This window comes from Amphiura filiformis, chromosome 12 (genome assembly GCF_039555335.1).
Source record: "Amphiura filiformis chromosome 12, Afil_fr2py, whole genome shotgun sequence".
NCBI lineage: Eukaryota > Metazoa > Echinodermata > Ophiuroidea > Amphilepidida > Amphiuridae > Amphiura > Amphiura filiformis.
In genome coordinates this window covers 35,832,047-35,904,135 of record NC_092639.1, presented here as the reverse complement: position 1 = coordinate 35,904,135, position 72,089 = coordinate 35,832,047, and the positions used below count along the sequence as shown (strand labels likewise).

Genomic DNA, 72,089 nt, shown 5'->3' with positions numbered 1-72,089 from the left:
AATCGTATAATCTCCTTATGTGGTTAGCATGGCTGGGCCAGGAAATCCACAAGGTCAGCCAATGTATGTACATGTATTCGGTACATGTCACATATCTTTTACAATGGGTGATAAATTTCTGGTTTGTTTTATTTCAAAACGCAACATTCGATATTCTAAAGCTTGGTCCAAATCCAAGAGAAGAACGGCAAGTTTATTTTGCATAACAGAAAGTGCATAAAACTGCATAACCGCATAATGGGATTTGCAGACTAAAAAGGACAGAGGACTTGGGGAGTTATTCATCCCTAGGAGTTACTTTTGAGCCAAAATGATCTCATCTCCTATGGCAAAGCTCAATAACCTCCATATAGCTCAAAGTTGACCTCCAGTTAGAGATTTTTTACCCAACAGACTCAAAGGTCATTCTATGTGTGTACAAGTATATTGGGTTTAAAGAACTGTGTACTGAAAGATGTTATTATGTCACATGTCACTAGAAGTCTTGTGGCATGGTATATTAATTGTTTTAACAGACAGGGTCTGCTAACACAAGTCCCAAGGATGTCTGTGTTTATCATTTCAGAATGTGATGAAATTGTAGAAGTTTTCTAAATTTTTGCAAGCCGAAGGAGTAAAGAGGAAGCACTTTCATGGGGCACCATTTAAATAAAAATGTTTTAAAAGGCTCATAAAACAGGGCAGAAACACTTTAAAAAAATGGAGTAAGATTAGGCCTAAATATTTTTTCTTTATGTCCACTGCTAAACAATGCTAAAACAAGAGAGATTAAAATATGGCATTATACCTTTTCATGATTTCTAAGTCCTTTTTTCCAGCAAGTCAATGCTTAGAATAAATGCTGGAATTTTGAACCTCTCATTTTAATTTAAAACAATAAAGAGAACAAATCTGGAAATCATATTAAGACATTTAGTTTACTTGACAACATTTTTATGAGTATAACATTAATGTTATACAGATAGAAGATAAGATAAACAAACATTAATATCCCACAATGCACCACACAAATTCGGTGCTGTGCTCATGATGTATGGTGTTCATATTTCAATATTGTATAGTAAAATTCTACTGAATGCTGGGAAACCATTTGGGATCATGGATCTTTAAATTTGGCAATTATGTTTTGTTACATATTATTGGCACCTATGCCAGACCTCCAGAGAAGTTTGGCCAATCCCAGAAACAAGACCTTGCAGAATCTCAACCATGCTCATCTATGGAACACATGTTTCTATTCATAATATGTTTGTAAATTATTTATGTGAACTTTTAATGTGTTAAGGGTAAAAATTCATACCTCAAATTTGAGGTCAAATTGTGAGTTATGCTTGTTACATGCATGTCACCAAACTATGCACTTGAGACCATTTTGGATATATTTTTATTCATACAATGTATAGTTAAACACTTTGATCACTGAGCGTCCTTGGGTACAGAAACTCATACTCCACACTTTGAGTTTGCATTTTAAGCACTTACTGTTGTATGATGCTATTGAACTATGCCGTTGGAAATGAGGCCGGTTTGCTTTCAAAGACTTGAAACAAGTCTAACACTTATCGAAGAAAACAAGTCTACCACCATATGATTTTGGAAGTATAGGCATAAAAATTTAATACAACTCCTCAATCTTGGGAGCTCTCATAATTTTTACTCTTTTAGCCTGAGAATCTTTGGCATTTTGGTATGCAGCATTATGCAGTTTTATGCACATTTTTGTTATGCAAAATAAACTGGCCGAGAGAAGAACCAACTCTAGTAATTTATGTGGTTTCAAATTATATCGGCCGTTGCCTTTTTGATAGAAATGGTGTTTGTTGATGTGCACAGTTTCCCATTAGATCATAACATGCTGTTGTACATCCAAGGTCAAAGGTCTTTTAATCCATATTTGGCGTTGTTCTGGGACTGATAATACAGAGATTGTGATTTCCAAACGTAGGTATCGGACGTACGTTGATCTATTCAAAACCACTCTCCTGTATCGAAGCGAGGTCACGTATTTAGCCAGTTTTGAAGATTGTCCATTTTGTTAAAGACAGTCAATGATAATGAACATACGAAGGAAAGTCTATTACAGAAAACGTTAACTATTATGATCCTTTTTGTTTGTAACAAATTATTATAATAAAGGTACAGCGATGTGTTGAAAATCGACTAAATTTATACGCGATGTCCATACGCAGAGATTGCCCATTGAAACGTGTGTGATACTTTGGGTACAAAAAATGACATTGCGATTTCCCATTTTGGATTCCAACGTAGTATAAAACGCAGATGCTACGTTGAAATATGCTGATTTTACCTCATGTCGAAGTTCATGCAACGCGCCCAATTTTCAGGACGAAAAGTCTCATTTTGAAAGTAAAGTCATGATATATGCATGTAGTGAAATTTAATCTACCAAACTATATGTTTTTGGGCAACTATAATATTTGGGGAGCGCAAAAATACAATTCAGTTTAAGCAGCATGTTAAGTTTAATACATTTTATTTGCTCTTCATTGATTTTACTCACCACAGCTCGAAGACGTGTTAAGACACTCCGGGTAATCCGTGCAAATAAACACTTCGCCCACGCATGTGTCACCAGTTTTGCACCATACATTAGTTTGCTTGCAGGGCACTGAAATACACACAACACAAAAAGAAAGTCCTCACTTATGTAGCACTTCATAAATCTAAACATGCGCATTCTACGACAATTTAATTGATACAGTCATGTAGAATCTCGTTGATGCCACATGTGCTACCAAAAGCCATAAATTGACAAAGATTATTGTATTTGAATTTTAATATGTAATTCAACCTTATGATTGTTATGTCATGACATTGATAAATACAAACAATAAACCCCAAATAAACAATAAACGACAATATTTACAATATAATTTTACCACCTTTCGCAATACCATAATCCTCTCCGAACAATAAGACACAAACACACACACCGCACTTTCACTGCGCACAGAAAAATATGCATACAGGGAAGTACTGATCAACGAGATCAAAATTCACAAACCCTCCACCACCCTACATACTTTTTGTGGGTGGAAAAGGTGGTCCTTTTTAACACTCCACCACCTACGTACAAATTATTTGACACGGCAAAAAAAATCATGCCTGATCAGACCAGTAACTTATATATTTTTGGTGGGTCGTAAATGTGGACCATTTTCTTACACAAATAATTTTCAATGTTATTTGATCATTATGAAAGCATTCAGTTGAACTCGAAATTATACTGATATTATTTTATTACTTTAAAATACTAGTAAATACTGGTTATGAAAAAGTTTATATAATTATAAATTATTAGTGACAGTAACATTAAAGTACAACATATTAAAATGGCACTTCAATACTGAACAGTTCTGATTAAAATAACTGGTAGATTCGAAAGCCCGAGTTGAAAATCGACTATGAACATTACATTTTTAACAGGACTTTGATCGGGGACTTAGTCCCTAACACACACTGTCAATCATACTTGTTTATCAGTCCAATTTAACCGCAAGCACAAAGCCTGTACGTACAAGACGCGCTCATGCACCTAGTACACAAAGCGCCGCAAAGTTGTGTACAATGTAGTAATCAATGGTAATGGCACATGCACGGAGGATTTAAACCATAACGAGATGTGGGCGACCAATCACAAGCTAGATCCATTTAAAGATGCATTACATCATGGCCAATTTTAGTTAGAAATTGGCTTAACTCTCCTTAGAGTCCCGTGTTAAGAATCTTAACCGCAACCCAAAGTAAGTAGTCCAATTGGGAAGCCAACAAACAGAGGGAATACGGTGACTAAAAAGATCAGATGTGCACAAATTGATTAAATCAGAGTTTTAATGGGCAAGTGGACTATGGAGAATTCTATTGAGGCGTCTGTTATCATTGATAGATATTTGATTTCGTGTAACGGATTGAAATGGAGGTAGTTTCGTAAAATTTCTTTTATATAAAAAACGGAGAGGTCAATTGTCAAAATTCAAAAAGTGTCACAGCATCAAGTAAAACAATGGAGCAGTACACTGGTGTAAATGGCATATCGCAATTTCAATGCTACATAAAGATAGTTTCTTGCATTGTTTTAATATTTTAAATAAACATCGCAAAAAAAGTAACTACCCCCTTAAATAATGACCATTATTCAAAAACGGGCGACTGTATTACAAATTTGTAAAATGCGTTGGAAACAGAATATATTTCTGCACATTTTGACACTTCATTTGTAGCAATTGAATAAATATTGAGGTCACAGCGTACATTTAAATCAATGAAGTAAATTGTATTGATTTTGAATTCAGTATAATTGGAAGGAAATCTGTGTAATGATATCTGAGTGTTTTTGTATTGTACATAAGTGCAACTTTCAAATCTGGCCCTCACTACTTTAAAGTTTTCTGGGCTATCGTATCAAATAAGGTGTCAAAATGCGCAGAAATAAATTCTGCTTCCAACGTATTTTACAGATTTGTAATACAATAGCCTCTTTTTGAATATAGGCCATTATTTAAGGGGGGTTAGTTACTTTTTTTGAGATGTTTATTTAAAATGTTAAAGCAATGCAAAAAACTATCTTTATGTAGCATTGAAATTGCGATATGCCATGACAATGCTTGTGAACAAACAAACAAGTGCAATAATCATGTTCATATAAATGTATGTACCCACACACCCCTACCGGCACAAACCCAAAACTCCACCAAACAACCTCACATATTCACAAACACCACAAATAAGATATATAAGCATAAGTAAAGTAACATTATGATTAGTGTAGTTTTACCGTCTTCCACACTGATATACGTCATGAACTATATTGGTTTAAACTTGAAGCAACATTTACATACCACACAATCGAAATCTGCAAAGTTTTTGAAACAAGATATGCAGCATATTTTGTTTATGAGCATCATTATACTTTTCAAAGAAGGTATATATAATACTGGTCAATATTGACTGACCCATTTATTGCTACGCAATCTTACCTGTTTCCTTAACTCTCTCTATTTGTATTTCAAATCCTCGGCTAGACTTTGCAAAATCAGAGTTAAAATTCATCCATACTGCTTGCTCTTCAATAACCGCTACAACGTTGCTTGATATCCACGAGGAAAATGATAAAGCTCTTATTTGAGATGTGACTATGTTACCGACACCAATTGTTAGGGTATCTTTCTCTGGTTGTGTGTCAAATTTGAGGAAATGAAGAGCGAAACTGCCTTTGATATCATTGGCAGAGAAATACCATGTGCAATCCACTGCAGATGGGTAGTAATACGGATAATTGGGAGATGTTATTGTTATCATGTCGGTATTTTGCATATCCTTGGTTTCTGACCCGCATATACCTGCAATGAGAAAGACAAAAATAATATCATCGGAAAGTATTTACCATAACTTACATAAACATTGACTTCAGTGTTGCATCATCGATTACATTGTGCTATTCTTATACATAACTTTGTACCTACCTAACCTTTTTAAAAAAGAAAAGAAGAAGAAGAAGAAGAAGAAAAAATGGTCCTGAAAATATCCATTTTGCTATCCATTAAATGAAATTTGACAAATAGATTCACGTATTCCACGTTCTTTAATTTCTACGTTTGTAATATACGGCTAAAGACTTTTTTGGCGTTGACAAGAATTATTAAATTGAAGCTTACCTTCATCGTTTCCGTACACTCCTAAGCAGCAACAAAATAATAAAAGCAATCTTGCCAGAGGTATCATGATTCTGAAGTATTAAAAAAAAATGAAAAATTGGTGTTGCTGACAAAAGTTGGTGCTTTTGAATAAATTCCACTTCGTAAGTAAATATGTTTTCAATAACTGATGACCTGACTATATTCCGACTATCGCAATTGACATCTTCGTGATATAAGGCACTCTAAGAACACGACCGGCCCTGCTTCTGTGCCGTAATTGTTGATAATATAGTTAGGGTTCCACAATGAAATTAGGGAATCAGGTGCAATTACAGCAGCATGTCCAAGAAGCCAAATTTTTCACACCCTAAAATTTTAACAAAAGCTGAACTGTATGTAAGATTCAAATTATTTGTACCGATATTTTTAAAAGATATAATTAGTCAGGGTCAACACTATGTCAAACACTCACTCAAACAATATGTATCATAGTATGCCAAATTTGTCGCCAAATATAACATCCAGTATCTTAAAAGAAATCTATTACCGTACCTTTGTTTGGCTAATTTCTTTAAAATGTTCATGATTGCTAAAAGGAATGGCACATTCGTTATCTTCGTTAATGTAATTTTCTTCAAATTGGTTAATGGCGTTTCATAAGTGACAACGGCTATACATTTTGTGCTGATTCGAATATTGACCTATTTTTTGACGTCGACAATGATGAATAAATCCAATAAGAATAACCGTGTTTCTGTTAAGTACACGTAGAACGTTTAAAATAGTGTGAATATAAAGGCTATCTAAAAATACACACAAAATGTTAGCGAAAATTGATCATGTACTGTACAAATTGTAAGATTCTACTGCCGTGTGTTAAAATTACAAGTAAGCCTAGATGTTAAAGTACACATTATTCTCGTTGATATGAACATAGAGTGTTTCAAAAAGTTCTACCTCCATCCTCATATCTTTGTTGAAATTACCCATGATTAGACTCTTACATCTTGGCTACAAAATTAAAAGTTATTTGATTAAAATGTGATTTTTGGTTGTTAAGATATGTTGGTATCAAAATATCGAACAACGAAAGTTGAACAAAAGCATACCTTTGCTTTCACATTTTAATATTTCTTTATTACTTTTTATCTTTTCAAGGTTGAACTTCTTGCACAAAAGAAACATTGATAAATTGAATATCGCACATCTGAAAATAAGTAAAGGAAGATGGTCATTAGAGAGGAACACGTTTTGGTGAAGGCATTTCTCCACGCTACAGTCCATCACCTGTCATCAACATACTGAAATTAATAACAATCTTTTGCATATAGGCTTTGTTTGGGTTTTATTCTCTGTTCAGCAGAATAAAAATATCCCTGCATCTGCCATGCTGCAGCTGGGCCTATTCATAATCAGGGGGGCAAGATTGACTGAATTTTGACGTCGTCATTGGTTTAACACGTAAACACGAAAATGTCTCAAATAACTCCAAAAGTGTATGTATATTATTAAGCAATATTTTATCAGTCTAAATCCGTTGAGGTTCGACAATGAACCTCATTGTAAGTACTGTATGTAACGTTGGGGTAGTGGTTGGCATTGATACCTGCCACGCATGAGGTCCCGGGTTCAATTCCCAGTCCCGGCAAGAGAAAAAAAAATTCTTCACATTCATTTTGAATCTAAAATTATTTATTTTCATGTGAATATGTATACATTGCACTGGGAAATATATTTTGTGCATTTTTTTTCTGTAACGGGGCCAATAGAGCTAAAAACGCACCTTGGCTCGGGGAAAAATAATTGTGTCCAACGTCCAGTCAGTGTTGCCGTCATATTGTCTGTTTTGTTTACGCTATTGGCTGTTGCCACATTGAATAATGTCGGCGACCATCGTCTGTAATATACGGCTAAAGACTTTTAGGCGTTGACAAGAAATATTAAAGTTGAAGCTTACCTTCATTGTTTCCGTACACTCCTAGGCAGCAACAAAATAATAAAAGCAATCCTACCAGAGGTATCATGATTCTGAAATATTTTTTTTTTAAATGAGCCGCTCTTGAAGCAGTCAAGTCGGACAGCAAGTCAAGTTCCTTATTGTATAGCCAGTTTAAATTTACTTCAATATCCAAATTAAATATCTTTGGCCGTCAAGTATTATTCATAAATTGTAAAGATTGTACCACTTCATAAGTAAATGAGTTTTCAATAATGATGACCTGACTATAATTCCGAGATTTCCGATTATCGCAATTGACATCTTCGTGATATAAGGCACTCTAAGAATACGACCGGTCCTGCTTCTGTGCCGTAATTGTTGATATGTGATCATCCACCACAACTGAGCCCGGATGTCTCCAGTGCCACTATTGAGATATGCTCCATTGAACTTAACAATAAACAATAGGAAACAAACGATTTATTGACTGTTTTATTGATTTTTCACTACTTAAATGTCAAGTACTATAGACATGATATACATCATTTTAAAGCTAATTTCAAGCAGAATATTTTGGTTGAATATCTCAAAAATGATGATTGGCGACTTCAGGGCTCAGTTGTGCTGGATGGTCACATATAGTTAGGGTTCTACAATGAAATAGATTCAGGTGCAATTACAGCAGCATGTTCAAGAAGCCAAAGTTTTCACACCCTAAAATTTAAACAAAAGCTGAACTGTATGTAACATTCAATCATAAGATTCATCATATGTGACCGTCCACGGCGAATGAGCCGTAAATTCCTCCCCGGTCAATTTTGTTTTATTTCGTGTTTAAAAATAAACATCATAAACTTAAAATGGTATATCATTTGACTTCAAACGATATCCAGAAGCGGAGTTATGGTTAGTTAAACTTTGCTCCTTCAACAAAATTATAGCTTTTTTCGTTTCTATGTGTGTCTCTTTTTCCACATTGCTGGCAATAAATATCAAACAGTCATAATTGGCGGTCATTTCAAATCATCCCCAAGTCAACGAGGTTTAAGAAGGTTCTCTCATTGTTAACTGTTGGTTATGCATACCTATACAAATAACCCACCACTTGAAAAGGATTTAGCAAAAGCAAACAAAGACCAGAGTTATTAAAAGTTCTATAGCCATCTAAGGTAGAAGCTTATTATCCACTTCAATAATAGGATTATTGATTGGTGTTGTGACTATCAAAATAAGACAGATGTCGCCGCCAGCTTTAGTGACCGATGAATACGACCTTCGTACACATTTTACACCATAACTCCGAATACAATTTAGGGAATTTACGGCTCGTTTGTGCTACCGGGTCACATATAACATTTTAAGCCAAAAATTCATTTTCCATTTAAAGGTGATTTTCTATGATAAAGCACTCCTCTGGTTTCTCGAAGTCTTCATTATGTTGAGGATGATCATTACGGCAAAAGCAGACTTAACAAGTGACATTTATTAGAAAGTACGAAAGTTGTGGGTCAAAGAATGTGGCATGTCTTTTCTTTGCTTTTTAGGGGCCCGCTACTCTCTTTTGTTTGTTTTTATGAGCGGGCCGTAAGAGAGCAAAGAAAAGAGACCTTATACTGGACACGTTAAAGGCAAACAAAGAGACCGTAGTGGGCCCGTAAAAAAGCATTGAATGGTATGGTATGTAGGTGTTTGAAGTTGCGTCTTGTGTAGCGGTTGGCCGGGCGCAGGTAGTCCGAAACAGGTAGGGCCAGGTGGCCCCCTATTGCTTTATGTAGAACGTTTACCTACCGATCTTCCTCCTTGTGCTTAACATGTCCCAGTCAAGAGATCTTATCAGACCGATTGCACTAGTCTCCTCCGCATCCAGTTTGGCAACGCTCCCTCCACACAAACGGTCTGCCAACGACCTCGTATACGCCGTTTCTGATTGGCTGAGAGGGTGACAATGCAAAGTCTATTAGAACCTAATCAGAAGCGATGCATCCGGGAACTTGATTACCAGTGGGTTAAACACCTGGCTGAATAATCAGAGCCAAGAAGGCAGGGGGGGGGGGGACAAACAATTTTGGGCACATTTATGAGGGCACCTTAGTTTGGCAAAATTAGGTTTCCAAAATTTTGGAATGAGAAGAATGTAGGGTTTTGGCAGACAATAAGGGCACAATTACACAATTTACACAGCACCAATAGACATAGTTCCCCATTTTCAATTTCATGGCGTCGATTGAATCAAAATTACATATACATGTTTGTTATTCCTGCAAATGGCTAGAAAAGATCAGGAAATCGACGGTATTTTTGTTTCGACATGGACTGTATTCCACGCGTGACCTCTAATAAATGGGATAATTTAATTTGATTATTTATCTTTGTTTACAAAATTACATGAGCGATGACATTTTGGGGATAATTCCCCTCTCAAATTGAGCAAAACAAATTGAATCATATCTAATTTGGCATATTTGGGAAAAAAAACCGAGAGTGTAGAGTGAAAGTGACATCATATGGAAATCCCCTCAGGAAGTGATGTAATGAGAAAATAACGTTATAATTAAGGCTGGGGAATTCCCAAGATCACCATGTGTTGTAAAATAGCAATTGGCTATTAAAATAATGGGATTTCCCATTGCTTGATATATAAGAAAATGTAAACATAATTCTTAACAGTTTATAGTGTTGATCTGGGCTAGCTAATATGCTTACAGTCCAGTTCCTTCAAAGAAAGGAAATTGCGAACCAGAAATATTTTATGTAGTCAATGTACTACTGCCTGCCAGTGTTGTCGGAGAAGATGTAGAATGTGTCAAAGAACGTACTTCTTCCAAGAAAGGAATATATATATACTTCTGTCGACTTGCTGAAGTCTGGTTTATGAAACAACACATCTGTCAATATAAGTGGGGACAACTTACTGCATCGCAGTCCTGCTTCCTGAAGATATTGTGTGAAAGGTGGAACGAAATAGCACCATTTTTGGAGAAAGCAGCACAAGGGGATAAGCGTTTGGGGAAAGCAGCGCAAGGAGATAAGTGTTTGGAGAAAGCAACGCCATTTTGTGGGTGAGGATTTTATTCGCAAGGATATTTATCAATGCAAGTGTACAATGGATTTCGCTGATTTTCGCAGGACAAGTGAATAAGAATATATACATCAGCCGTCCAGAACATTGCAAGAACTCTATGTTACCATCAAGAAGAAGAATACTGGCTAAGTACAGATTAGTTTAAAGAATACTTATATTTGATTATTTTGTATGTGCATTTGTTGTCATATTTTGTACCAATCATATCCTACTTTCAATTAAAGACTTAGATTTTGTTAACTTAATCAAACAGTGTGTTTGTGTTGTGCATTCGTGTGAATTTGGGCAAAAGGTGATTTTGGCCTTGAGTCAGTACGACTCGTAACAAAATAATTACTTTCAACTGGCTAGAGAAAACAAAAACGTTATTAAACGTTCGTAACAAGATACTGTGTATATGCTATAGTATGAAAAACCCTTATTTATCATTAAATTAGATATTGCTTTTAGCAACGTTATTGAATATTTTGTAGATGTAGATGTTGCTGGCATGTATGAAATCACAATAGTAGCAGGTATTTTGAAAATTAAGTCAAAATTGCATTCCAGAATTCAATCACTAGAAAGTGATTGGAAAATGGACAAAAACGAATGAAAGGACGATATAGGAATGGATATAAGGCCCTTCAAATTAAATTTAAAAAAAATGAAAACAGTTTTTAAAAAAAGGTACGAGGTAACTTTTTAATTATAAACTTATAATCAACTACTTATTTTCTTTATTTTGAAATGAGTGGTCACAGCCCAATATCAACAGTACATTTTGGCACTGCGGATTTAATAATATCTCAAGTATGGTTGATTTTATACATTGATAGTAATGCCAGGGTGGTCTTTGTTTGTTCAGCATCAAAATTTGATCAGGTCTTACTAAGTTGCAAAGCACATTCAATAGAACTACAAATTATTACAGAAACCAAACGAATACGAAATGAAAAATGAATCAATTATTTGAATCCAATTTCTTAGAGTACAATGGTATTATCAGGGCAATTCAATCAAATTTTAATTACAATGGTACTATATGCTCCAAACTAGCCTCGCCTTTTCAGCCGTATAATATGGAACTACTTTTAAGCAACGAAAAGGGTGCAAAATGTTCTATGATATTTCTATTGAATCAAAGATGAAGAATACATTTGAGTAAGTCAAAGTGGCAAATGGAATTTGGAATGGAGAATGATGATTGGAAAAAAATATGTACCTTAAATTTCAAATTTTCCACTGATATTAAACTGAGATGGTTTCAATATAGAATTATTCAGAGTATCATAGGCACAAATACATTGTTGTTAAAAATGAACATAAGTGATGATGACTTATGTACTTTTTGTAAGAGAAATCCAGAAACAATCAAGCATCTGTTTGTGGATTGCCCTATTTCTAGATTTTTTTTGGAAAATCTCAAAGACTGGATAAAACACAAGATCAGTATAGATCTAGCTATGACCCCACAGTTAATTCTTTTTGGATTGAAATATGATTTAATTCTGACATTGATTATGACTATTGCAAAATTTAATTTGTATAGAGTAAAGATGACAGAGAAACGAACAAACTTAGATGTTTTAAAAAGGGAACTTAAATGTTATTATAATGTTTTGAAATACCAAGCAGTGTGTAGCTTAAAGTTACAAAAGTTTAATAATGAGTGGCAATCCTGGCAACTGTTAATTTTATGATATAATTTGCATTCCTGTGTATTTTTAATCCATAGTAAACTCTCGTCATTCTTAGTGAAAAAAAGTAAAATATGCTCAATGTGAAGTGGAGGGGCGGCAGGGTGAGTCGGGTGGAACTCATTGTTGATTGTTTGTTTTTATTTTGCTGATTACAAAATAATCAGCATTTAGTTCTATTCGCTCATTCTGTTGCTCTTTTCCCTTTTTGTTGCTTGTTTTCAATCCTCTTATAACTCTCTTGAAATGACTATGTCACTAATATTAATAAAAAAATGCACGTTAATGTATTTTAAGGGCACTAATTAAGTGACAGTACTATGTATTACAATTTTTTTTAATAAAGACAGCTGTCTACAAAAACAAATTGAATCAAACTATATCATACGTTTGTTATCAAGATATAAAGACACATGGCACCCTGACAGTATCATCATGATCATAGGAAATTGACGTTTGACATTCTGAAATAAAATGTTGTGTTTGACAGGGTGGGCGAGTTGTCGCAGCGGTAGTTCCATCGCCTTGCACCACTGAGGTCCCGGGTTCAAGCCCCGGCGCGGCCCAAGGACTCATGTGCACTTGGTTTATCCCGATTCCATGCTCGCTCTCGCAGGTTTTCTCCGGGATCTCCGGTTTCCTCCTGTATCGCAACAATCGGTGATTAGTTGTTTGGTTATCAAAAACTTCCTTCACCCAATGGAATTTGGGGAGCTGCACAGATAATTGGTGGATGTTACAATCTAAATGCCGTTCGGCAGCAGCCTAGTTGATGCGATATTATTCAGGGTTAATGCAGCGCATACCACATGACAAGTTAAGATTGATTATATAGTATATATTCAACACAAATGCCATTAAACTGCGATCACATAGAAGTGTACTGTTATATGTTCACATAGGAGTATACAGTGTGAACTCAGCCTGATCGAATGAGCGTATATCGTATAGCGAACACCGTACACTATACAGTAGGCCTATACTTCTATGTGATCGTAGCCTTACTGCCATGTTTATGCTATTGTCTGTGATAGCTTTCATTTAAGGATATGATACACGATTTACCGACAAGTTACTCATTTCGGAATGCGATCATGAACTTTGACGAAAAAAGTTTCCACAGACTTCGATGGGACTCTTGGTACTTGGTGGTTGTACTGGCCAACACTCCTGGCTGGAGTCAGACGGTCAGGGTAGTGTAGTGTCTGCGCTTGTAGTTTTGCTTATTGGTCTTGCCTGATTGCTTGATTTCTTGTGATACCGTAGTGGTCCTGTAATGCCGATTTGAAGGCTTCTGGTTTTATGATGTTAGTGATGGGTTCTGGCAAAGAGTTCCAGTCAGCACGTATGAATAATTATAACAGTCTTTGCGGGTTTGTAATTTAGAGTAGGAATTTGGATGTTGGTGCCGTGAGAGACGCTGGACAGGCTGCAGGAGAACCAACGATTTCAATTCAAGCATAATTGATTTTCAGTCCAGGTCTTAATACCGCTCGGCCACGGAGGCAGATGATCTTAAGTGTGTAATAATAAAAGATAAATCTCATAATGCTATCTTTAGCCTTTCGTTTACATAAAAATGATGTATTTTGTAAAGATAGATTGGCCGTTTTATGCATAAATAGAACGAACGTTTGGAAAAGGCCTCAAACAAATAATACAGATACTGATACGATGATGAAATTGCATAAGCCGGGGAATATCTGGGTCGCAATGTTTTGTTTTAATTTTAGGAATTTGACCTTAAAATTTACGACGTTTTAAAAGACATTATCAATCAATCTTATCATAACAAACAAATCATAATAGATGGATATCCACATCCCGTTAGATTTTTTTTTTTTTAGCGTTCTGGTTACAGGTTCTAAGGGTTGCATGGTCTATATAGAGGTGATAATGCACCTGATCATCCCAGCCGCTAAAAGTGTTCTTAAATTTTATAGAGTGGCCTACTTATTATTGATGCTATCATAGGCAATACGCTGCCGGTGACTTCGCCATTCAATATAGCGTGGAGACCTTGCTATTATGAGCCCGTAAAATCATTAGCGAAGAAGTCTAAAAATGTATTATCAACTTGTCCAGGAAATAACCGGTTTTTTTAAACAAGTAGATTAAAAATACACTTTATTATGTCTTAAATTAAAATGTGTATATCGTATAGCGAACACCGTACACTATACAGTAGGCCTATACTTCTATGTGATCGTAGCCTTACCGCCATGTTTATGCTATTGTCTGTGATAGCTTTCATTTAAGGATATGATACACGATTTACCGACAAGTTACTCATTTCGGAATGCGATCATGAAGTTTGAAGAAAAAAGTTTCCACAGACTTCGATGGGACTCTTGGTACTTGGTGGTTGTACTGGCCAACACTCCTGGCTGGAGTCAGACGGTCAGGGTAGTGTAGTGTCTGCGCTTGTAGTTTTGCTTATTGGTCTTGCCTGATTGCTTGATTTCTTGTGATACCGTAGTGGTCCTGTAATGCCGATTTGAAGGCTTCTGGTTTTATGATGTTAGTGATGGGTTCTGGCAAAGAGTTCCAGTCAGCACGTATGAATAATTATAACAGTCTTTGCGGGTTTGTAATTTAGAGTAGGAATTTGGATGTTGGTGCCGTGAGAGACGCTGGACAGGCTGCAGGAGAACCAACGATTTCAATTCAAGCATAATTGATTTTCTGTCCAGGTCTTAATACCGCTCGGCCACGGAGGCAGATGATCTTAAGTGTGTAATAATAAAAGATAACTCTCATAATGCTATCTTTAGCCTTTTGTTTACATAAAAATGATGTATTTTGTAAAGATAGATTGGCCGTTTTATGCATAAATAGAACGAACGTTTGGAAAAGGCCTCAAACAAATAATACAGATACTGATACGATGATGAAATTGCATAAGCCGGGGAATATCTGGGTCGCAATGTTTTGTTTTAATTTTAGGAATTTGACCTTAAAATTTACGACGTTTTAAAAGACATTATCAATCAATCTTATCATAACAAACAAATCATAATAGATGGATATCCACATCCCGTTAGATTTTTTTGAATCCTAGCGTTCTGGTTACAGGTTCTAAGGGTTGCATGGTCTATATAGAGGTGATAATGCACCTGATCATCCCAGCCGCTAAAAGTGTTCTTAAATTTTATAGAGTGGCCTACTTATTATTGATGCTATCATAGGCAATACGCTGCCGGTGACTTCGCCATTCAATATAGCGTGGAGACCTTGCTATTATGAGCCCGTAAAATCATTAGCGAAGAAGTCTAAAAATGTATTATCAACTTGTCCAGGAAATAACCGGTTTTTTTAAACAAGTAGATTAAAAATACACTTTATTATGTCTTAAATTAAAATTTTTAAAATGATATTAAAATTTCAATATATGATTTATATATTACTAATCGAACAGCAACTATTGAATTTTTTTAAATGAGGCGCCTAAATTAAGATGGGTGGTAATTATATACATCGACGGTAAAGTGTGCTTTTGTGTGCATGCGACTACTCAAGCACACCCTCGGGTTGTATTAGAACAAAAGGTACCTCTCGTTCGTATAGGCGCTTTCACGTGACTTTCGTTTGACCACTTTTTGACAGTAGCCTGCCTATTATAGCGTTAATACGCTATCAAGTCAGTTACCGAAATAATGGCGAAAGCCCTTTGTCACGAACAAAAGGTACCTCTCTATGAAAAGAGCGTCGGTAAATCAAATCGGCACAAAGGAACAATTCGTTATGTAATCTATGGCTACTCTATGTTCATAAAAGATTTTTGATCCTAACACTGGGGCTTGCAGTGAAACCCTTAAACTTATTCCCCAGAAGTGAAATACACAATCTTACCAATAGTCTCTGAACTGCTGCGGTTTGACGCATTTGTTATTTTAATAACAATTATGGTATTAAATGATCATAATGGTTCCGTTTTATCCAGTTTAGTGTTATCGTTAATGAGATATATCATTTCATATGGAATCGACTAAAATCCATTTATTATTACTCATGAGAACAAAATCAAACCCGGTATGTTACAATTGACCAAAAAGGCAATATTTCATTAATTTGTCATACATTGTTATTTTCCTGACAATAATCTTACGTGTCTACCATTTTCTTTAGTGTATACATGTTGAGGGGCCAAGAGGACTTACGGTCTTCTTGCGCTCAGGTCTTCATTTGTTCAATATTTGTACACATCAATATAAATGTTCTCCCAAGTATCAATTTTGGTAACGGGTTAACATTCAACTTGATTTATAATATTTCAAATCTGGTCCCACATTTTCATAATTTTCGAGAAGACAATTTTTGTTAATTGACTTCTTCTGTCACCTCATCTCTTGCAACACATAAGGTTTGGGGAAATAATGTGGTGGCAGCAGAGCTGAAATAGATAACTAAACGTCTATATTGATCATTAAGGTTGAAATCTTGCCGTTAAAATGTGTGTTTACTACTGTGTACTTGAAGTAATAATAAGCATTTGAAAACAATAAGAAACTTTGAAATCAACTTTATTTTATCTTTCAAATTATAAATATAAACCGCATGATATGAATTTAACAATGTATAATTTTAAGAAACTTGATATTATTGTTGTAAAAGCCTTATCCAAAATAATTGAAACGTTTCAGTAAAGGAATAAACCCTTGGTAACAGCTATATAGTCTCGGGCCTACAATCGTGGTAAGGCCCACCTACAGTTCTATATCAGAATAGAATGATGTTGCAATACGTATGTTTATTTTACGAAACTTGATGTTATTGCTATGAATAGCAAATCGTTAAAATCAAAGAATAAACTCTTGGTGCAACCTTTATGGCCTCGAGCATAAAATCGTGGTTACAGTTCTATATGAAAGCAAAATGTTGCTAAACGTACTTCAGGACACTTGATATCATTGATATAAAAGCTATAAAGCCTGATCCAAAAACCTTAGGTTCAACCTTTATGGTCTCGGGCCTACCATCGTGGTTACAGTTTCATGTGAGTAAAAACAGTTTTTATAACATCAAATAACCAATCAAAGTCAGTAACTCCTTTATCATCTAACATGGCCAAAAGTTCTGACGCTCGGTTTATAAATATTTAGTATACATTTGAGACATTTCCCCTTTATCCCATTTTACACCATTTCAGGGTACCCACATCACATCGCACATGAGTTTGAACGCCAAGTCCGGCCGAATGCGAGTAACCAGAATGTTACCGCTGGAAGTAAACCTTGAAATGAAAAGCTGGATACAGGATATATGAGTTGAACTCAAATGTTCACGTACGTGTAAATCGCAAACTACTCTACCATTGAATATTTGTATGCATCCGGTATTTTTACATCATTACAAAAATGTTCTAAATGTTTATATCTACAAGCCACGCATAATAATACAATCGACAAGCTAAATGGGTTTCTATGGTGAAAATCTAGTCGCCTCACAAAGAAGTTTATGCGTGGTGACCCGAGTGTCCTGCCAATTTCTTAATTGCAATAATCTCAGTGGGTCCCAAGGTAAATAAAGTAGTCCAAAACTACAACTATTCACTTATCTGCAGTATTGATATTGATTGACAGGTGAGCGGATTCAACAATCCATTTATCTTCATACATGCTAGCATGCGTATAAGCATTTGGCTTGACCCTGGTCCCATCAGAACATAAGTGTGTATCAGTCGGACCGAATGGTTAAATAAACTTCATGTCAATCAATATACGAATCGTGCAATCCCTGCATGCGTATTGAACTACATTATATCAATTTTGCGATCGATTTCTGGGATTTTTTTTGCGAATGCAAATAGGTGTGTTACCATGGTTACTCTGCTTCTGTTACATTTGTTTGTCTCATTGACATATCCGAGACTGACGCCATAGATTTTGATTTTTCACCTGCCTTTCTGTAATCAGTAATAAGAGACGCTATTGTGTACAAATACGGATTAAGAGATGAATTTATAGGGATGATAAATACAACAGACCACGTGTACATCTGCAGTGGAATCACGGCGGCTCCCGTCTGGGAGAGGAGACCCATGATAATTACTGGCATCCAACATATAAAATCTGTACCAACTATCGCCGACATTTTGACCGCCAGTTTTAAATCTGCATCCCTCTCGTTGTTTACTGCCCCTTTCATCTTCTGACGCATTATTCTGACATTTATAAACATTATGAAATAACACACAAATATGAAAAGAAAGCAGACTAAATTTAAACCAAGAAATATGAAGATTGAGAAAAACCATGCTGGCTTAAATTGCTCTGGTACAGGTAGATCAAACGTACGCGCTGAATGAAGACCGCCAACATCACTCGACTCGATGTTGTAACTTGTAGGGCGAGTAATCAATGGTAAACCAATACAAACATCGGACAGATCATAAAACTCTGACTCAGGTCCGGCAAGTAAAGTAGGAACTAGCGCTAACACGAAAGCGATCAGCCAAACTATCAGAGTCGCAACTCGACATGATCGCAAATGAAATTTGATCGTGCTTAAAGGAAACATAATACAAAGGAATCGGTCAAATGTTATCAAGGTAATGAAGAAAACCGAGGCCTCGCTCGACAATAGGGATAGGAAACTTTCTAGTTTGCAAAGACCAGATGACCTCCAATCGTCTGAATAAATGAAGTATTCATCGCCGTAATAAACATCTACGGATGCCAAAATAACCATATACACCCCCATAAGACAATCTGACACTGCCAAACTACCAATTAACACCGCTTGCTTCGCCGCTATTAAAGTTTTCGTTTTTTCCCGTATGCGAAGAACAATTACATAGGCGTTTCCTATTAGCGCACTGATACCCAGAATCCACATTGATATGCGTAACACAGAGTTTTGCATAAGGCTTCCGCACATGAAAAGTGGTGGTTGTGGCTCTAGAGTGATACAGTCGTCAAGAGTATCAAAATGGCAGCATAAATGGTGGTCGTCAACGTACCTGTGGAAATTGAAAAGAGGAACAGGAAAGGAATGTGAAAATAAATCACAAAGCGTCAATTTTTTTAGTAGCCTAAAATTTGCGTCACTGTAATAAATACGTTTAGATTTGGCAGTCGAGAATCCAGGTGAAATTGGCAGGGAACACAATGTGCAATCGTCTTATACTCTCTATCCCTTTCAATCCATGTGCAGACCTAGTTGGTTTTGTTTTTACTTATTTTTGAGCATCAATTCAGATGTTCGAAATTAAAATGTCGTCGATACCGTTGATAATGTTCCTCTATTATTTATTTTGTACAAAATTTATTTGACAAGAGCATAATTGAATAACAATAATAATGCTTTTCATAAAAAGCTGGAATCATAGCTGTTAGTTTGGTGTGCAAGTGTCCATTGGCCATTCTTATTCAGTGGGTGTGGTTTGTAAAAGAATTCACATAATTTGATTGGTTTTCAGGAGTATAATATCACACGATAGGGATAGTGATATAAGACTGCACGCACGCTGGCGGCACACTTGTTGATCCTCAATGATCGCGCGACAATGGGCATGCGTAATACCGATTTAACGGCTTAGATGTTCTGCATTGTTGGTTCCAGCCTCAGTGTTCCATTTTGTATAAATTCTAAGGTAGATAGGGTTAGGTACCATGGTTACTGGAAGTGGAAGTATCAACAAGTCTGCTGCGTGACCTTTAACACAGTGGGTGTGTGTTCCTATACATTTTATTGTATTGAAAAGTGTTAAGGATGACCAGTTTTAGAGCAACATTGTGTTTTGTGAATGTCATTGAAGACTTCATCCCTAAATGTGTGGTCTGCTTATGGTGGCACCCATAACATGAATACCTGACAAACTCGATGTTATTGACTGTTGCGTGTTTAGGTCTCATGCAAGTACTTACAGTTTTCGTAGGGCGGCGAGTCCTCGGAATCCATTTTCATGCACAGTTATTGAAATGTCTCTTGCTCTTTCACGGATCAACACACTTTTTTGTTTGGAAAGAAAATAATTGCACACCATTTTACATTTAGGTCTCGGAATGTATATATTACGGGGTTACCAGCAGTTTTCAGTTATCGATATTTCATAGCATTAGGAAGCTTTAAATGAGTTGTAGATGTATGATGGTGAACATTTCTGTTAGTGTACAGTATGAAATACAACGAGAGTACAGTGAAACATTAAGAATTTCCATTTTATTAGCACAATTACTTTTTTTTATATAACATTAGCAAGGAACAGTTTAAGGAATAAGGAAGTGTAAGGAATAACACTGTAAGGAAAAGTGGGATTTTTCAAGTTATTACTTTTGGGTTCACTATTCAGAAACTAAAAGTCAACAGATTAGTATTAACAGTATTAAAAGTTGGCTTGCACCCTCCCCTTTGCCCACCCCCTGAAAAAGTGCTGGCTACGTCACTGGGTTCGTAATATTAAAGGATAGAAACAAATCGAGCGATAACAACTCCCGCCGGGATGTAAGCTATTACAGTGGGAAACTGCGAGACTAAAACAAAACCCACAACCAAAACTATGAAACACGTATTCTGATAGTATTTCAATGAACTTACAGAGTTTTTAAAAGCGTAGCTCCGGCAAATGCGTCGCTATGTATGGTAGTCAATGGTACATCCCACAAATACCTAAAAACATTTTATACAGGTAATGTCAATCTAGCTCATTTATGTCTTAATAACTCAAATTAAGCTACATTAACAAATTTATGAAACAACATAATAATTACAAATAAAGAATGGACCCACGGCGACGCGTATAATTCGATTTGATAAACTAAATACATTAATTTACTACATGTAATGATTCTTTGTCTCAGAAACCCACGAATGCAGTTATGTAAAATTACAGCGTAGCGTTACGCGATGACTATCAGGACACTCTTTATGTCAGAGAAAAACAACACTTTATTTTCTTTTTGCCAAAAAAATGGTTTGATGAAAATAGACTTTAATAGATTTAATTACAATTATTATAACCATGTTTGGGATTTAAATCTTGGAAATAATGGCCACATTTTAACCTCATACTTACAGTTCCTGCAACATCGGCATACCCTCAAATAAATTTGACTGAATGTAAGACATGTTGTTTCGTGAAAGATCCCTAGATACAAAAATGAAGGCGAAAAATCATCCAATTAAAAAGGTATTGTAAAAGAGCCTATTCATTTAATGCATCCAAGACATATTTTACAAAGCCAATTGTTTCAGTTCAGATAAATGTTCTTTGTCAATTCATACTTACAACCATGTAACGTTGTAAAGCCCGTCAAAGCATCCCTGTTCTAAAATATCAATACTATTTCCTTCCAGAGACCTAAAAGAAATTGTAGAAGAGTTTATTGTGATTAATTACACAAGGACTAAAAACGAAGTAGGAACAGGTTAATTGAAACGTTATGTGGTCGGATTCAGACTACTTGACTTTGAAATTACAAGAACATTCAACAATCAACATTCAAAACTTACAGTGTGAATAAACGAGCGAGTCCTTTAAATATACCAGGTTCAAGAATTCCAATGTGTCCTTCTGATAACACTCTGCAATAACCAGAAGAAAACAGAGCTAATCAAAATATTAAAACAGGGAATGAACGCGTTACCTTTTTACAAAAAGTTTTTTTCTTCAAATTATGGGAATCTTAGTGGCTGATATAAAAATTGTATCTGGGCCTATTCAATATTTATTAAATGTCTTATTTCCATATGCAAAGAAACACCAGGCTTTTGACTAAACATCGCAAGGCCGAGGTATTCCTGTTATACTTACAATGAATTTGATGTTCTAGCCATGTTGTCAAGAGTTTTATCCGCCCACCCCTGTTCACATGAGACGATGAGACTTTCTCCTTCATATTGACAAGAACAATCATCTGGACATTTCTTCACATCTGCAAAGTACAACAATGATAAAAGAACAAATGACTGAATGAACGAACGAATGAAACAATTACAGAGAAAGTAATTTATCAAGCAATTCTCACGAGCAAGCTTAATTCTGAATGTTTTCTGCAAGTTGAGTTACTCCACATGCACTCGAATTTCTCAATGTTCGTTTATTTATATAGACATTGTTCCTTATTCTCCTCCTGATAGTTATCGTAGTCATTAGAACTTGTTACTCATCCATCAGGAAGAAATGCTGAAACAGCCGTTTACTACAGTATTATTGATCTCTATGGGAACTTTTAAAAAGTATCCTTATTAATTTATAAAAAAAAATGTATACATTAGTGTCATTTTAAGTACGCTGCAGCAGGGACTATTAACCCAAATCATGATTTGTTTAAAAGGGACATTGTCCAATGTTAACAATATTAACTGAATACCACAAAATGTTTCATCATCTCCTCCGGGACATTCGATCTCGCCATCACATACTTCTTCCATCGTCACACACTTTGAGATGTTCACATCGGGTGCTTTGTCACACAGGTAGGACCCAGGACAATGGATATATGCTGTAACGGTAAGATAACAAAGCTTCAGATAAAAGCTGATAAATGATCGGTGTACCAGAAAATGACATATGTATCAGGTTTTGTTACACCATGCATCAATAAAGTAACTTACAAATAAACTGAGCTCAAAAAGAAACTTATAATTGTTCACAAGGTCATATCTTGAAATCCTGTCTATCAAATTGTACCAAATTACACACAGGTTTACTTCAATACTCTACTCTTAACACATGTCAGTAACCACGCAGTTATCCAACTGACACAACAGCAAAATGCACTGACATGGAACAGCTTCATGGAACACATTCACAGCCCAGCCCTGTTTCATGAAAAAAGTGTATGAAAAGCAGAAAGCAGCACCGTTTTATCATCTGTGCAAGGATCTTGTGTGCATTCTCACAGATTTTTTGTGCTGGGTGCCAAATGTTGGGCTGTGAAAGTGGAAGAAGTCCAGGAAGCTGTCCCATGACAGTGCATTTTGCTGTTCTGTCAGTTGGACAACTGCTTGGTTACTAACATGTGTTTTGAGTAGAGTATTAAAGTAATCCTGTGTGTAATTTTGGTTCATTTTGATTGATAGTATTTTAAGATATGACCTTGTGATTCACGCGTTGTAAAAAATTATAAGTTTCTTTTTGAGCTCAGTTTAGTATAAATACGATACATATAGCGAGGTCCTCCAGATATAACGAGGTAAAACGCCTTTTTATGAATCTGTAATAACTCTCTTCGCTAATGGTTTTGGATTCTGATTTTGATTAGATGACAGTTAGTTTTATTATTTATTATTCAGAATCCGTATAAAATTTTGAACATTGTGCCGAACAGTTTTATATGAAATTTTAACCTCAGAAAGTTCGACACTTCATTTTATAGCTGGAAATGTAGGAGACGGTATTTACCACAACGCAGTTCGTCTGCATTGTTGGCATAGCAATCAGTGAATCCATCGCATTTCGCATTGTAAGATACACAAAACCCTGAACCACAGTGGTAATCACTACCTTCGCATAAAGCTGAGAAGAAAAGAAAAAAAACCTCAATATAAATGTCGCTGTTACATCTTTCGACTGGTCAGTGCCAGAAGTGGGTAAGTGCAATAGCTGCCCTGTAAAGATTTGGTAATTTACACACAGTATGTTGTACTCATATACACACGACAGCTGCACATGACAGCTATTGCACTTACGCACTTCTGGCACTGAGTAATCGTAATGGTCAATGCATCATAATTACCAAACAAATTAATACTTTCAAACAAGACGCAGTACCAATGGTAGCTACTCAAAGTAAGAATATAAAGCCTTATTAAGGGAACTGGAATGAGCGTTTTGAGCGTTTCGACAGCATTTTTGTGGGACATGAGAGCACATCAGACCTATCGAATTGCATTCTGAATACGAAGAATGTCTTTCCGATATCAAATAATTTTCATTTTATGAAATTCACGATATAATACAAATTTTACAAAATGACAAATTATTAAAATTGGATATTTTTCACATTTTGGAGATATAACAGTCCTCGAAGTAAATTTTATAAATTTAATGATATAGTCTTAAAGTGTATGTAGCTGGGAGGAAAAAGCCGACGACCAATGGAACATTTTGACCTTTCATATTGAAGATATGGATTTTTCCCCAAAAGACCTAATTTTTTTTGTGTTTTGGGGAAAAATCCATATCTTCAATACGAAAGGTCAAAATTTTCAATTGATCGTCGGCTTTTCATCCCACCTACATACACTTTAGGTAGAAATCATTAGATTTATAAAGTTTACTTCGAGTACTGTTAAATATCAAAAATATAAATTTTTAATGATTTGCCATAAAATGTGTATTACATTGCGAATTTCAAAAAATCAAAATGATTTGATATCAGAAGGCCATTCTTCGTATTCAGAATGCAATTCGATATGTCTGATGTGCTCTAATGTCCCACAATAAATACTGTCCAAACGTTCATATCCCTTCCCTTAATGATCTACTGGGTTCATGATTGGATGAGAAAATATAATTAACAAGATTATTCAGATGCAAAAAAGTTACCATCCTTACAAAGAACGTGTTTGTAGTAGGAAAAAAACCGCTACATGGTCAAGTACAGTCCAAGTAAGTCAAGACCATTGCTATCAGGGTATTATCCATGTTTGATCATTATTAGCGTTGTTCTATTTTAGTAATAAATTTAGTTCGATGGCTAATTAAACTTGTATATCTCCGCATAGAGCAAGTGCCGAAAATAATCGTCAGTTGCTCCTGCCTGGGAGTTAACAAAAAAAATATATAGTTGTCGTATGGTGGTGTGATTTCAGGAATCATATTTATTACTTTACCATTAATTTCACTTGCAGGAAGTTTTTCTATCTGTAAATGGAATCCGGCTAGCTGGCCTGTGTTATCAGTTTCAAGTATCATCCACATGGTGGAATCCCTAGATGAAATAGTCCGAATCTTTACCTCGCCTGTTAGCTCAGCAGTCTTTTCTTTTCCAGCCACTAAGCCATTACCTATCAAGAACATTGCGTCATTGTTAGTCACTCGAAAACTCGGAAATGCCAGTCGAAGTTCTAAAATATCTTTGAAATAACCATGTTACACATGCCTGAACGACTCAGATTTCTGTATGAGGCGTACGCAGCAAACGGATTTTCTTATGCTGGTAGCCATCTTACTATAATTCTCTGACCATAATAATTTGTTTGAAGAAGAAGAATTTTGGTGAACTTTTTGCCACTATTATTTCAGATATAACACTTCTAACCACTTGCTTCACGGTCCACCCACGTGATATGAGTAACAATCAAACCGCCTACCTGTTAAAAGATAATCAAATCCTCTTTCCAATTCGAAGCTTTTGATACGTAATACAATAATCATATTTTCCTCTGCTATGATATACCATTCGCAATTTAAATTCGGCGGGTATTGCAATGGAAACCCGGGTGAGGTGTAATTCAACACTTCTATATTTTCAAGAAATATATTTCTTGGTCCACAGTATCCTGTAAAAAAAGATAAACAACTAATTAGTACTAATATAAAGCATTCGCTCGTTTCAAGTTCTGAGTTTCAGTTTCTCTTTTCAGAAACCAAAAATAAGGGGATTAAAACAGGACGCTTTAAGCTGAATTTATACTTTATACATCGCTGAGCGATAGCGATAGGTTTTTAGCAATGGGTAAATAAATTCAACTTTATTGTAGCAAGGACACACACTTGTGTATAAGTATATAAGGCCAAGTAAAATAAAAAACATGTTTCACGTCCGGGTTTTTGAAAAAAAAGGAGGACGAGGGGGCTTTTTATTTTCTATTTTTTATTGCAAAATCGGTGTAAATACCCATAATTAGAGCTGTTTTAGCGTATACAATAATGCCTGGAAAAAGGAGGAGGCCTCTTTTTATTTGTTGTTTTGAGAGGTAGCCCCCTCTAATTATTAAAACCTTCCAAAAGTGTTTCTTGTATAATAGCAAGGGTATAGAAAGCATCTCTACTTCCTAGACATTTTTTTTGAAAAGTTATAAGTGAATTTCAAAAAATAAAAAAAATAATTGAATAAACCTCAAAAAAAGGAAGCTGGAGGGTACGTGAAACATATTTATCTTTTTTATTTGGCCTAATAGCCTATTGTCATGATTGTGCTAAGCATACATTTCCGCCTTTGTGTTATGTTGAATGTAGACAATTATATGGATTATTTGTTTAATTGTTTGGATTATTTGTTTATTCCCTCTCTTCCTCTCCCCAGTGTCTCCTTATCTCCCTCGCCTCTCACCCTACATTCTCCTCTCCCATACAGACTACTCCACTCAATAAATAATTTCAATACAATTCAATTAGCCTATATCGGAAGTCATATAGCTTCAATCGATCTTCCCCATGCGATATACAATGAATAGATGTGTCTATTCTTTTGTAATCTCGGAAGGAAATATTTCGATGATCTATATTTTTTCACAGGCAAATAATCCAAGGATTATTTGAAGATCTAAAGTACGCTTTCAAATGTAGATTGACTTGTTCGATTTCTCTGCTGGTGAATATAGCACTGCCAAATTTAAACACTCCTTTTGTATACTTTGATCAGGTAACTTCAAACCAATGTGATTCTGTGGTCACACGATTATATATTATGAAACCCGAAACTGCTTTTTACAAGTTTTAAGTTTCTAACATAGGGTACAGCCAAATTTATCGGTAATAACCACGGTAATAAACCACGTGACCAAAACTAATCCCAAAACTCATTATTGATTGCTTGCTTTCTATATGGGATTGGAGCAATCAGAGCCAAGAACAGAAGCGAAAACTACAGCGGAGAACCGGAAGTAGCTGCTGAAAACGCAACATGTGTCTCAACGGAAAAAACGCACGAAATATTAGCCTCAATACAATGCATTATTATACCCAGTCAATACAATCCAAGTAGCCCTATCGGTCCTGAACTAGTACTTAAGGTTAAATACAATTGATTTTCAAGGCTTGATTCCAGAGGGGCGTAAGTTAATAATGGAAACAGCCATGCAAACCTGAACTCACGCGTACAATGTATCAATCTGAACTGGGGCCACGGACAAACCGCGGCTCGTGAGTCATCCTATATGTTGCAGGGATAGGGAAGGGGAGACCATATGATAGGACCATATGGGCTGATGGGGGGGGTGATTGTGGGCAGCCGTTTTCGGCAATTATGGAATAGTGCATACCAGGCTCTTATGATAAACAATCTCATCACCGCTGTAAATGTCGGAGGTATCGATGGCGAAAAACCTCGATTTTTGCAAAAGTAGCTTAAATTTGGAGTGAAATTCAAATGGTAAAGGAATCGACATACTTTTGAGAAATAATGTAGGCAGTTAGAAATCAAAATTAACGTTCCACAATCCAGATATCGATAATGTAACATAACAGTGTTTTGTGGTACAAGATTATCGAAAATTGTTCCCAAAAACGGGCTAATAAAATTTAATCGGAACTGTATTTGGTTCTTCCCCATGGCAACATTATTTCTTTGGTCGATTTGTAGGACAATACAAAAAAGGAGAAAACAATCACTCTGCGTGGTTTTATACGGAGCGAATATTTGAAAAAAACTGCATGGAACGTGTTTTTGATCTTGTGAACATGGTGCGTAAAAATGATTTAAACGAAGGATTTTCAAACGGATTCTAAAATTTGTATAAACACACAAAAATAATGTTAAGATACATCCATGCACCAACATTTGACTCACTGCGATATTTGATTGCTGAGAAAACGCGGTTTTAAAGAACAACTTTATACGTCTTTTATACGTTTTTTATACGTTTCTTCGTGTAACCTTAAGTCGAGTACTCTTATTATTTCTATTATTACTCACCGCAAAATTGTTCGTCAAGTCCTGTTGGGCATAGACGTCGACCGTCACATTTCTGATCCGCGTAAAGACACATCAGGCCCAGATTTAAAGGGCATACGAAATCATCAGCATTACATGTAGCTGTGGATAAATTGTGGAAAATCACACTATGACAAAACCTAGTCGCCCGGCCATACTAAAGGAGCTGTGTTTATGTTTTGTACATGTCTTAAAGTGCTAACAGCGCCCTCGGTTATTATACTGATGAAACTATTATACTAGTTATTCCGTATTAATAATAGTTTAACACCACTGAGTGTTTAATATAGGCGTAGATGCGGACGGGGGGGTGGGGGGGGGGGGGCTAACCTACCAATATTTTGATAAGAGAGGTTGGCGCCTGTATAATGGGTTTATGACCAAATTAACCTAATCTTTATTCGACTGCTCAGTGCCAGAAGCAGGGGCCATTGTAAGAGGGATAGCAAATTGAAAGTTTCAGGAGAGACTTTGCAATCATTAGAAAAGCGTGGGGGAAGGACGGATCTAGATCAGTTAGAGGGGTTAGAGCAACCACAAATAAGGATCACCAAATTTGTAAATATGACCACAAATCGGCCATGACTTCGCGCTTGATCCATAATATGGAACAAGTCGGCAATGTTTGAAAATGATGGCCCATTTAAAGCCATTTGGTGCACTCTTTTTACACTATTATTGCTTTTAAAAAGGGTGTCCAAACCAGAAACCAAATCGGCCACTTTCTTTTTATATCCATAACACAATAAAAAAAAAAAGGAATGGGTTCCCAATGGGAGCTTTGATGTAATGTGCTGAAATGTAACCGGTTGGCTACAATTTTCTTGTTTAAAACAATAATGCAACATTAGTAGTAAGCAAAGAAAGATTGAAGATTGAAGTGAGAGGGGTGCAAAATCGTATATGGGATGTTAGAGGATTGGTTTCAAATAAAAAGGCAAAGATCAGGTGACCATTTCGGTTGCTAATGTTAGGAAATGGTACATCATGTTTGGGAGGGGGGGTGGCTATTGGAGCAGAATTTATATTCAGAATATGGGTTTGCATATTTAATTCTTATGGATTGTTTTCCAAGTGGACATTATGATATAACGGTTGGTTGTAATACCTGACAATACTGCATGCCTGGTTATTGATTTAACAGCTTTGAAATAGTAGGAATAAGCCACGACATAATAATAACTAGCCATGATAATAACGTTCTCGTTTACTTACTATTAGCTTCTGACCATGTTATTCTCACCAAGAAACCAGTGTTTTTGTCTGGGCTCCACACCGATGCATCCCACGCCATTTTCAATTCCGAATGGGGCAACAACACCGACTTCGGTGCTTCGGATCCTGTGAACCTTAACACAAGTGGTCCTTCAATAGCCTCATCAACGTCAAATGGAATGGTCGCATTAGGCGCTCCTACGTACAACTTGTCATAGTATAGACCAGTATTTAGTTTTATGATTTCTATGACGATGGTTCCTCTGGTAGAAGTAACTAATGTCCAGGAGCAGTCGATGGTAAGAGGGTATTGTCTTGGGAACCGTGGTGACGTCACATTGAATTCATTGTTAGGAGTAAGATACATATCTTCAATGCCACAGAAATCTAATTGGACAAATATTATACAAACCAGTATTAACACAAAGAATGTATTATAATCAATAATATATAATAGAAAAATATAATAACGGAGATCATACTGTAGTTGTGATATGCCCTACGCACAGCGATATTTCATCTATTGACCACGTACCAAATTATTATTTCTCTACTGGACTCGAACCCAAGACTGTATTGTACTTTATTTCAAGGTTGTACCAAGCACGGCCAGAGCATGTTCAAGAGACAATACTAGGCATTTATCATGAGGGCTACCATGCTGGTTTCATGAATACTCGGATTTACTCTTTTGTTCATATTGCTAACAGAGTATTCTTGTGATGAGTTTGAAAAAATCGCTCTAGGTACTTTAGAGTTTAACTGATACCATGCTATTATTTGGTACTTAACGGCAAACTGAAACTCGCTTCTATTAACCTCTACTTGTTCAAGTATGTCTGTGTACTGTAATTCATCCGAACGCATGCCGATGCCTGGAATATGTAGTAACAGGCAGGTCCGATAAAATGCGAAGATATGACCAAATTGATGGTTGAAGGCGGAAAAATCCGCTAAAAGGCGGAAGATGCCATATGCATGTATGTATGCATTGTACTTGCATACACCCTAGAAAACTTCCAAAATTCTCAACAAAACTCGAAAAATATTGTAAAATTGGATTACAAAATGTCATCATCATATTGGCCTTTGATGAAAATTTTATCAAAATAGGCTTCGGAAATTGCTTGAATCTATTCAAATATCAACCCATTTTTTTCTACAATACTGTGTGTATTCTTGGGAATATGAGAGTTGTAAAATGATCTTCTACATGAATCGTTTTGTTTTGAAAGTGTTTGTACGGATAGTTTTGCATAGTTCAGTTACTCGGGATGTTTCGGAAACGCCTCAAAATATCGCCGTCAAACATATCCATATATCAAGAGATGGCGCTATTTTTTGGGTAGGGAAATATCGCTGTGCTACGTTTATGTTAGCAAGCAATACACCTCAATACACCCCGGCAAACATATTGATTTCGTTTTCTTTTAGCGAACCAAGTTAACAAACCAGATCTTACTGCAGTTGTGTTCATCCGATCCATGTAAACATTGGTCCTGGCCGTCACATACTGTGGCTTCATCTACACAACCATAGCCATTAGAACATAGAAATTCGTCTGAATCACAACCAACTATAGAAGAAAATGATGCAAAATATTTAAAGGTGATTGATAATTTGTTGCATTGTGTTCAAATATTAAACCTACACAAAAGGCAAGCAGTGTATCATTATCAATCAGTATCAATATAAAATGCTCAATATCAGTACCACGGGTATTAATACTAACGCTAAATATTACCATTTATGTAGTGTTTACAAAGCTTGTACAATCAATGATCCAAGTTGGGTTAAAATGCTTTATGACAAACGGACTATTGTTAAAGTAATAACTTTAATAGCAACAATATTATGAAATTGGTTTTAAGGTTACGGCCTTTTTCAGTTTTGTCAACAGAAGAGTAAAAGCCTATCCCACAATTAGAAGAGTAAAATGTTACCATAATTTTCACGCCATTCAATTTGGAGCCAAACACCGATCGATATTTGACCCCAAGCGTTTGTAGTCAGTCTCAACCACAATGACGAGTCTTCGACTGATGCTTTTCGTGGCCCCGCATTGCCTGTAAGACGTAGAATTATAGCAGAGTCTGTAATCTCGTTCCCAATACCGATGTATAAGATATCATGTTCGTAATGCAAACTAATCGTCTTGAATGTAATCAGCAGTGAACCTGATGAATGGTCACTTGTGACGCGCCAGAAACAGTCCAAGTTATCCGGGTAGTAGAGAGGGTAAAATGGCGATGTGTAATCGATGACTTCGTTGCCAACGGAAACAGTATTGTTAGGGCAATAATCTAGACAGGGCACAAATGAAAAAAAGCAAAGAAATCGAAATAAGAATAACTGAATTATTCAATGTCGATAATATAATGCACCAGCTATATTCGACGTTAAATATGCTTTATTTTGTGTCAACAAACATTTGTTAGAAGATAAAAATGAATTGAAACAGATTAAATAACGAATACTTGTTGCATGTTATATTCGAATCCTCACTGGTGGTGTATAGCCTGGTCATAAATTTCGAAAACTTACCGCATGGAGATGCCCACTCATCTGACCAGTCCATACATTCTCCTGCAACATTACAAACCAAAGCTTGGTCTAAACAGCCAAAGCCGGTATAACACGCGAACTGGTCGGGTAAGCACTCAACTAATTACACAATCAAAAGCAGAACTCAATACATTAGCATTCCATTTGTTATCCACGTATGGAAAATGATCTCAATACAAAATATATCATGTATATCCGCCATCACCCACATCGTGAGGGGGAGGGAGGAAAATGGAGGCCAAATGTTTGATTTTGAAGCCATTTTTCAAACGTCACCACGGTCAAGGTCAGGTCACATATTGGGGTGGGGTTGTGTATGTGACGTGTGTGTGGGTCTATACATCACATTAGTAGGTATAAGATGCTCTCAATGTATCTCCGGGGGTGGGGAATGTCATTAATGTAAAATATGAACACCCGGCCCCTCCTCGTTTCTCTGAGGGTAGGGGTCTTAATCGTAATCATTAAATGGTACAGAACGGCAGGACATAATAGAAAATTCATTTATGCATTACGTTGCACTATTAAAGGAGCTCAATTATGACCCTCACCCTCAGATATGTGAGGAGTGGGCCGGGACATCGTCTTTTGTGCGGTTACATTAATGACTTTCCCCACCCCCGGGGATACATTGAGGGCAAGTTATACCTACTAATGTGACGTATAGACCCACACACACATCACATACACAAACCCATCTCAATATGTGGCTTGCCCTTGACCGTGGTGACGTTTGAAAGATGGCTTCAAAATCGAAATTTTAGCCTCCATTTCCCCCTCCCCTCAAGATGTGGGTGATAGCGGGTATTAGTAATGAGTGAATTTTGTTTACAACTTAGGGAACAAGTTATGTAATGAAAGATCAAGCACACTTATCAATAATATTATCATCATATCCAATGTTTTTTCAAAAATGCTGATTATATTCAACTGATCCTTTAATTCTTTTGAGGAGTGTATATACGTCTCAGCTGCGTGATGCTCCGCGCAATAATACATGTTATACGATCGGCGAGCTAATGCACGCATTGCAGGCACTGGAATGAAATAGCTATTGTTTTCATTTTACCGTTCACAGGGTATTTTAGTACATATTTGGGAATATGATTTAAAGCGAGCAAAATTTACCTGTTCCTGGTCTTCTTTCAATCTCCATCAAAACACCACGAAATCCTACGGCATGATTGGAAGAAAACTTGAGCCACATCTTCATATACGGCACAAGGATACTTGTAGGAAACGCCCATCCTCTTACAATCACACCCGTAGTATCATCAGTAACATTGTGTCCATGTCCAACAGCGAGGAAATCCCACCATTCCGTTGAGAACTCTTGTATGCTAATCATATAGGTTCCGTGTTCTGATTCCGTGAATAACCATATGCAGTCCAGATCATTTGGATACGGTATGCCAAAATAGTAGTTTGGTGAGGATATGAATATTGGACCGTTGTTGGTTAAATTCCCTATTTCTATGCTGCATTCATCTGCGAATGTCAAGTAAACATTTTACTCTCACAAGTATTTAGTACTCCTTCAAAGCTGTGTAAAAACAAGTTGTTTCAAGTTGATGCCTAACATGTTGACAGGTCAAAAATGACAGGTGCCCAGTATAGTAGGCACCCTTGGGCAATAAAAAAAACGGGGTCAAAGGTTATACAGGCGTTAAAACTCAAAATGGTTAAGATTTAGTTAAAATCTATACCAAAATAACTCCAGACTTATAGTCATAGGTGGGTCAAACTATTTTGAAATAGGTTTGAACTATATAAATCGGAACAATTATGAGTTTTGACCCCTGTGTAAACTTTGACCCTGAATTTCTCGGAATGCACAAGGGTGCCCATTGTGCACCCGTTATAATTATTCGTATTCAATATCCCAGATTTCAATGTTAAAGCTAAACGTGTTAGTCATATCCATATGATGTAACTAATAATACAAAAACACCGAATAATGCAAAATAGTTTTGTAATATATATATTGTATTGCTAGAATAATGGATATGGAGGATGAAAAATCACAGCCTTTCCACACAATTATATTGCTTTTTCTTCATAAATGTGTGTATGAATTGCGTGGGTGGAAGTAGGCCCGGGAAGTAGGGGTGTGTTTAAATCATGGTAAATTTGAGGAGGGCGGTACTCACACACACACACCTCCACCCCCACCCACATGCAAAACGAGGAGATTCAGTGTGAATTAGCACCAATCTAAAGCTGAACCAATGGCGCTATAAAGTTCTCTTTTGAATGTGCATCTTCCTTAGGGTTTTGGATCGTCATGTCTTTATTTATTTCTTGAACGATTGAGGTCTTAAATTCGAGCTAAACGATGCAACTATTATGACATAATTATCTGTCTTTGTTTGGGATATATAGGGTGTGAACATAGAACATAATTAATTGGTACCTTAATTCTTTTGCGCATTGTATATAGGTATCCCTATGTCCAAATAAAGCCAGTCTTCTCACATTGTATTTGCGTTTACATGGTGAATGTGAGGAGGGGTTATAGTGTAATCACATACATGGGGAGGGGGTGTCTGGGCGGTATATACTAGCAATATGAGGAAATTTCGAGGGCTCAAATTGTATGCATAGGGATAGTGTGTGTTGTGTTGTACGGATTCATAAAATGGCGGACATATCTGGAGCGCACAAAATGAGAACATTTAACAAAATGACCTTTCCTTTTACTGCATGTTAATGGTGTAATTTATGACGATATTACAATCGTCTAATATTCACCCCGTAATTTCACCCATATTAAGAAAATACAGTGTGATTCAAAATGAAGTAAACTCATGTTTGTGGCGCCTTTGTACGAAAGCCTAAAAGGAATCCGCTGCAAATGAAATTATCATTGAAAAGAGATTCTGAACATCTAAATTAAAATGAATTGTTGTATTTGCTTATAAAACACCTGAGTTATACTTATTTGAATAAAGTCAACAATTTTTGTAGCTGTACACGGTTTTACTTACCATGCGTGTAGTGGATTGATTGGTGTGGCGCTATCCTCGTATAACCATGATAAAACTCTATGTTTACTTGTGATCTAGCAGATCACAGTCTTCCGGACCCTGTCGGTACATTCTACATTACGAGTCACATGATTCGAAATTTGCCTACATTCTTATATGTGACACGATCTGCTCGGTGGTGGGGGGGGCAAAGGAGGCATTTTTGAAAATTGAGTTAGCAGGCTATCAAATACTGAAAACACAAAAGGTCTAAGATTCCTAAGTTATGAGGTTTCGTGATGTGTATTTTCTTATGTATTTTATTGTTTTTTACTAAATATTTTTGCCTTTATCTCAATTTCAAATTTGCCGCCTTTGGCCCCCACGGATTGTGTCACATATTGCTTACTTACATGTACTTGATATCCGATCAGCTGTGGGAAACTGAAGAAGAAAGAGACGATGAACTTCGCGCGGACTCTTGATTTCATGAAACTTTGTCGCCATTGTCGTCTTTCTTTGTGTGCAGTGCAATAATGATGACATTGAAATTGAAATATTACAAAAGAACTCTTGAGGCCCGTCTTTAGGCCATAATGTAGCCCGCGAGGCATTATTGATCGAAACCACTTCTGTCGCTCAACTTTATTTTGCATTTGAATATCGCTCTATACCAGTCGAGACTGATATGGCGGGTAAAGACTTTTGAGTTTGTCGGGTTTTACCTAGATTGAAGACTGCCCTCCTTTTGTGTACGCCATACTTCGAAAAGGATCATGATCATGACTACATGCTTGGGGAGAAAATGGGTGGTTTTATCCAAATGAGTATAACTCGGGTTTGCAAATACAACAATTCTTTTTAGACGTTCAGAATCTGCTCTTTTCAAGGATTGTTTTCATTTAAAACGAATGCCTTCTAGATTTCGTACAAAAGCGCCACAAACATGAGTTTACTTCATTTTGAATCTCCATGTATTGTCAGTCTATAAACATGATAACCGAATAAACGGCTTATTTATGAATATACAGTTTATTTCATTTAATTAAATACGTGTGGGTGTAGGTGTGGTGTGGGTGTGTGGGTGGGCGTTGTTTAATACTCACAGCAAGCCCATTCATCCGATCCATCCACACAGTTTCTGATACCATCGCACTCTAGAGCCTTGTCTACGCACCCAACGCCAGAATAACACTTAAAATCAATTTCATCATCACACACCTCTGTATGAGAAAATTAGAGTGTTAATTTGTATCTCTCAATTTCATTAAAAATGTATTTTGTTCATTAGGCGGAGGCGCCCTATTTAATGTTAGCTGTGGACGTTTGATTATTAGTCGGGGGAAAATAAATAAAAATAATTTAATGTCCAAAGCTAACGCTAAATAGGGCGCCTCCGCCTAATGTATAATTCCGGATGCCGACTGATTATCTGGAAGAGGAAAATGATTGTATGGTTATGAGTAATTGGTACTATAATAATATCACCAGAAAACTCAAGGATGAATACCAATGAACTTTTACATAATATGTCTTGGTTTTTTGTATGTATGTATTGTTGTGTAGGCTATAATTTATTTATAATATCACCTTCTGGTATATGTGACCTGGCAGCACAAATGAGCCGTAAATTCCCTAAATTGTATCATGAGTTACGGTACAATGTGTACGAAGGTCATATTCATCGGTAACTTAAGCTGGCCCGACATCCGTCTCATTTTCATAGTCAAAAACTAATCAATAATCCTATTGTTGAAGTGTATAATAAGCTTCTACCTTAGATGGCTATAGAACTTTTAATAGCTCGGGTCTTTGTTTGCTTTTGCTAAATCCTGTTCAAGTGGTGGGTTACCAGGCATTGTATTTTATACAGGTATGCATAACCAACAATTAACAATGAGAGAACTTTCTTAAACCTCGTTGACTTGGGGATGATTTGAAATGACCGCCAATTATGACTGTTTGATATTTATTGCCAGCAATGTGGAAAAAGAGACAGATGTAAAAACGTAAAAAGCTATAATTTTGTTGAATGATATACCATTTTTGAGTTTATGATGTTTATTTTTTAAACACGAAATAAAACAAAATTGACCGGGGGAGGAATTTACGGCTCATTCGCCGTGGACGGTCACATCATATAATACAGGGTGTCCCAAAAAAAAAGAGGCCCCTCATTGCGCTCTCTTTTTCTCCTATTTATGAAAAGTTGATCAAATATAATTATGTTGGTACGTAAAGAAACCTTGAGTCGTTAGCTTTAATAAACCAAAACAATTATATCAATCGGCTGACAACTTTTGAAGATATGCTCTTTTAAAGAAATGTACCCGTTTTTCACTCTGTCCACGGAGAAGGTTTGGCTACTTCAAAGATTGAAAAGGAGTACACATACCATGCATGAATATCAAACATTCCTCAATGATAACTTTATAAAATAACTTTATTGAATGGGCTTTACCGGTGGGTTTATGGGCAATGGATTTTGTTAATAGTGTCATTAATTTGTGGGTAAAATGGATGCCGAAAGGGACTCCTTTTGCTTTACTTGCAATTATTTTTTTTCTTGGTTATTTATACCTTTTTGTTTTATTATGTTTCTTACTTTCTTACTTTGTTATTTCTTGCTTTCTTTTTTTAAAATATTTACAACATAAGTCATTTCTCTTTTTAGGATAAAAGGTAGCCCTAAAAGGCTGTTTGGGTTGTCTTTGGTTCTTCTGAAGTGAGTTTACTGTGCTGCTCTGCTCTCTACCTGGTTGCCTCCTTGGCGAATACAGGTTTCAGCCCTAGTCCTCATTGCATCAATTGCGTTGCGTACCATCCATGTGCGCCGGATACTTGCGAATGCATTCAGTAATACGTTTGCGAAGATCTTGGATTTTGCCTCAAAGGAAAAAAATCAAGTGGTGTGGGGTCTGGTGATCGTGCAGGCCACTCCACAGCATGAGCCAACCCAACCACTCTGTTTGCTATCGGTGGACAGAGTGAAAAACGGGTAGTTTTATTCAAAAGGGCATATCTTCAAAAGTTGTGAGCCTATTGAAATAATTGTTTTGGTTTATTAAAGCTAACGAGTAAAGGTTTCTTTACATACCAAAATATATTTAATCAACTTTTTAGAAATATGAGAAAAAGAGGGCGCAATGAGGAGCCTCTTTTTTTTGGGACACCCTGTATCATATTCACATTTGTTCCATATTGATGTAATGGTGGTGGTGTTGGTGGTTATTGCTGTTGTTGTAGTTGTTGTTGTTGTTACGATGGTGCTTCCTATGGTGGTTATAGAGAACATTTTACATTTGATATCCACGAAAGCCTTTTATGAACCGCTACTTTTAATTTGCCTGATACTAAGGTTGTATTTTATTAAATAAACTATGCATTGTAATCTTTAAAAATCGGTATGTAGAAGGCAGTCTGAACAGCAAGTGTTGAAATTTGGAAAACGTTTCTACATTTTCTTAAAGTTGGGCGTGATTTCCTTACAAAAAAGTACGTGATAAGTACGTGATAAAAACTAAAAATAATCACGAAAAACGTGATTTAAATACATTCATTAATACGTCACAAAAGGAACGACGATGTTGAACTTTTATAAGCAGTTTTATATTTATAGGTTAATAAATGTGTATCACTTGCTGGGAGTGAAATTGTACAAAATAATGCACGCATACTGAGATTTTGATGCGTCTAATGCACGATTCCACGATTTTTGCTTATAACATAACGATATTCTTCTAACAAAATTGTCGCTTGCTCTGATTGGTTCTCGTTATCAAAGAGTGTAAATGAACATAACATTGGTGTTAGTAAGGAAAATAATTGCCTATTCCACTCATAGAAATCAACTAGTTAGTTGTTTTGCCCTATCATTGTTCTGTATCTATAAAGTGACGAACTTGACATCGACAAACCAATTTTTGACTATCTACAACATTAGAATGACTTTCTGAAGCAAAATTTAAAGCTTAGCATTTTGTCTGATACATACAGTATAATGGAGCATTGCACACGCACCAACATTAACTAATAATGTTACCAGCTTTTTCACATAATAACATGTTAATAATAGACACATCTTCCATTAAAGGAAGGTCTCCGGCAATCACAACATTACGCCTTATATGTTAGAAAATTAGCTATCAAGCACGAATCACGTGGTTATATTTGAAATAAAGTCATATTCATCATAAAAACGAATTAATACAGACGTTTCTCAACACGCGATATTCAAAATTCAAGGGCGCCGATATTGTCCAGTGCAATGACGTCCCAGTAATACAATGAAGGCTGGCAGCAAATTGAGCACATTATAACCATGACTTCATTGCAAAAGACAATTTCGGCGCGGGAATTTTGAATAACGCTTGTTGAGAGCCGGCTATTTTTATTCGATTTTATGGTCAATATGAGTTTGTTTTTAAATAAAACCATGTGATTCGAGCTTGATAATTATTATCCTAACATAATAGGCATAATGTTGTGATTGCCGGAGACATCCTTTAATAATATGTAGACTCTTGATTTCCAAGGATTTATCAATTTGTCAGGTAAGAGGAATTTAAACCCCTAAAATGATTAGTAATGGATTCAATACAAAAAGTTAAAAAAACAAACAAACAAACATACATGTCATATTGGGCAGATGGATATGAACGCAATAAAGTACCTCTTAAATTTTTAATAATACAGCTTAGATTTACCACAGATTGAACGGTTGATGTTGCATTATGCAGGTCACGCTCTAGCTAAAGCAGGTAATAGTGAATTTTTGTTTCCATATTTCGAAAAGAAAAACATATTGTACAATTTCGTCATAAAGTTTTAGTTTACCACAATAGGGAAACAACTTCGAATCTTCAGCAGCTCTGTGCTTGCCTCAAACCATTGGTCACATGATATCAATGCAAATGTAATTATTCTAATTTACAAGACATGGTCACATATGGATAATTACATTAGTGCGAATAAATGTAACAAGGCTATACATCCACTCTCTGTACTACATTTGATTGAATTAAGATGTAATGTTAATGACAGAGGGGACAATTAAACAATTTAAACGGAGACAACATTTACAGTCTCGTTGAAATGTCGAGACTAAGTTTGGTTAGCTGTTGGATTTTGGTAATTGTATTGTGAAAATTACGCTTTGTAAAGTGTTTTGGCTTACGCTTCAAAAGAGATGTTCCAAAATGCATGACTGCTCTGATTGTCTGTATATTTGATATACTGTAACCTGTGAAAATTGTCAAATACCATGTGAAACAACCCATGTATACCATAAGAGAGGATACTCATACGTCAGTCATTGTTTGAAAGTAAGGTGCAACTTACAACCTTTTTGCTAAATATATCTAATTCAGAATTGTAACACAAATCTCAATGCATATCAATCCAAGCAAGTTTCCTGACAATCCAACAATCAATATTCAGTTGACCTCAGATAACCTGGAAAATTTTCCCCGCTGAAAAATGATAACACCCACCAAGTTTCATTCCCGTCCAACAATTCAACAGCAGACCTCAGATGACCATGACATGACCTTGAATATGTTTAGCGCTTAAAAACCAGTAAGGGTTCTAACCACCATTTGGAAAACATTTAAAGGTACTTTGAAGAACCTTGAAATGTTCCTCTGGAGGACATTCAAACACCCTTTTAGAACCCTTTTTTCTGAGAGTGCAGTGACACCAGGAAGAGAATGGTAATTGATCTGAAAAATAAGCTTGAACTCAGTATTTTGGCGATTTGGAATGGAAACTACAGCGGAGTTCATTGGTTAAAACCCAATTGCTCGCCGAGTCAATTCAAAGTATAGATTTAGGGGTTAATAACTGCGCATCGGTTATTTGGAGGGCATTGTGAAAAATCTACACATTTTGCCTTTGGAACCGAGGGATATTCCGAGGACCAAAGCAAAATGTTTAGATTTTTCACAATTCTCGACATATTACCGATGAAAAGTTATTAACCTCATTCATGACCGTCACTTTCATCTCTTCACTTTACAAAATAACACACAATTTTCCTGAAAAATAAACAATTTGTACGTTTTGCCTTTCCAAAAATTGACCACGCTAAAACAGAACGACCAATAACAGAAGTGCGAATCACAATCTGTGCAAATATGGTAGCGCGCAATCCAAATACGGCGACCAGCACTCTCGTAATTTGTTCGACGCACAACACGGCGCGCGCGGAGGTTACTATTTACGCTGACGGCGCGTAGGTCCACTGTTTAGTCATTAACCTCATTCATAACCGTCACTTTTCACTTTTTTAAATTCAATTTACGTCACATTTTCTTCTTTTAATTAGAAAACAGAACACAATTTTAACTTTATCTGTCATTTTCCCTGTAAAAAATCGAATAGCCCATTAAGGAAATACCGCTAGCGACCAATCGCACTAGCACACAATCATGCGATGTCCAAATACGGCGGCCAGCGTCTGCGTAAATTGTTTGACCGCGTAACACGTCACGTAACGCGGTCATTGTAGAGCGTACTTTTAGCTACGTCACGAGACGCAGTCATTATACTTTTTCAATGACCTGCATTTGCGTCCGCGTATTTAAAAGTTATTATCTGTGATTGGATCGCACTTGCTGCGTATATTAATGAGGTTATGAATGAATATTAGTAACCGCGTTCAGCGTTTGGCAAATATATAAAAATGATTGGATCGCATATATCGCGTATATTAATGAGGTTATGATTTTTCAATACTTGTTCACACACGTATCAATCTCCGTAATAAGAATACCCACATTGAATATCATCGCACTTTCTGTAAGGGCCAGTTATATGTTGGTAATTAAACGTACATGTATATTAATAATGGCCAACTAATTTATTTTTAACACGGCGCTCCCTTTATTCATTTACATCGCCTCACCTCGGCAATATTTGATTGAACTAAAATGCGATGGCATAGGGAAATACAAGAAGTTCATAAACGGTAGAATTGCCTTTTATGCTTTTATACAGGAATGCTAATTACATATATTATAGCTGTTCCTGAAAACACCAACCAAATTTAGCATAAAAAGGGCGTTTACTGATTGTGCATAATTAATTAGTCAAGGTTTTGCCTGCATCAAAAAAAGTTGTTTTTCATGTTCTTTTATTGCTGAAAGCACTCACTTTTTATTAATGTTTCTATCTACAATAATAATTATGATTAATAGTCAATGTTTTGCCTGCATTAAAAGTGTTGTTTTTCATGTTCTTTTATTGCTGACGGCGTGGATGCCGGTCATCCACACTCACTTTATATTTCTTGTCGCATGCAAATGTAATGTTTCTATCTATGTTTGCTTTGATATATTTGTATTTTAATTTTCTTTCATATATCATGAAATATTGTTTGCCTATATTTTGTTTCTGTTACTGTAATTTACTATTTATTGCTTGCCTGCTTTGTAAAATCACCACGTTTGAGTTTCAGTCTTTTTCGCCTTTATGTTCTGCTCATGTGTTCTAAATTTTTTGTTGTATGCGCATCGAAGCACTTCGTAATAATCAGCTTTATTAAGTAGCTGTCTGTTATTATTATTATTATTATTATTGTTATTATTATTATTATTATTATTATTATTTTTATTATTATTATTTTATTATTATTATTATTATTATTATTATTATTATTATTATTATTATTATTATTATTATTATTATTATTATTATTATTGATTCATAACCTCATTAATATACGCAGCAAGTGCGATCCAATCGCACATAATAACTTTTAAATACGCGGACGCAAATGCAGGTCATTGAAATTATTATTATTATTATTATTATTATTATTATTGATTCATAACCTCATTAATATACGCAGCAAGTGCGATCCAATCGCACATAATAACTTTTAAATACGCGGACACAAATGCAGGTCATTGAAAAGTATAATGACCGCGTCTCGTGACGCAGCTAAAAGTACGCTCTACAATGACCGCGTTACGTGATGTGTCAAAATAGTTCAATATTTCAAGATAATGAGTAAAAACGCCATTTTTTGGTGATTTTTGTTCAGTTCAATACCTTCTGATCATATTTTTATTCACATTAGGCGGCAGCCCCGGGGCTGCAACCTTCTCGCCCAGGTAATCGCTCAACGACTATAATAGGTGTTTGGTTTGCACTAAGTGTAATATTAATAAGTAGAGCATCTTTCGGAAGATGTGCTACCACACTTGTACTAAACAGAAAACATGTAGATTTGGCACTTTTTCATGAATTTAATCAATTGTATTTGCTTTTCATTTATTGATTACTCGAACTGATTTTACTCACCACAGCTCGAGGACGTGTTAAGACACTCCGGGTAACCCGTGCACATAAAAACTTCGCCCACGCATGTGTCACCCTGTATTTCACCACAGTGATTGAACCCTACATTAATTTGCTTAAAATGTTTATTGGAATCCATTTTCTAACATTTCAAAACTGGCCAATCTCTTCCTTTTTCCTCATTTGTAGCAAAATAATTGTGCTAGTAACGGGTTCTTTTAGACAGCGTCAGCATGGTATATAATTTTGTGCCATTGTTTTAAAAATCAATAACAAAAGCCCTTTGTACTGCCTCAAAGTACCTGTTCATAATACCGTCTTGTATAATTGTCAGCATCCTTGAGCATTTGCCCTGAACAAAACGACCATTATGCCCAAGTGGCAAAAATGGGATTTTGAATGATTTCATATAAAATACCATATCTCACCAACAACACCATCGAATGGAATAAATCAATAAGTATTGGAAAGCTGAAAAGTTTAGATATACCACGGTATTAATACCAAGTGCACCAAACGTCAATCTTTAAAACAGTATGTTTGGTTACATCATTCTTTTTGGGACAGACTGTAGTCAAAAACTTACTTCAGTATCTGACCTTATTTGTCTTAGATTTTCAACCCGTGCGTGAGGGTAGGGAATTGATTCATATTAGTCGACAACCCCGGGGCTGCAACCTTTTGTCTTAGATTTTCAACCCGTGCGTGTGGGTAGGGAATTGATTCATATTAGTCGACAACCCCGGGCTGCAACCTTTTGTCTTAGATTTTCAACCCGTGCGTGTGGGTAGGGAATTGATTCATATTAGGCGACAACCCCGGGGCTGCAACCTTCTCGCCCAGGTAATCGCTCAACGACTATAATAGGTGTTGGGTTTGCACGCAGTGTAATAGGTAGGACATCTTTCGGCAGATGTACTACTACATTTGTACTAAACAGAAAACATGTAGATTGGACACCTTTTCATGAATTTAATAAATTTGATTTGCTTTTCATTTATTGCTTACTCGAACTGATTTTACTCACCACAGCTCAAAGACGTGTTAAGACACTCCGGGTAATCCGTGCACATAAAAACTTCGCCCACGCATGTGTCACCAGTATCGCACCATACACTAGTCTGCTTGCAGGGCACTGAAATACACACAACACAAAAAGAAAGTTCAAGTTCAATTTTATTTCACCATCATCAGAGACCTCACTCACGTCATAAATCCCCGCATAAATCTAAACCTGCGCATCTGATTGATACGTGTAATTTAGCTGCTAGGCTCCCAAATTTGGTACAATTATAGTACATTTTGTGATAAAAGCATGGGAGTTTTCACACATTAGGTACATGGTCCACAGTGTAATTTAAGATGTGGAGGCATTTTGGATTCGACCCCTAGTCGAAAGGTCACACAGGGGTAAAAATGCTCCAATCTTGTCACCAAATAAAATAATTTTTGTCAAAATTGGTGGAAAATTAAGACATAAGAATCAAGCATCAGTATAGTACTTATCGGAGCAAGTTCAAATTTTTACTCCTTTACAACCAAAATGTGCCATGTTGACCAAAAATGATGTTTTCGTAGAATAACTATACATTTTAAAAATCCTTGTGATCAGGCAAATAATTGGTGTATCTGTCGACAAGATTGGTGTATTTTCACATTTTTACCCCTGTATGACCTTTCGCGACCACTAAATGTCACTAGGGGTCAAATCTGAAATGCCTCTACATCTTAAGATAAACGTTGAATCGTGTACTGTATGTGTGGATACTCTCATGCTTTATACTTTCATGCTTTTATCACAAAACGCGCAATGATTCAGCTTAGCAGCTGTACTAGTGTGCAGAATCTCGTTAGTTCCAAGTTGCAAGTGCTACCAAATTCCTAAATTGACGGGACAAAGATTATTGTATTTGTATTTTATTATGTAATTCAACCTTATGATTGTTATGTTATGACATTGATAAACAAACAATAAACCCTAAATAAACAATAAACAACAAATATTTACAATATTTGTCTCGTGGTGGATTCTGGCAACGAAGGACGTCCTCAGTTGGAATGTGTCCACATTTATGTGAAATGTTTCCCTGCCAACGTCCACGGTTGCCAGCCAATTCCAACGCCCATAAACACATGTTACTCCCCGTCAAAATGTAACGCGTGATCTTGTCGACTTTATCGTAGCACACAACGATGTTGCATTATTGTAAATCTGTAAATCCCTCGCATTACCATGATTTCCATGACAACATTTATATTATTACAGATTTAATAAAATTCAACATCGTTAAAGAAACATTTTGCAGGGAAATATAGCTAAGCAAGTAAGAGCTTTCCAATTTGAACCCAATAATAATAATAATCCATTGTATTCAATATGTTAAAGCAATGCATTAATTTTTTTTATTTGAATGACGTATGTTGCGATTCATCAGGTTTACTGGCAACAAATTATTTTTACAAGATACTTGAAAGTTACATCGCCCGCCCTGCTTTATGATCAAACTGATGATACTGATTTTACTTGAGGCTGTGATACTGATGACATCATTGAAACAATGGACCAGTACACTGGTGTAAATTCGGTATGAGCCAATTTTGACGCAACAATAACTCATTGTATTTAAAATGTTAAAGCAATGCATGAAACTATCTTTATGTAGCATTGCAATTGCGATATGCCATAACAAAATATTCTAGCCCCTTTTTGAATGTCGACAAACAAACAAGCGCAATAATCATGTTCATATAAATGCATGTACCCACACACACCTACCAGCACAAACCCCAAGTTCATTCCTCACCACACACCTCCACCAAACAACCCCACAAGTCCACAAACACCACAAATAAGCATAAGTAAAGTGACAGTATAGTTTTACCGTCTTTCACACTGATATATGCCATGAACTATATTGGTCCAAACTTGAAGCAACATTTACATACCACACAATCGCAATCTGCAAATGTTTTGAAACAAGATATGCAGCATGTCCTGTTTATGAGCATCATTATACCTTTCAAAAAAGGTATGTTTATAGACTTCTCCGTAACCCACTTGTCCATTTTGCATACTCTGGCTAACACATTTAAGCATAAAACTCTGATTTGTATTAATTTGTGTGCAATTAATAGATTTTCACATCTGATCTATTCAGTCACCTTTGTTTGTTAGCTTTACTCGGGCTTTCGCGAAACTGGTAGATTCCAAAATCAGAATTGTTCAGTATTAAAGTGAGCCATTATGCAAGACATGTTGCACTCAATAACATAAGTTTACTTTACTTTAACTGTCACTAAATAAACTCTTTATGACCATTTTACTATTAATTATAATACACATCAGTATAATTTTGAGTTCCAACATGATGCGTTCATCATGATTAATAATAACATATTTTTATTTATCAAAATTCGACTATGGCATAGTCTAGTATGCATAATACTGGTCAATATTGACTGACCCATTTATTGTTACGCGATCTTACCTGTTTCCTTAACTCTCTCGATTTGTATTTCAAATCCTCGGCTAGACTTTGCAAAATCAGAGTTAAAATTCATCCATACTGCTTGCTCTTCAATAACCGCTACAACGTCGCTTGAAATCCACGACGAAAATGATAAAGCTGTTATTTGAGATGTGACTATGTTACCGACACCAATTGTTAGGGTATCTTTCTCTGGTTGTGTGTCAAATTTGAGGAAATGGATAGCGAAACTGCCTTTGATATCATTAGCAGAGAAATACCATGTGCAATCCACTGCAGATGGGTAGTAATACGGATAATTGGGAGATGTTATTGTTATCATGTCGGTATTTTGCATATCCTTGGTTTCTGAGCCGCATATACCTGCAATGAGAAAGACAAATATAACTTAAATCAACATTGACTTCAAAGTATATTGTAGTATCATCGATTACACTGTGCTATTCTTAAACATAACTTTGTAAATAACTCTAATTTCGAGACAAATTTAAAAATAGAAAAGAAGAAGAAGAAACAATGGTCCTGAAAATATTAATTTTTCTATTCATTAAATGAAATTTGAAAAATAGATTCACGTATTCCACGTTCGTTAATTTTTACGTTTGCGTTGACAAGAAATATTAAAGTTGAAGCTTACCTTCATTGTTTCCGTACACTCCTAAGCAGCAACAAAATAATAAAAGCAATCTTGCCAGATGCATCATGATTCTGCAATATTAAAAAAAAATATTTGCAAAATTGGTGTTGCTGACAAAAATTGGTGTTTTTGACCACATTCTCGATCCAGCCAACCGCTCTTGAAACAGTCGAGTCGGACAGTAAGTCAAGTTCCTTGTGGTCAGTTTACATTTACTTCAGAAACATTTTAAATTCCAAATTTAATATCTTTGACCATCAAGTATTATTCATAAATTGATTGCACCAGTTCATTTAGTAAATGAGTTTTCAATAATTGATGTCCTGGCTATAATTCCGACAATCGCAATTGACACCTTCGTGATATAAGGCACTCTAAGAATGCGACCGCCCTGCTTCTGTGCTGTAATTGTCGATATTATAGTTAGCGTCAGCACATGCGTGAAGACGACGACAATGTAGACAAGATGTATGTTCAATTTTAAGCAAATTTCCCCAGCAAAATGTAGCAAATTTTCCAGTACAATTGACAAAAATTGGTGTAAATGGTCGGTGCCATGGTCTTCTCTTTGAATCCTAATAGCATAAAATTAAAAAAGACCTGTATATCAATAATAAAAAATGTAATTTAAACTTTTTATAATGCAACAAATAGCAATTTTTGGCTAAAATTACCAAAATCACTAAAAACTTTGATTTTATGCCTACTTATGAATTTCAAGAGGTCATAGGTCAAAAACCATAGGTCACAGAAAATGTTGTGATCGACTTTTTTGATCCAAACACCCATCTTAATAAATTGATATACATAATGTCATTTGTCAAAATATTTCCCATTTAACAATTACTTTCTTGGTTAAAACTGAACAAAAATCACCAAAAAATGGCGTTTTTACTCATTATCTTGAATTCTTAGTCAGTGGGAGTGGTCTAGTTCGTAAACACATTTCTGATTGGACAATCGCATGATTTTGGGTGCCGTCTATCAGGCCGTAGACGACCCCACGTCATCATGCGTCTTGATAATGCGTAACATCCTGTCGTCTATCACACGGTAGAGGATAGGCAAAATAAAAATTCCTATCGTTTATTCTCTAATTAAGTCATGATTTTGTTCATATAATCCACGTGTCATGTGTTCTGCACGCCAAATATGAAATGTCTACTCCTTTTAGTTGTTAAGAAATGGCTAGTTAAAATGTGACATTTTTGGGTAAAATGAAAAAAGTCCTTAAATAGCGTAACCGTTGTCATGGAAACGGAATAGAAATTTGCCAACATGGTAGAAAAAACTCTTCAGACTCTTCAGAACATTTTGAAATACAATTTGTCTATTTGAAACATCTGTCTAAAAACGCGAAAATGTCATGGGGCTGGCTCCTATACTGTCGGGTTCCACAATGAAATAGATTCAGGTGCAATTACAGCAGCATAGCCAAGAAGCCAAATTTTCATAATATAACATTTGAACAAAAGCGGAACTGTATGTAAGATTCAAATTATTTGTACCGATATTTTTGAAAGATATAGGCTAATTAGTCAGGGACAACAATATTTCGAACACTCAATCAATCAATATGTGTCATATTATGCCTAATTGATCGGAAGTTGATGTTGAAGTATAATATAACATCAGGAATCCTAAAAGAAATATATTACCGTACCTTTGTTTGGCTAATTTTTTAAAATGTCCATGATTGCAAAAAGGAATGGTACGTTATCTTCGTTACCGTAATTTTCGTCAAATTGGTTAATGGCGTTGCATTAATAAACAATGGTTACGTTAGTGAATTGTAGTGTAGTGGCATTTACACTATCAACAGATGATAAATAAATCCAAAATGCACTGAGAATATCCGTGTCTCTGTTAAGTAGAATATTTAAAATAAAGGCTATTTACAATTTAACTTACAAATATGTCTAAAAATACACATAAAATGTTAGCGAAAATTGATCATAATTTAATGTACTGTACAAATTGTAAGATTTTACTGTCGTATGTTAAAATTGCAAGAGTAAGCCTAGATGTTAAAGTACACATTAGAGAACTCGGCCTACCTATTGTATTCTCGTTCATATGAACATAAGCGTGCCAATGGTGAATATTTTTCTAACATCTTTCAATTGCGTCATAATCCGTTTCAATAGGAGTCTGATTTAATAGTTTAAGGTTATCATCTATTTTAAACTGTTGCCATTTGGTAGTTCACGGCATCTTGCGAATGGTAGTGAGCTTTGGCAAAAATTGCATTGATTATTTCGTAGAGAGCGTGTAGAAGAATTCAATTAGCACAGATATACTTTTTAGGTCCTGTGGTTCTTGAGTTATGTTGTAAAGAGGACTGAAATAACAACACTTTTGTAAAACGTACATAACTCATTAATAACAATAAATCAAGCAAGTTTTCAAAGTATATGATTTGCAGGATGAACTTTTGTAACACATCAATATGTTATTTTTCAATAATATATTGATTTAGACAGTGAAAATCGATATTTTGGTTGCTTCGACCAACAAAAGGTCATGTCCCCTTAAGTGATGCATTTACACATAACATTAAACTTTACTACACATAATACAAGGTGTCTCGTAAAGAGGTTACATGTCGAAAATGAACCGTATTTTGCGATGGACCAACAAAACAATGTCATTTTTTACGATATTACTTATTCATCTTTCTTGTAATTGTCTGCTAAGTTTCAACTCCGTATAATTATGAAAAGTAACTGAATTTACGAGCGCAAGATGACAGGGATTTCAGAGTGCTATCCATCAAAATATCGCACAACGAAAGTTGAACAAAAGCATACCTTAATTGTTTTCACATTTTCTTCCTTTATTACTTTTTATCTTTTCAAGGTTGAACTTCTTGCACAAAAGAAACATTGACAAATTAAATATAGTACATCTGAAAATAAGTCAGTTTTAGAGCTTCTTGACAATATTGGTTGTAACAGATAAAGGAAGATGGACATTAAAGATTTTGGTGAGGGTATTTCTCCACATAATGAAATTAATAACAATCTTTTGCATTTAGGCTTTGCTTGGGTTTTATTCTCTGTTCAGCAGCATAAGAATATACTGCATCTGCCATGCTACGGCTGGACCTACTCATAATGCCGGGCATAATGCCCCACCAACTGCATGATGGTACACATCGACAACGCCTGGTAAATAATGATATTGTACAGGCAGGTAAACTAAATCAATACACGTGAACTGTTATGCACGCCGATACACGTGTATTGTTTTCAGAGGATAGATCTTCGGAAAATGATGAATATCTCCTGTCATTTTTGGTTTCGAAAGAAACCAATTGTAATTGCACTTGAATATATGTGTTGAAAGAACATGATAGTCGTAAGCGTGCGTATTGACAAACAACCGGGCATTTTGAAAAATAAAAACAAACAAAAATTTGGATATTATATGTGCAGAATAAAAAAAAAAGACTACTGCCCTCATTCGTCAACACTGCGGCGTTACCCATAACACGGTACACTAGCGCAGTGTAGACCACAGCAGATGACGTACCAGACTCAGTGACATCTACAGAAGTCAGCGACTAGGCTATTGTCAATAGCCTATGTCTAGTCCGTCGGCCCATGGTCTCAAAACTATTAAACAAGTCGGAACAAAATGACCATGCGTGGCTGTTGAAGAACTAGTTGATTCAGCCTACCATCATGGCTATTTCTGCCATGAAGATATCGGTATGTGTGGTATTTCTGGTGGCATAATATCACGTGGCATAATATCACGTAAACATGATAAACAGCTTGCTCAGGAATGCATGGAATACGGGCTGAGTACGCAAGTTGTGGGGGAGGGGACAGGAGGGGGACAAACAATTTTGGGCACATTTATGGGGCACCTTAGTTTTGCAAATTAGGTTTCCAAAATTTTGGATCGAGAAGATGGCAGTGTTTTGGCAGACCGACAAATTATTACAATTTGCACAGCCCCAATCCGGGGCCCCAATAGACATAGCTCCCTATTTTCAATTTCATGGTGTCGATTGGAATAAAATTACGTATACATATTTGTTATTCCTGCAAAAGGCTAGAAAAGATCAGGAAATTGACGGTATTTTTGTTTCGACATGGATTGTATTCCACGCATGACCTCCAATAAATGGGATACATTATCAACAGTACGAGGACATTATAATATATAATTACTTTCAACCGGCTAGAGAAAACAAAAACGTTATTAAACGCTCGTAACAAGATACTGCGTATATATGGTATAGTATGAAAACCCATATTTACCATGATGGCAGGTATGAAGTCACAATAGTAGCAGGTATTTTGACAATTAAGACAAAATTGCATTCCAGAAAAGACAATTTAGAAAAAAGAGTGATTTGAAAATGGGTAAACAAGGCTGTAACTCCAACATTTCAACAACAGGAATAAGGGACCGTTCACAAACACTTCTTAGCGGGGGGGGGGGGGGGGGGCTGATGCCAAAAATTTAATCGCGAAAATTTTTCGGGGCCCATTTACAGACCTCAAAATTTCAGCCCCCCCTTTTGACATGAAAATTATGGGTCAACCCCATAAAAAAGCATATACTCAACTTTCCCAAGAAAATGTGTGGTCATTTTTTTCAGCTCAAAACTTTTCAGGCCCCCCTTTTTGTATCAGGCCCCCTAACAAGTGTTTGTGATCGGTCTCTACGAACGGATTGGTCTCACGTAAGCTGCAAAGCATATAAGCAAGTAAGTAGTAATTAAGTAATTAAGTAAGTAAGTAAGTAAGTAAGTAAGTAAGTAAGTAAGTAAGTAAGTAAGTAAGTAAGTAAGTAAGTAAGTAAGTAAGTAAGTAAGTAAGTAAGTAAGTAAGTAAGTAAGTAAGTAAGTAAGTAAGTAAGTAAGTAAGTAAGTAACAAACACACGTAATTATATATTTCTATATAAAAGTTATTGAGCTATTTTTCAAGTACATTTTCTCGTAAAAATCAATTAAGATACGAGATTTATTTTCATTTTTTACAGGAATATAATTTTTGTTTTCAAGATTTCATTTCTCTCTCATCGGAACGTTTTCTATAGGTCACGGTTGTGTCAATATAGCGAATACTTCTCCGCACGTTCCCAAAGAAATCCTCATATATTATGTTTTCATTCTAAATGTGCATGTTTTTTTAATCATCTTTGTGAAGCGTTATTAGAATGGTAAGTGTGTTGCTGTTTTGTTGCTTTTAGATCTGTCCGACTGCATTCCTATAATAATTATTCTGCTTAATGCTTAATATAATTATGAAAAATAAACTTCAAAAACCAGTTCATTGTACGAGTGGACAATGTATCTCTATCGGGTCACATGTCGAAAGGAAGCATGCCCGAAGTTGCCGATAGATAAACGGCAAAATTGCTTTTAGTTGCTGAAAATTGCAAGCTATCTGACGCAACCTTGCATATTAAATGTTATACAAAATTTATTATAAAAGTTTCACACTCGTCAAAGCTCGTCATGATATTTAGAAGTTTTTGCAATCTGACGCATCCTTGCATAATGTTATATGCAAGTTTAATAATCTTTGGGCAAGTTTTTGTAACTTTTATCAATGTTATATAAGGCAACTTTAGGCATACTCCCTTGCGACATGGGGCCTTTTATCAATACAATTAGTCAAAAATATAAAATGCAAAATTAAGGTAATGAAGAATAGTCTTGATATAGTACATGTATCATTAAAGCACTTCAGTTCTGTTGTGTTTATTTATAAATATTTTTGAAAGTATATACTTTCTACTCCAGTGAGTGTACGAAACACCGAAATTATATGCTGTCTTTGTGCATCTATTGTCTCCCAATGTCGAAAGCATGTTAAAGGGGCATGATTGCTGTTCCAATAGACATGATAGGATACGTTAGATACTTGTTTGACATTTAATCGTCCTCGAAGTAAACTTTATAAATCTAATGGTATGTACTTAAAAATTGTATGTAGCTGGGAGGAAATGCCGACCATCATTTCAATATTTTGACCAAGAGTTATTTTGACCTTCCGTATTTAAAATATAGATTTTCCCCAAAAGACCTGAAATTCGTGGGGAAAATGTATATCTTCAATACGTAAGGTCAAAATTTTCATATTCAGAATATAGGAATAATTCTACCCAATTGTACTATTGTTACAGATACAAGCTTTTCAGTTTGGCTGCTTCTTGATTGAAAAGCAATGTCAACACATCGTCACGTACATGCAGAAGTGACGCTGAAAAACGCATGCATACAATAGCTGCATGCTATGAAGTCTTCAACTATCATACCTTCCCAGTAAACACAAAAACGTTTTAAAAACGTTTTAAACAAGTAATATTTTGGGTTTAGGTAAAATCGTTTATAAAACATTAAATGTCGGGTTATATAAAGGCCATGAAAACATTTAAAAACGTTTTGTATGAAAACACACTGCAACAATATATTTAAATGTTTTCAAAATATTATTGTAAACTATTTTTTGCAAACATTTTTTGCCAAATATTTTGTCAACACTTTTAAAAATAACATTACGTTAAAATATTTGCAGTAGTTATTTTATTTTGATAGGCAAATCCAGAGAATAAAACTGACGTTTCTTAGCTTTCGATAGCAGGGTATGCCATCTTGATCACAGGTGCTTTCCAGGCTCATTGCATCTCCCGCGGGAACTGGTAGTCTCGTTCCTACGATGTGATGATTAAGCACCATCGTGATCAAGATGCATACCTTGCTATCGAAAGCTAAGAAACGTCAGTTTTATTCTCTGGATTTGCCTATCAAAAATAAAATAATTGTTACGAACAATCCTACAAATGTTTTTAATGTTATGAAAATGTTTTATACCTGAGGAGCACGTGTGGCCGAGTGGATAATGCGCTCGACTCATAATCCATAGGTTGCGAGTTCGAACCCCACTTGTGTCAACGTGTTGTGTCCTTGGGCACTTTATCCGCATTACCTACGGGGGTGTGGGTATGGTAGGGTTGGATGTTTATATAGTTATAGTTTTTGTACAGTATACAATCATATATGTTAAATAGTACAGCAGCATCGCGTGATGAGTGTAAGAAATAATAACATATGCAAAGAAGTTCATAGACCTTTTTCCAGGGTCTATAGAAACACATGGCTGCTATAGACACATAATTATTTTTCTAACTTACCTTTTGCAAATATGCCAGAAGTAATTGACTCCTTTAATATCATGTTTATCAGTGACAAGGTGTAATATGTGAACACATATGCGTAGCTTGGTTTTATTAAAAATAATTTTATTATTTTCAACTTACAACTTTCCAATTATTGTGTTTTCTTTGCAAATTGTTTTAAGTCTAAAGTCTAAAACAATTTGTTGAAAATATTTATATTAATCACGTTAATCCTATAAATTTCATTTCAATTAAGACAATATGAATATAAATAAAGACTGATTTTCGATAATTGATGTGTTGCATCCTTCCTTCATAAATAGAGGTTCAGAATATATTGTTCGTGTTATGACGACTGGTCAGGCGACAAAATTAACATTTCGCTATACAGGTTGTAACAAAAATTTAGAAAATAGTATTAGGCCCCGTATCCATATAGGCTGTTCCCTTGTGGCGTGTGCCCTAGTTCCGTGTTCACTTGTTCCCATGTGACCTGCCACACAGACAACCTATGGATACGGCCACTAAGCAAAACAAAGGTTCGTTGTCTGTGTGGCAGGTCACATGGGAACAAGTGAACACGGAACAAGGGTACACGCCACAAGGGAACAGCCTATGGATACGGGGCCTTAGGCAAACATGTCACTTATTGATTGTATTGAATTTTACTTGTTCGTCAAGGTAATGTCTTAAGCTACTACATAAAACTTTGTTTCAATAAAATCGAAGATATGGCCAATTGTGTAAAGTAGTCCTAAAACAGCTTGGGCCACTTTCATGTGTTTGTGTAGTAAAAGTGACTGAATCGAGTTGAATCATGATTGAACCATCCGGTCGGTGCTCTTAAGAAGGGTAATTTTAAACAATGGGGCATTTGAAGTGGTATTTTAATTTATGATTTTGAAATAAATATTATGTTATTTATTTACTAATGTCAATTAAGTGAAAGAAAAACATGAAAAACATTTGCTTTTGTTCTGATATCTTTGACGATAATAATGAGAGCTCATTTTACGCGGTACAAACTTGATGTGAGAAATTGGCATAACTCGGGCGATTAAGTAAAATCGGGCATAGCGTTTGAACATGAACTAGGATAGACACCAAGTAAAGGTTTTCTGTTAGCCAAGATATTACTGATTCTACTGCTTATCACATTTACGCCATGACCCCCTTTATATAGTCTAAAAAGCAAAAATGCATGCTAGTTTTTCTGTTAGCAAAGATGTTGCTGATTCCACTGCATATAACATTGTTGCCATGATAGATCTCTTTTATTTTTTTCTGAGAAGCGAAATTGCAATATTATAATTTTATTTTTACAGTCTATAGTTAACAAATGCTTGTCTTTTGCATAAAAATAGCAAAATAGTAAAGGAAATTTAATGATACTGGCAGTTTATTGGACAATCATACCGGTTGTTAATAAGGTCACCCCGGGAGGGTCACCGTGTGTTCTCAATTCGCCTCTAAGTGGGTGCTCTTTTTAAAAACAATTATAATCTGATAATTTCAAATGTGGTGGGTAAAAACGGACTTGACTTGAAATCATAGCCGCAATGTTTTTTGTTTTGTTTTTATTACAAAAGCGCTAGAACTACTAACAGCCCTACAAAATCAGAGCAAACTTTGAAGACCCAATTATAATTAGTAATAATGCTCATCACCATATTCTTCTGACATTGATTGGTGGGAAAGAAAAGGGAGGGGGTATATGTAAGAGGTACATCAGAGGCCATATTATTATAAATCTTAGTCTCAAGTGACTCAAGTAGTACGAGTAGAAGAACGTGTGAATTAGGGCAAGTGTTCAAAAACATTTTTTTTCTCCGTGTAGGGCATGTCCTAGTCTTGGTGCTGTCCAGGTGATAATCATGGGCTATGCTCCATAAATCCTGGACATTACATATTTTACATTGAATTCAACACAAAATAGTGTTACCTTTAACATATGCTAAAACTAATCAGACAAGAGTGTTGGGTTTCAATCAAAGTCACAGTCTGTGCTTGACAATAAGCAAAGGTTGTTTTAATAATATTTGCCAAGAGCAAATGAGAAGTTCATTGTTAAACTGGAATCTCAAATTGTCATGTGAATGTCAGAACATTTTTTATACATGAATATAACAAACAAGCAATGGCTGGCATTGAGCATCTTCTTTTTAGAATCAATAAGAATCGTCGATTTGGTGCAAAAAAGCAGTTTTTACTGCTTCTATTGTCTTAATTATTTTGTTGCTAATCAATAGAACCAATAAATATTGGAAGACAAAGGTCGTATCTGGTGTTTTGGGCGAAATGTTTAGTATTTCAAGTCTAAAACTCATTAATGATCTTTTAATTAACAAAGTAAGTGTCGTATCTGCGTTTAGTACTTCCCATTGAGAACAAGAAAATCGTATTTGCCATATGCGTCATTCATGTATAGACACCGGAGCCGGAAATAAAGATGTTGCTTCACTATTATTGAGAGATTAATCATGGAAATATATGTGTCCGACGGGGTGTTCCCATTAAACATGTTAAACGTACTTTATTGAATAGATTCGCCGAAGACCAACAAAATCAGTTATAGAGAGTTCCCGTGTTTTCAAGCGGAACGGACTACAATAGTGTTTATAACGTGATTCGCACCGCCGTATTCCTCATTCCTTTGATTTGGTCAATGACCCTATTGGTGCTACACATTCTACAAAATAACATTTGCTAATTATTGCGCGAGTGTTGGTATTCTGAAAATTGTAAACGGAGTTTAGGTTTCCCTCCAAGATGGCGAGTTACCCAAAACACGGGAACTCTCTATTGTCTGAGGTCGCTTAAAATGTGAAATTCCTTCCCGCAACATAACATTACGTGATCAGTGCCTTAAAATCGAAGCAGAAAGACCTGTTAAAATACACGAAATCACAGGTCATATGTATTGGTCATCCTAATCATTCACCTGCTATAAAAAGTCAATAGTAAAATAGGTCTTGGGGCTATTGTGCTATCGACTGATTGAAACAGGTGAAAGATTATGATGAAGAATATAATGGACCCGTGAATTATGCTTTATGCTTCGAATTCTAAGGCACTGTCCACATAAGATATGCGTATTGTATAACGAATGAGATTGATAATCTTGTGGGAGGCAATAGGTAACATACCACTAATAGGCCTGGGCGAGACATGGAAATACAACGAGTAACTATTTGTTTACATGGCATCTGAAAAGACTGCATTAAAATCGCTGAAATTGATCATGTTATATAGCCAAAAAAGTACTTATTTTTCGCCCTACCATATTGTAACTCTCAGCTTCGAGGCCGCACTGCCATTTTAAGGTGTTTACGGTTCAGTGCGTTAAAACAAGAAAAGTCTCAGGTCAACCTATGTTGAGTTTTTGATCATTTGGCATCTAAATCATATAGTTTCACCTGATATTAGTGGCATTTAACTGTGAGAGTTCTGAATACGAGAAAATTCCGCCCGAAATCAGCCATTTTCCTATTGAAACTCGTGTAATACATAATTAGTGGTATTTAACCAATAGGACTATTCAATAAACACCTTTGGCCTCTTCACCTGGGCATCGGCATTTAGGCCTATATGCGTGTATATGATTCTATGAAATACACCGGTCGTTCAGTGTATCAATTTAGCACAGCTTCATTTTAGGCCGAAAACAACAATTTTAGAGCTTGGATATTTTTTGCTTAAAAAACATTCCTGGAATCATACAGATATATGGGAAGGAATTTCGGTCAAATTGACTTCCGATAGAGAAACACAGGATCCACATATTGACAAAATGAAGCAAACTAAAAGGTTACTTCCGTTCAGATGGCTTCCCTTTGAGATTGGATTGCAATAGAATTGTTATGCCCAGGCACAACGAATTCAGATTGGTCGCTCTCGACATGATAACGCATGAAGTGTTAGCTTTATTCACTACATTTAATGGTAAAATGTGTGGGGAATACTACGCATCGCGTCACATTTTTGATATCGTCTATATACATGATATATAGCACTTTATTAGTTCGGGCATGTACCAGGGATATGTTTAGAAATATAAATAACATATTACTTTCACGGAAAAAGTATTAGGAAATATTTGATCTAATAAGAGAATATATCAAAGTTTATGGTATGCATGGTAAAAACACGATTTGAATGTAAAAAAATGGCTTCATTATACACGGTTGAGAGGCGTTAATGTTTATAGTAACCCAAAATCTCGCATTATGCATAATTTTAGAGTGAAATAGCGTTTTGGATACAAAATTGGTGTGTAATTGGCTGATATTTGCAACTTATAACTGGCGGTTTAGACATAACACGGGACATTGGCACAGCGTCATCATCTATTATCTCCGTGTCAGAAATTGCCATGATAGTAGGGCGAATCTACTAGTTAAGCATCAATTGCCACGCATGGCGATTTTGTTCGAGAAAGGCCGATCGGCTCAGGCTAAGCACACCACCGGTTACGATAAAAATACAAATGCAGCGTTGCCATTTATCAGCTGAAATTACTCATTTTTACGATCTGCGCCTGCTCATTACCCTATTTAACGTTGCCAACTCAAGAAAATTCGATTTTTTTTTATCAGTTTTTGTTTTTAAGACGCAGATTGGGTTTTCAATACGCACAATGACGCTTATCATATTCTTTCAACACATATATTCAACTGCAAGTCTTACAAACGTTTTGTACAAATAACAAAAATAACGGGATATATTCATATCAAAAGAATCTACATCATCAGATCACCACATGTAGTCTATTTTCATTATAACTAGGAATAAAATCAATTCATCTCAATATGCAACGGAGGAATGTGATCTTATTGTCCCTATACAGACATTGAAAGACTCGACCTTCAACAGTCGGCCATATCAAATGTGACGTGTCATGTCAAAAGGAGACACTTTTGGGCAGGTTATCAATTTTGAGGTTTTTACATATCTTAAATATAGAGATATTTTGCTCCACAATGCCGTTTTCCCCAATGTAATCGGACATTCTTAAGCGAAGATATTGAGTTCGTAGGTTATGGTATAAAATTGGAAATTAAGATATCGGCCTTTGAAAATATTATTGACAATGTTGAGAGTATGAATTACCTTGAAAAATGTCTCAAAAAAATACAAGATGCCAGTTATATTCGGGTCTGAAAACTATCAGAAAATAATTTTAACATTAATAACATCACAAATTCGCAACAAACCGAATTTGTGAAAATTACACCCAGATTTTGATGTGTGTAGAATTAAAGCAATTTCTCTCCTCTGCTGTTGGTTTCACCAATGACAAATCTCCCTATGGTTGGATTCCAAAGGTTTAGCAATATTAGCATTGTGTTGAAATGTTAATGTATTAAAAAATAATTGAATAAAGACTAATTATTGATTTATAAGTTAATAACTGCTTATAATCTTATTGATGTTTCCTTTATTTCCCCAGAAAAATCTTCAAATATTTCTAGAACAAGTCAATCCCTGGCATGTGTCCAACAATTATAATAATAAATATGTGCTGCGAAGAAGAGCTACTCACCCTGAGTGATGTCATGAATTGAATTAGGGAATTACAGCGTGACGATGATGCCATTGCTCTATAACCTGTTAAAATGCCTTGTGTGAGAAGTACCTGGTATAGACGAATCCAAATTCACGCATTCCTATACCTTAATGGCTGCCAAAGTTGGGTCCCCGTCGGCTCAATCTCACATAAAATGTGAAATAATGCGGCCTTGGAGGGTATTTTAAACTGCATTCTATCACCTGTGTTACACGTAGACAAAAGAATAATGACAGAATACAACACAAAAGAATCTAACATCGAATTTTAAGCGGCTTTAATCCGCCCAATTGGGCAGTCACTACACCAGTGTGGTGCATGCGGGGACCCGTCATCATGGCCGACCAAATCCTGACCATGACTTGGCTCGTTGGATTCGTCTATAGTACAGTGAAAAGTTATAAGTGGTACATGTATTGTGGTTCTGCCATCCCAGTTCTTGATAAGTATTAAAATGGGACAAAATACCCATTACTAATCAGAAAGAAATACAAGAAAAGGTTTCAGAAATGCCCGCACCAAATAAAATGATAAGAGTTAGCATTGAAATGACGGACCTTATTGTAAGTTATCGCCTGCATACAATCTTCGTTAAACACACAATGTAAAAGAATATATTCACACATAATTTAACCAAGGGTCAGCAACCATGACGTATCCCCGACTATGCATCTTTAAAAAATAATTACGACGCAATGAAAGCGCGGATGTTAAAAGCTCTTAAACAATTAAACAATTAAATCACAGTAAGTCATGACCGCGTACAGTCCCTGGCACCTTTAGTTTATTGAATTAGAAGTGGGTTTCTGACATCCAATCACATTTATTACGCACGGTCATTTAATATGATTCCTCACCACCGGTGTCAATAAATCAAATAAGATATTTGTTATCGATGCGTTCCGTAAAGCAAAGTAAGTTTTATTAGATAACAGTACATTAAGAAACACAAATGGATTCGATTCTACAAGAGGGCTCTATGCTACAGCGGATGAAATAGCCAAGTTGACTTATTGTGAAGTGAGTTTAAAAATGACCACTCCAGCATCATCCGGGAGAGGGTATATAAGGGGTTGTGCAATAAATATGAGACCCCCCCCCCAGGTTTAAATTTTTCAAATGGCCCGCCAAAAAATTGCTTGTCCCCCTCTCGGCCTGCCAAAATATCTTTGCCCCACCCCCCTTGTACATGTTAAATACATTTTTGGGATCCCAATTTGCAAACCTAAAATGGTCTAGATTATTATTAATTATTGCGCAGCCCCTAACATATCAAGAAAAATAGGACCAAAGTAAAATTGCCACAAATTGTATGGTACCAGATTTCTCCTCTGTCAATCTATGATCAATCCCTTATTAACATGATACATTTTGACATTAAGGTTAGCAACTATTTTAAATTGTTGCGATTCGGTAGTTCATAGAATCTTGCGAATGGTAGCGAGCTTTAGCAAAAGTTGCATTGATCATTTCATAGCGAGTGTGTAGAAAAATTCAAATATCACAGATATACTTTTTTAGGTCATGTGGTTCTCGAGAGTTGTTGTTGTAAAGAGGGTTGTAAAACGTATACATAACTCATTAACAACAGTAAATCAAGCAAGTTTTCAAAGTATATGATTTGTATAATGAACTTTTGCAAAAGTGTAAATTTTCAATAATATATTGATTTAGATAATGAAAATTGATTTTTTTTTTTGGCTGCTTCTAAAAAAATTGTACTCATCATGCTTGGTCGAGACAAGTTTTATTTTTAGACCATGTTTGTTTGTTTGTTTGTTTTTGTAATTTTCATGCATAATTAGGTGGGGAATGTTTTTTTTTCTTCAAAAACTTCCAGCCTCCCGCAAGTCCCTGAGATGTAGACAAAATAGAGTGCTTTAAAGTTTGAAATCAGAGATCAAGAAAAGGCACGAATTCGCAATATTAATGTGGATTGGAATTTTTTATTTGGATCAAACATTGTCAAAGATAATATTAACGTACAAGTGATTTAAGCATTTCAAAGAGTTTTATTACACAGACTGATATGACTAAATGCTAATGCTAGCGAGTAATGTACAAAAGCATCTTTTACTTATTAATCCCATTCACTAGGATTTGCTAATCTTAAGAACGTTTAGACAACATAGACACAAAAGCGTAAAAACACAAGAATAATGATAATCATCCCTTTATACTCACATGTAATTATCAACTCGGACATATTATACCCCCTTTTATTTTGAAATACTCGACCAACTCATGCCCAATAGTTATTATTTTTGTCCCCCTATCCGCAACGCGCAATTCAGCAATTGGGTAATATTCAATACGGTTGAAGTGATTCTGATATTCAATAAAGCATCGGCGGCGCTTTTAAGACTTGCACAACATGTGATATTAAGCTCTATAAATCGATGATAAGAGAGAGGTTAGGCCTCGTATCCATAGGATGTTCCCTTGTGGCGTGTGCCCTTGTTCCGTGTTTACTTTTTCCCATGTGACCTGCCACACAGACAACCTATGGATACGGCCACTAAGCAAAACAAAGGTTCGTTGTCTGTGTGGCAGGTCACATGGGAAAAAAGTAAACACGGAACAAGGGCACACGCCACAAGGGAACAGCCTATGGATACGAAGCCTTATAAGGGTTGGCTGGTCATATATATGGGTTTGGTAAACGTCATCATTTGTCGGCATTTTATAATGTACCCATTTTGGTAGCATCTCTAATTTAGAGTATAAAATCTAAATTTAAAGATACAGTACGGTACAGTACAGAATGTGTTTTTATTCAACATTTACTCAGGGCTGTGCAATTATGAGCTGAGGGTAAAATTTCCCAATGGTGAGCCAAAAACTGCTTGCCTCCCCCTCTCGGCTCCCAAAAATCGCTTGATCCCACGCCCCCCCCCCCTCGACCTGCCAAAAAATCTTTTTTATATTACTCTGAAAAGAAAAAAAAAAACGTTGACCCCCAAAAAAAAAAAAAAAATAAAAGCTCATGAGGAAGCTCAGGCTTGTCAAAAATTGAAAATCTTACACTAGACGGCTAAATTTTACGAAGAAATTCAACACCAGGATTTAAAATAAAAATATAGTATCAAGTATAATGGTTTTCTTCTAATATTTACTGAAAGAATGAACAATAATGCTTTTTATTTGGACGAGAAAATTTATTTTCAATTGAAAAGGTGTAGCTCACAACTGGAGAGAAAAACATACTGCAGTTACTGTCCGTTTTCCTATACACAATACACAGTGCTCTTTCCCATTGACGCGTGACCTCTACAAATAGCCCTACGTTAAAAGTATGGGGATATGACTAGTTAGCGTCGCTGTGTGAAAAATAACCGGCCAATATTAAAAGTACTCTTCTAAAGTTCTAGAAAATATAGTTTTTTAACATGTCCTAAATTTTTAGCTAATTTAGATGTTTGGAAATATTCGTACTTTGGTGTTTTAGTTAATGTTATAGGTAATAGTACATTGCCTAGTTAACGTCGCTGTGTGAAAAATAACCGGCCAATATTAAAAGTACTCTTCTAAAATTCTAGACAATATAGTTTTGTAACATGTCCTAAATTTTTAGCTAATTTAGGTGTTTGGAGAGGGTCGCACTTTTGTGTTTTAGGAAGGATATGTAAACGACAGATAACACCAAAAATATGAAGAAATTATTTCCAAACCGTGTTAAGTCAACAATCATTATGTTGCTCATTTTCAAGAATGCTGGTTTACAAAAAGCACGCCATTGTCTCATTTCGTGAACAAAGGTACACATACCATTGTTTCCTTTCGTTTCCTTTATAATCGGTTACCCAACTGAAGCTATAATACCAGCTTTATTGCGATATCGCACATGAAAACACTTGTGCACAACCAGAGAAGATCCGATTTAATCAGTTGAGCTGTTTCAATGAGTGTTATCTTGGTTTAATAGCTTTTAATGGGGTTAAGTCCTGCAAAGGTCGAGATGAATTCTACTGTAGACATGACTGCATCATGAGAGCAAGGTACACCAACTTGACGTGGGGAAACAAGTAAAATATAGATTAGACGGTATGTAGAGGGGGGTGGCGGGCAAAAACAGCAAATGTAGGCATTAGAAATGTGAACTAGAACAATGAAAATCACTTCACATAAGCAGAAATGAAAAACAAAAACAGCCAATGTTAGATGACCAAAAATGACCAAGAACACAAAACAAATGTAGACTGAAAGTGATGAAAATCACTGTGCACATAGTAGACAAACAAAACCTAACAGACAAAAACAACAACCGAGGTTTCGAGCAGATAAACTACTCTTCTTCGGGACAGACAACAAAATATTAAATTAAACATGTCAAACTACGAAAACTACATGATGTTTATAGTTTTATAGCGGTAGCAAACAAGACAACGAGCTCAGAGCAAAATAAGCTATGTCTTAACTCTATGAAAGCAAGTTCACTGCAGAGAGTGCTGAGAAGCAAAATGCAAATAAGCAACACCAGAGGACAATAGGGTATTGTCCTAATTGTGTAGCTCACAATTTCGCTCATTTCAACACCGAATTCGATCGGTGCATTGCTTAATTAAAGCAATAATGTGTGATTTGCATAAAAATAGATTCCTATTTGAATATTAGTTTTCACTGATAGCTACTGTTCGCATTGTCACCTTTTAATTTCGAGCCAGACAAATAAGGTAAAACGAAGAAAATTGGTATTTCATTCCAGCGCCTACAATGCGTGTATTTAGCTCGCCGATTATTATCATCATGATTATCGGGAGCTTCACGCAGCTGATGGGATTCAAACAAGACGTATAAGACGAATAGCGATATACACACAATTTATGCGTCAAGTCGACGTACAGTAAGTACCTACAATGCGTGTATAATCTCGCCAATCGTATTATTTATCATGATTATTGGCAGAGCTACAAGCAGCTGATGGGATGTACAAACAAGACGTACTACGAATAGCGATATGCATACAGTTTATACGGTACGTCACTGATTCAATGATACAATATACACAAGCAGGCGATTAGATGTATTTATTCAGCACTCGATCGGTGAGCTAAATGTTAAATTTTACATGTAATTAAATTAAAGCACTTCAGGCTTAGTCTTTCACATGGCATTTATGTACACCAATGGCCATTACAATGGTGCAAAATGTAGAAATTCGAAAAAAAAATGAGGGCGTTGCTGTGGAGCAAACCCATGGCTTTAAATGACTGAGTGGGCTTCGTATAACAATAGCCAACGAGTGACTAGCGTTCTGAGACAGATACACGGATTTTCATATCTATAGAGGTTGTGCATATGACGTATCATACCGTAAATATGGCGGACTACTCAAATGCATTCAACAAAAGCATTATTGCAATCTGCCGCGACAGTTCGTCTCACATACATTACAAAATGCACTACGATCAAATAGGTTGATTCCAACATTATTTTGATTGAATGGACTGCACTGCGTGATGATTACGGTGAAGGACAACGGTTCAAATCCTTTGTTTGGAGTCAATCAATAATTTCACGCACAACCTCTATTGATATTTAAATCATGTAAATAGTAACAAGAACTGTCTTTAAAAAGACATTGTCACGCATGAAGATCATGCTTCATAAGTTTGCACTGATGACTATTTGAGGATTAAACTATCCCTTTAGACAAAGATATTTTAAATCGCATATGTTGGATAGGTTTTTAATGATTATTGTAAACTTCGGTACTCATCGACAAACCAGATTGACTTTTATTTGTATCTTTGATCGACTTTGACCGATATTCAGAAATAATCGTGGCAATGGTATACATATAGGGATTGATTGAAGAATTGATAGGTAGAATAAAAACAACTGACCATGTAAACATTTGCAAAGGAATCACAGCTGCACCGGTTTGGGATAGAATTCCCATAATGATTACAGGCATCCAGCACAGAAAATCTGTACCCACTATGGCGGCCATTTTGATTGCCAATTTCAAATCATCATCTCGGGAAGCGTTCACCTCCTTTCTAACCATTTTAATATGAATGAAGATGATGCAGTAGAGCACAAATACTAGCAAAAAACATACGAGATTAAGACATAAGAATATCGCGATTGAAAAATACCAGGCCGGTTGAAATCCTTCCGGAACAGGGAGCGTAAATGACTGTTGGGCATTTGAATTCATTGAGTTATGCCCAACACTACTTGATGTGATTCGGTACGTTGATGGACGAGTAATTAAAGGTAATCCAATACACACGTCCGATAAATCGTAAAAATCTGAATTGGGTCCTGCTAATAATGTAGGAACAAGACCTAACACGCAAGAGAGTAACCAAATAACTATCGATATAATCTTACAAGATTTAATTCCCAATTTGACATTCCCAAATGGAAATACAATATTCAAAAAACGATCCATTGTGATTAAAGTGAGAAAGAAAACAGACGCTTCACTGGACAAAAGTGAGAGAAAACTTTCTACTTTGCACAACATAGAAGACCTCCATTCCTCCGAATACAAGAAATATTCTTTTCCATAGTACATATCAACAGAAGCAAGAATAACCATGTAGATGCCCATGATAAAATCAGAAACGGCCAGGTTGCCGATCAATAACGACTGTTTTGCGAGAGACCGCGATGAAGTTTTCTTACGCGTGCGTATTATGATGACGTAGAGATTCCCGATAAATGCACTGACTCCTAGTATCCACATTGATATGCGTAGGAATTGGTTTTGCATGAGACTGCCGCACATGAACAGCGGTGGTTGTGGCTCAAGAGTTATGCAATCATCCAGGTGCTGAAAGTGGCAGCAGATTCGATGATCGTCAATATACCTGAATCATAAAAGTCAGACAAAATAACTTTTAATCTTCAGTATAATAATATACCATTTATAACGTTATGTTAGTAGGACACGGTGGTGCAGCGGTACGGTGCATCGAATAAAGCCTTATTTCCATATCACAGATATATCGTAATTTATCGATTGCAAAGCCTATCGTTGTTGTTCCTAATCAAGGGGCACTCACTATGTGTCTAAAAGAGTACATGAACAGCAAAAAGCCTATATTTTAGGGTTGGTTACTTTATTGGTTGAAGTATGAAATGTTTTTCAGCTTTTGCAGGAGATATCTTATATTATTAGTTATACGTCATTTAGGCTAGCATGTTTGACGCCATTAGGGATATAAAATCGATTGTGTGCGAGACGCCATTTAGAGTGCATTTCAGAGGTTGTCGGACGCGGGTGGGTAGGCACTTTGATGTGAGAGTGTCCTTTGGTAATAAAAAATATCATAATTACTTACAATGCTTTTAAACTTTCTATCCCACTAAAACCACCAATATTAACAGTTAAGGGTTTCCTGTATTTTTCTTGACGAACAAGTATCCTGTATAAACATAAAGCCATACAACAAAATCTGTTAAGGGCTGTTTATTTGTTTACATTGTTAATACAAGGTTTACGCCATTGCGTTTCATTATTATTCCAGGGGTTTGTTCAAAGCCGGTGAAATATCCTGAAGTAGTAGAAAATCCTGAAACACAACATAAAGTTGGGCTAAAATACCCCCCAAATCGGGCTGAAAATCAATAAAATTACGTAAATGTTGGCCACAAAAAAACCTGAAGAATCACACCTCTGTTATTCTAATTTTAATTTTGTTATTCTTATTTATTTTACTTACAATATATTTAAGTTTGATAATCCTTTAAAAGCATTTGTCTCTATCAGCATTAATGGTACGTTCCACAAATATCTGTGAAGAATTGAAAACTGTATTGTAAGTCTCAAGATAAAGATATTGCAGTACATTAAATCAAATTAACATCATTGATCCATTACATCAACACAAGGCATTCTGCATTGGCATATTATTTAGATTTCTAATCAAGTTAAAGGAGTGCCTTTGTGGTCACATATATTGATGTTGGACAATGTCGGATGTACATGTAGAATAGAGATTTCATGTGACAAATATACATTAGTAGAAACTCCTTATTGTTATCTTAATTTTTCACATAGACTTTCTTTTTGAACTTAATGTGGGTTTCCGATAATCAGTAAACTTCGGTTATATTTATAAATGCGCTTTTATAAATACGCACGTGATCACCTCCGCGCTGTCATAACAGCTTATAAACAGTAAGTCTCAAATTCGGAATTGCAAAATATGTAATAGGTTTGCAATTTAGTATTAATGCTTAAATTTGATGATATTTGTCTACAGAGTTTCTATCCCTTTCTGTATAGTTGTCAATGCATGAGGATTTGGTCACACTTGCTGGTCTTGGTATGTCGTGCCCATGGATCACGTGCGCATTTATAAAAGCGCATTTATAAATATAACCGAAGTACACTGATAATGTATGTAGATCAATTTAATTTTAGGATACAAACTATGCATACTTACAATTCACGGAGGTTGGGCAAATCTGAAAAAGTCATTTCTTCAAGTGCTGACAGGTTGTTATTCGACAAATCACTGTCAAAATGATAATTTATTATTATTATTAAAATAAACGTGGAAAAAGTACAACGACTATCCTAGTATTACTTTTAAAACTCTTACGTCCAGCTTTGTGTGGGTGGGTGGGGTGGTGTGTGTGGGGGTGGGGGTGGTGGATGGGGTGTGGGGAGGCGTGGGGGTGTGTGTGTATGTGGTGATTGTGGTTGTTTGTGCGTGATAACTCGCTGGAGAATCTCTCTCTTTCCCTCTGAAATAGTGGTCATCCAGAGAGAAAAACTACTTCATCTTTACAGATGGTATGTTATAAAGTTTGTTCGGACATTTCAGGGAAAGGGATGGGTGAAATGAGCTCGTGTATGTCATGTATGTGGGTGGAATAGCCAGAAGCATGAGAAAAGTGACTTTACTTTGATAGAATTATTTACTTTACGTTTGTATTCAACCATGACGAGGGACCAGTGATCCAAAATGATTTATTTGGCATCAAGAGGCAGGGAAACTTATTTGATCATCCATAACCAAGAATGAGTGTTTTGTGTGGATGGTAGAAGAAAAATGTTTTACAACTTTTCTAAATAATATCTTACAGCCAGGTGAGATTATGCAGTCCATGAAATGCATCTTTGTGTAATACTGAAATCGAATTCCCTTCAAGTGACCTGTCGAGCAAGTTGATGTAAAAATCGTTATGACTCGTTTTCGCTATTTTAGGTAGTTTATTTTAAAGTGAATTGTGGTATTGATATTGTTAAATGATTTTCAATAGATATTTTCTTTATTAAACCAATCTAGAGAATATAGAACATGGAATTAACCATATTAATTTTACAACATTTGTTTAACATTTAGAATCATGCTGGGGTGTCTGCAGAGTCATATTCCTAAGCAGAATAAAAAAAAACATTCTTAACAAAATAACCAACATTGCGGGATTAATATCAATTCATACACTCATTTATCAAAACAGCCAATCAAAAAAATACGCGGAGTGCATTGATTGTATATAATGGCACTCCGTCTACTACTCGCAGTGCTTTTGCACGCGTTCCCGTCGCGTAGGATTGATTCATTTTTCGGGTGGGTTGATGCATTTATATTTGGTTTTATTTACCAAAATTTTTGTTGATAGTTCTGTTATAAAAACAGCAAAAATCACGTGTTTTTCCTCGTGTATGAAATAGGATAACAAATGCGTATAACTTGTTGCTAGAGAAATTGTACAGCATAAGGCACTTGTACTGAGATATTGATGCATCTAATGCACTCCCCTTTCGGGCTTGTGCATTAGCAATTAGACGCATCAACAAAATTTCACTCCCAACAAGTGATACGCATTTATTAACCTATAGGCCTAAGTGATATTGGGTGGTTACATGTGGCATTTCTTAATCATGTTAATATAGCTTCTTGACATATTTTGTATTAAAGTTGCTGAATTTTGATAACATAAGATGGTAACATACAGTGACTGGAGTTGTGAGAATCCCTTGAATAATGCTCTAGTAAGGCTATGAATTTCACCTCCAGAAAGCTGCCTGCAATATTTAAGAAAAAAAGAAAACGACACTGTTAATATGAGTAAATGTATTGAAGCATTGTTGACACGTGTTATTCTGTTTGGGACATCCAAGGTTTAAGCCGCCTCGTTTCAAAACTAATATAACTTTATAGGCTTTATAACGTCCTCTCCGCAAGACCGAGATTTGTTATGGCTGTATGATAACTTACAAAGTAGATGCTGTTGCAGCGATATCATTAACTGTCTCAAATGTCCAACTATGAGCACATCTAACGACTAAGGAATACTCTGTCTCGTAGCTACAAGAACATTCACCTGGACATTTCTTCAAGTCTGGGAAGATAGAACATATCGTATATTCATTATAGCACTAAATATATTAACCCAGTAAACACGCAACAGAACACGTTTAAATGTCGGTTATATAAAGGTTATAAAATGTTTTAATGCACATATTCTGACAAATGTTATTTAAGTGTTGGCAAAATAAGCTAGCCACTGTGACGATAAAGAAGGAGGTGGTGAGGATGCAGAATGCAAGTAGTAAAAGAGCTAAAAGAAGGTTAGAGGCAATAAAAGAACTATGTAGAAATTTCAATTGAATGAACACAGCCTGACATAGCATGGCGGTTTTTCGCGTACACTACGCAATGTACTCCAGCATGTGCGACTGTGTGTGCGTATCACACACGTAAATCCCCCTGTCAACAATTCGCTTGTGATTGGTTAGTATTGTATCGTGCGTTCGCGTTGTAATTTGAAATACGCGATATACGATCGCGGTTGGATTGAGTACAGCTGTTGAAAGCTGTGTTCATTTAATTGAAATTCCTACCACAACACCTACCACAACGAGTCTCATCATCGCCCCCAGGACACGTTACCATACCATCACAGACTTCGTCCAACGTCACACACTTCGATATATTTACATCAGGAACTTTGTCACAAAGATAGGATCCAGGACAGTGGATGTAAGCTTATAAAAAGATAAGGCACTTCCAATGTTAGTAAATACATATTTGTCATGGTATGATAATGGAAAGAACGACTTTGGATGCTAATTGTTACTGTTGCAACAACTGCTGCTTTCATTTTGATGAATAAAGATAAGTACTCAAACCACTACCACACTAAGACCTGTTTCCTAGAGTTGTTTGTAACTGATCTTACCACAATAGCTTTCGTCGTTGACGTTGATGAGGCAATCAGTAAATCCGTCACATTTTGCTTCAGATGCAATGCAGAATCCACTGCTACATTCAAACTCATCAGTGGTACATATATCTTCAGAATGAAACAAGTATATAATTTGACATTAGAGAAGTTACAGGAATTAGCATCAGAGAGAATACTTAGATCAGAGATCAAATTCTTTGCAACCTTAAAAGTTTTTTACCTTGTTTTGATTGGTCACGCAAGTACAGAAATAGTTATGTTTCCAATCTCACGATCACAGGCAACAACAATGTCAGTTATTACGAGCCGTAATGACTCAAGGCCAAAATCACGAATTCACAACAACAACACACTGTTTGATTAAGTTAACAATATCTGAATCTTTATTGAAAAGTAAAGTACGATTTAACAATGATTTTGCTTGTGAACGTGAATACATAAAATCATATAGAATCAATAAAATACGCTTTTTATGACTGTTACTTATGCAGCAGCCTGGACGACTGAATCCTGTTTCGCTTGCCCTGTATCCCTGTTCAGCGAAGTCCACTGTACACTTGGATTTTTATATATACTTTGCATGTAAAATCCTCGTACAGATGGTAATGTTTCCAAAATAGTGCTGATATTTACAAACCTGATTGTTTTTGCTATATTTGTAATGTTTACACAAGTCTCATTTTACAAATAAATAGAATCAGCCAAATTGGTTGTGTTAGTAGGTCAACAGAGCAATTTCGATATTAAGCCCATGGAACTCTTTCGTTTAAAATGGACAGAAACGTTTGTGAAAGTTATTACTAATATTATTTTAGCATTTTGAGTAAAGGATAATAATTAACTATGTTATTTCTTGAACTCTACATTGTATA

At 35.8% G+C, this 72,089-nt stretch overlaps 1 protein-coding gene across 1 annotated transcript; it reads right to left on the bottom strand.

Moving 5' to 3' along the window:
* Nucleotides 1-16,917: 16,917 nt before the first annotated feature.
* LOC140166130 (CUB and sushi domain-containing protein 2-like) lies at nt 16,918-47,649 on the bottom strand. The gene is made up of 21 exons (XM_072189517.1): nt 47,354-47,649; nt 46,717-47,079; nt 44,256-44,363; nt 36,034-36,150; nt 33,090-33,449; nt 31,941-32,060; nt 31,340-31,699; nt 30,859-30,972; nt 29,397-29,783; nt 28,164-28,283; nt 25,618-25,806; nt 25,138-25,311; nt 23,705-23,818; nt 22,671-22,802; nt 22,112-22,232; nt 21,811-21,882; nt 21,587-21,658; nt 21,374-21,445; nt 20,896-20,967; nt 20,226-20,309; nt 16,918-19,318 (listed from the first exon to the last, which is right to left on the bottom strand). Exons 1-21 carry the CDS (start codon nt 47,418-47,420, stop codon nt 18,181-18,183), a joined length of 4,356 nt encoding a protein of 1,451 aa, XP_072045618.1. The 5' UTR covers nt 47,421-47,649; the 3' UTR covers nt 16,918-18,180.
* Nucleotides 47,650-72,089: the final 24,440 nt, after the last annotated feature.

Bases quoted from the DNA above. Each gene is read 5' to 3' on its own strand.
- LOC140166130 (XM_072189517.1), bottom strand. From the start codon at position 47,420: ATGATGCATCTGGCAAGATTGCTTTTATTATTTTGTTGCTGCTTAGGA. The intron at 25,807-28,163 runs GTGAGTAATAAT...CTTTTTTTACAG, and splicing joins ACTTGACGAACAATTTTGCG to GATACTGTGGACCAAGAAAT. The intron at 21,883-22,111 runs GTAAGTATAACA...TGGTTATTGCAG, and splicing joins GCTAGAACATCAAATTCATT to AGTGTTATCAGAAGGACACA.